At 37.5% G+C, this 72,089-nt stretch overlaps 5 protein-coding genes across 7 annotated transcripts; 2 read left to right on the forward strand and 3 right to left on the reverse strand.

The window, feature by feature from the left end:
* Positions 1-1,250: 1,250 nt before the first annotated feature.
* On the reverse strand, positions 1,251-3,218 carry LOC147480419 (fe(II)/2-oxoglutarate-dependent dioxygenase 4-like). Of its 2 annotated transcripts, none has more exons than XM_086581195.1 (3): positions 2,745-3,202; positions 2,268-2,598; positions 1,251-1,667 (listed from the first exon to the last, which is right to left on the reverse strand). In XM_086581195.1, the coding sequence occupies exons 1-3, from the start codon at positions 3,098-3,100 to the stop codon at positions 1,398-1,400; spliced, it is 957 nt and encodes a 318-aa protein (XP_086437321.1). In that variant the 5' UTR covers positions 3,101-3,202; the 3' UTR covers positions 1,251-1,397. The 2 variants fall into 2 exon arrangements, with proteins under 2 accessions (XP_086437321.1, XP_086437322.1); XM_086581196.1 differs by having other exon boundaries at positions 1,524-1,667; positions 2,224-2,598; positions 2,745-3,218.
* Positions 3,219-26,985: 23,767 nt separating this feature from the next.
* On the forward strand, positions 26,986-27,762 carry LOC147480420 (uncharacterized). The gene has a single exon (XM_086578653.1). It carries the CDS (start codon positions 26,986-26,988, stop codon positions 27,760-27,762), a length of 777 nt encoding a protein of 258 aa, XP_086434779.1.
* A 12,061-nt stretch (positions 27,763-39,823) lies between these two features.
* Positions 39,824-42,834, reverse strand: LOC147480421 (1-aminocyclopropane-1-carboxylate oxidase 5-like). 2 transcript variants are annotated; one of them, XM_086575443.1, is made up of 3 exons: positions 42,248-42,834; positions 40,829-41,126; positions 39,824-40,219 (listed from the first exon to the last, which is right to left on the reverse strand). In XM_086575443.1, exons 1-3 carry the CDS (start codon positions 42,667-42,669, stop codon positions 39,950-39,952), a joined length of 990 nt encoding a protein of 329 aa, XP_086431569.1. In that variant the 5' UTR covers positions 42,670-42,834; the 3' UTR covers positions 39,824-39,949. The 2 variants fall into 2 exon arrangements, with proteins under 2 accessions (XP_086431569.1, XP_086431568.1); XM_086575442.1 differs by having other exon boundaries at positions 40,829-41,159; positions 42,248-42,824.
* Positions 42,835-44,022: 1,188 nt separating this feature from the next.
* On the reverse strand, positions 44,023-49,621 carry LOC147480422 (NAP1-related protein 1-like). The gene is made up of 10 exons (XM_086575444.1): positions 49,341-49,621; positions 48,893-49,015; positions 48,709-48,759; positions 48,481-48,552; positions 48,273-48,386; positions 48,118-48,179; positions 45,645-45,705; positions 45,359-45,415; positions 45,199-45,240; positions 44,023-44,439 (listed from the first exon to the last, which is right to left on the reverse strand). Exons 1-10 carry the CDS (start codon positions 49,467-49,469, stop codon positions 44,356-44,358), a joined length of 795 nt encoding a protein of 264 aa, XP_086431570.1. The 5' UTR covers positions 49,470-49,621; the 3' UTR covers positions 44,023-44,355.
* A 13,738-nt stretch (positions 49,622-63,359) lies between these two features.
* LOC147480423 (sphinganine C4-monooxygenase 1-like) lies at positions 63,360-67,831 on the forward strand. The gene is made up of 2 exons (XM_086575504.1): positions 63,360-63,983; positions 67,120-67,831. The coding sequence occupies exons 1-2, from the start codon at positions 63,762-63,764 to the stop codon at positions 67,672-67,674; spliced, it is 777 nt and encodes a 258-aa protein (XP_086431630.1). The 5' UTR covers positions 63,360-63,761; the 3' UTR covers positions 67,675-67,831.
* Positions 67,832-72,089: the final 4,258 nt, after the last annotated feature.

Here is a 72,089-nt window from a genome sequence, read left to right on the forward strand (position 1 = left end):
AGCAATGTGGGTGCATGTCCTCTATTTTACTACAAGGGAATGTTGGTTCAAAGATTTTTTTAATCCACCACTTTCACGTATTATAAGACATGTTACCCTATGACTAGTTCAAGCCCGAAAAGCACCAGCATCTTATGCATTGTTTTTTCGATTCTCTCTGGCATTTCGTTAACCCTTTTCTTTTGTAATATCCTATTCCAAAATAGTGGGGGACTATTAGTATTTTTGAAATAGTGGGGATTGTTGGAATCTCTAAGTGTATTTCAAAATACTTGTGAGTGTGTGCAAAGTGGAGGAGATGAACCATATGTGTTCTCTCCACTTTAGTGCATAGTAGATAGTCCCACATTGGTTATCCACCACATCGGGTAGGGTTCAGGCCTGGGCTTGGGCTTACAAATGTGGGTAGTGGTTTGACCAATAGCCTAAACTTGTTTTGCCTTTTTCTTGAGCGGCAAGTTTCAATTGTTCTATTAGGAGTTGGTCTCTCTTTCTCCTAACCTCTATAAATAGGATTTGTGAGTCCATAGAGAGAATAGACTTGATCGAAACTCAACTCGAGAAACGAAACTCAAACCAGTTCTTTTCTTCTTCTCTTCTTCTTGTCGGCCGCCCGAGAGTTATATTCTTTTTCTAGAGGGTAGTCGTTCTAGTGCAAAAGTCAGTCATTGTTAACCATTGAATCCTGTGAGGAAGACGCCATTGTTGCCTTTTTCGCACCATTGGAAGAAGGGCTAAATCTTTCCTTAAGGATAGCCTAATCCGCCTTGGTTATTTCCCGTTATTCTTTGTTCTTGTTTCTTTATTGCTCTTGTTTTCCTTACATTTCTACTTTTTATTCTTTGTTCATACAACTATTCTAACAATATGTTCATAATAGGCAGCCATGCTCCATCATAGTTGCCCTAGACTCGCAAAAAATGCATTGATTCCTTTGGCATCTCCTACAGTCCCCTGCCAAAGGTAATACTACTTTTGTTGCTTGTAGCTCTTGACTACTGGGCTTGTGCCTCTTCCCATTTGAGTAGCAGATGGCTAGCTGCAAATCTGCAATACAGTCTCGTGCAAACATTTGGCTGCAAAAACATCCTCAGAGGATTTTATGCTTCGGATTGTGGATTGGCCCAGAGGCGTGCGACTAGATTTTAGCAATTTGAGGAGTAATACATTGACGTTTATAGGATCTTCATTTTATTCTTTTTCAAAATGTACTATCTGAATGACTAATAATCGTAGCAGACTGAACAGCGTGCCAAAATCTCATTTTTAAGAACCAATTAGTCATACTCAAACAGTCAAAATAACAAAGACTATAAACAATACATGATAAGACATGCATATATACAAACTCTCATCAGAAATAGATCTATTAGACGAAGGAGTACAATGAGACTTTATCAACAATCAATGGCATAGTGTGTTATATCGACGACATCTTCAGGTCTAGAACGTGGGTGTGTCTTGTTTCTAATCCTCATCTGCTGGTAGTCCTTGTAGAAGAATCCTCTATATTGAGCTGGCTTTCCTGTCTCTTTTATGAAATTGGGCAATGGTTCCACCCACTTGTTTCCCTCTATAGTATTGAAAAAAACGTAGGAGTGGCGAAACTTTCCTTCTTGTCTCATCACCCTGTGAGTTGCACTTTTGAACTTATTGTTGCTCAAAACCTTCCCACAAAATGTGATCAAACAGTCAACAAAGTAACAAACTTAAAGAAAATATACATATACATTATTAAGCATAAACTACATTAAAAGCCAGATTAGAGATAATAACTATGAACTGAATGTTAAAGGCTATGTCCGCTATTTTTGTTATTTATAACAAGTTTGCCATTTATCTTGATCAGTATGCACCTACATATATGACACTATATGTTTAAGCTTGACATATAATTAAGTATCTAAACCAGATCGAACTAAATCAAACTAATGTGTCAACTGGAAGAGGTAAAACAATATATTTAAATAAATAAAAAAATGATTGACGATTATAGTGAAGCTGGCGCAAATCAATCAATTTCCCATTTGGCCATTTGATGATTCCAGCTGTTGGATTTTGTCTTGTGCTAGTGAAATTAGAGTGTGATTCCGCATTTCCGCCTAGTACGTCTTTGTCATTTCATAGTAACTTATAATCTTATATACGTTCACTTTCTTTAAGCTTTTAAAGTATAGCATACATACTTGACGGAATTATATATTTATATGTATACAGCCATACCTTACACGTATTACCAGCCTGTACGTAAATGAACCTCGTTTTACCTGAATGACATCCCCTAAGTTGACAATGAGGCTACCCTCAGTTGGAACAACTGGAATCCATTCTCCATTTTTGAGAACCTCAAGACCCCCAATTTCATCTTGAAGTACAAAGGTAATGCAATTCCCATCCTGGTGTTCTGTAAGTCCAATGTTGTTGTTCTCCTTATCTATTGCCCCTGGTAAGTACCTTAAAACTGCCATGAAATCCCAACTTCTATCCTTGTTGTATTCTTGGAGAAATTTGGGAGGTAGACCCAAGCAATCATTCAATATGGTCTCAACTAGCAATGCTGCCTTGCTGAAGTGAGAGAAAATATCCTCCATCACCTTCCTGAGGATGATAATAACCATTCTAATGATTTAATCATGCAGAACACATCAACCCTATACTGTAGTGAATTAACAAAAAAGGTTCTAGCTCCTAAGCATTATATGGTGTTATCATAACAATTTGTGATAATTGAAATTGGACCATACCTCAACTCAGCTGGTTGATCAGGAAATACATTAAAAGTTGACCCAGGAGGGAACATCAACAGGTACTCATTCTTATCTGCTGAATGCTTTGGCTGAACGCTGTATCCAGTAGGTAATGGTGCATCAGGAGTAGGACTGGATTTGAGCTTCTCCTCTAAAGGATACTCAAAAAACATCTTTGATACCTCCAGGGCTCTAGTCATAAGACTAGGTGGCACGCCATGGTTCACAATTTGAAAGAACCCATATTCAGAACATGCATGACTAATGATATCAATGACTTCCTTCTTACCATCTTCATTTCCTTCATTGAAGAAAGAAGAGAGATCAATAGTTGGAATGTTGCTGTTCACCATTGAAGCTTCAAACAAATAAAAGTGGTACAAAGTAAGTGGTAGTTGCTGTTACAAATTGGATCACATTAACTCTACTTATACAGCTAGTAAACAAAGATAAGGCATTATCTGATGTCCCTAGGGGCCGGTGTTTGATAGTATATAATCGTGGCGGAGCCAGGTGGGTCAGGGTACACCCTGGCGTACCCTCAACTCTGTATGTAAAAAAAAAACAAACAAACAAACAAACAAAACTTGGTTGTATGTACGCCCAAATAGTTTGTAAAATTAATTGGGACTCTAGTCTTGATAAAGACTAAGGGGGTGTTTGGATCCTATTTATTTATAGCCAAAAATTTACTAAATACTTAGTTTATTAAATGAAAAATTTGTCCGCATTTTTGAAAAATAAATGTGCTTTCTTATTTTAATCTATTTTAGGTCTATTTTACGGTTGTATTTAGGGTTTTTTAGAGTCAAAGTGTTAATTATGGTTTGTCATTGGTTTTAGTTTACTATTTAAAAAAATAGTTTTTGTTCTTCCAAAAACAAATAGGTCCTTTGTGGTATGTGGATATGATGATCCCAAAAGTTGTTTTATGATAATTAGGTAAAACTTGTTTTTTCAAGTTAAAAAAACTATTTTTAAAATGCTTTTGAAAGAAACATTTTGGGTGCTAAAGGGTTGCAAATGAACTTTAATATTCCTCGTTGTCTGTTTTAGACTTTAGTGATTTTTTATCTCTTGATCCATATGTCAAAATATTTGATGTTGAAAAACATAGTCAGGTTAAGTCTGTTTTTATTAAAATAATTATTTTTTGTAAGTTTGGTTGTTTGGGTGGCTCAAAAATCACAACCAAACATGTTTATTGAAAATAGCCAAAAAGTGTTTTTAGAAAAACATAAAAAATAAATTTTCATTTAAAATGTTTTTTCCAAAAACACTTTTTGAAAAAATGATTTTTTGAAAAAAAACTGAGAACCAAACACCCACTTTTATAGATTTATGAGTTGGATCTAGATATCTTTTCATAAATATTTTAAGAGAAATAAACCAAACATGTTTATTAACTTTTAATCAATCTTTTTCATAAAAATTTTTTAAGAAAAAATGATTCTCCAAACACCCACTCTTGGATCTCCCTACACACAAGTTTTGTCTAGGGTTTTATAAGTGTGAAACTTAAGCTATTTTTCTAGTAATTGTGGCTCCGACAACGTATCTGTACCGACTGATTCCGCTTCTGCTATCGATCTCGTTGATCTATATATTCCGACAAAATGTTAGTGTGCTATCTTTTGTCTTCATTGTAAATGTCATTTTCATCAACTCGGTCATCGCTGAAGAAATCCTCGAGATATCTCTAAGCCAGAATACCCATGAAGATACCATCAGGTGGGGGAAAAAGATGGCCAACTTACTGTCAAATCCGTGTACAAGTTCTTCAGTCGAAATCTCAGTGACAGTCAAGGTAACGAGCATAGCTTCTGAAACTATATTTGTCACATCAACACTGCACAGCGTGTGAAGCTATTTTTATGGAAAGTTGTCAGAAATGCGCTCCCCACAATAGAGAACTTGAGGAGTCGAAACATAATCGAAACTTCAATTTGCCCAAGATGCAACAATCAGGTCGAATCCATTGACCATGCTCTCTTCTAGTGTTCAACAATCAGGAAAACTTGGTATGTATCTGACCTTGGTATCATAACTGAGTACTGGGACTGATGTAATTGTAGAGTGGTGAGTATTGTTGTTGGGAGTTTGATTGAAGTTCATCTTAAATCTTAAGATGGGAGGAATAGTGATGAATGAAAACAAGAATTTTTTTAACCTTTCTTGTTCATCTTTTCTTCTAAATCTAAATGAGTTTTGAAAGACTAGTTGTTGAGAGAGGAAAACATTGAAAACAATGAAGTTGTGTAGGATTAAAATATGGAAGAAAATGAGAGGAAAGGAGATAACTTTATCACCAAGTTACACTCATTGATGTTTTTAATGAGAGTAACTAGTGTTCTTGAGATTGAATGACAAGATTAAACAACAAGTATTGAAATGAAATGAAGAACATAAAAACAATAAAACAAAATAGATTGAAATAAAGAAATAACAAGAGAAAAAATAAATTGCAATAATGTAAATCTACCTAAGAAAGCATGATAAAATTGATCTCAATTTTTAGGTTGTCAAACCAAAAATTGGATAATGCTTTCTCTCCTTACTTTTTGATTTTATACTCCTACTTTTACAATGACTAATTTGCCCTCTCCATCTACAATCAAGACACCTCATATATTTGCTTTTTACTTTTCCTTTTTCCTTTATGCTTTTCCTTTTTCTCTTTCTTCTTGAGCAAGGCTACTTTTGTGACAATGTCATCCATCTCAAGTCTTCTGAGTTAAGGACATGATTTTCAGTCTTCTGGGTCTGAGTCCTTGACCTTTGACTTTGATTTTGACTTTTTCATAAAAGCTTTAGTCTTCATAAGAAGCATTAATAAAGCTCTTTTTGGTGCTAAAATGTATATTTTATGATAAGTGGTTTGAAATGGCCTATAACCTGCAAAAGACAGTAAAAACTATGAGTTGTCTGTTTATTATGCGTAAGAAATATTGTAATGCAGTAATGTAAAGGTAATAAAACGCACATTTAGAAGTTGATTAGGGACCCAGATGAAAATCTCAACTCTATCATCAATAGTCTTATAATCATGCATAATAACAAGCATGATGTCATAAACATGCTTAGCTCTTTAGCTACAATCATGTTTGCTATATGGCTTGCAAGAAATAACCTTATTTTTAGTAACAAACAAGGAACCGCTACAACTGTTCTTGTTAGAGCTAGCTCATACCACACTGAGACTAACAAACTCTTTACTAAAAGTACATGCCTTGACTCATGGCCCCATATAGAAAATGATTGGTTTTATATGTCTACAGATGCCTTGTGGACTGATAAAAATACCCAGGTGGGGCTGGGTTTTGTCATATGGACTAATTTTGGTATTTGTATTGCTGCAGGACACGACAGAGCTGGAGCCGCAGATCCAGAAGAGGCAGAGGCCCGAGCCATCCAGGGAGGACTAGAGTTGGTTAGATGACTGCAGATAAAAAAGGTGGCAATACTGACGAACTGTCAGAATTTAGCTGCAATTTTGAAGCGTAGAGAGACTACACTTTCATGGGGAGCACATAGTTGCCCACGACATTTATGTTTTTTTTACTCAATTGGATGATTGTAATTTTTATTACATCAATAGCTAGAACAACGAACATAATAGTTCATAGTATAGCTAGTAGAGGTAGGCGGGCGCCACCGTACTCTTGTCTAGACCGTGCCTCAGCAAGGCCATTAGTAGAATTATGTATGTGCTGTAATCTTAGGGATCCTTCCTAGTTTGGTTTGCTCCCTTTTGCTCACCACCAAAAAAAAAAACAACTTTATTTGTAAAAGAAAATATATATTTATCAGTTGTCGCTTAATCGAACCAAAATAAAAATAGAGAAGAAGGAAGCCCAAACAAATAAGGAAGTCCACATGTTATTTTTTCTGATAAACGAAGACCACATGTTACACACTTAATGACTTACACGTATCATAATATTTTTTGGTTTTCTACCCGTTCTCATCTCTTTTAGTTTTAGTTACCAAAAATAAATGGGTGATCTTGTTTTAGAAATATTGAATACCCATAAAAACACTTCCATACCCCAACTTTAAAATAAATAAATAAAATTGTTTTAGACATATTTAGGTTCATAAATTACCTTTTTTTAAACTTGGTTAGGTGATCTTGGACACACCCATAAAGTTGTTGCAAATGGAATTCTTTACTATCTCAGTTATTTATAAAGACCTATCATTGGATTTGTTCAAGGGGTTTGCTGATACTAGAGTTATTGATGTCAAACATCGAAAGGAGGAAAGGTATACCTTTAGTGTGGAAACTGCTCCAAAAGGTAGTCCCCAACGGATGATAGAGTTAAGAGGAAAGGTATACCTTTTGCTTCAAAATGCAGATTATGCAACAAGGAGGAAGAAAGCATCGTTCATATGCTATGGGAATGTAACATAACTAAGAACCTATGGGTTTGGCTTGTTGACATGCTCAAAGTCTCTCCTCCTAGCTAGATGGAACCTTCAAGGCATCATAAGAGCATCAATCAACTTGAGCCCTATTAGAAAGGAACTTTGGAATGCAGCCGCAATCTCTCTTATGGCATAAATATAGAAAACTAGAAATCGAATATACTTCGATGATGGCAAATTGAATGAATGGAATCTAAAGAAGGAGGTCAGGAAGGGTATTAAAGTTGTTGGTCTGGTGTCTACTGGCCACATGTATAACTAAGTGGAAGACTTATCTATTCTTCACTTTTTAAACATCAAAGGAAGGGTGAGGGTAGCAGCAAGAATCAGTGAAGCATCATGGAACCCTGCACTAATATATGGGGTTTGTCAAAGCAAACACTAACGGATCTGCTCTTGGCAACCCAGGTCTCGGTGGTGTGGGAGTAATATTCAGAGGAAACAATGCAGAATTGCTGGGAGTTCTAGCCCATGGAATGGGGATGACTACAAGCTATGATACTGAATGCACAACCATTTTACTGGCAGTTGAAGTGGCTGAAGGCAAGAACTGGAAATATCTATGGGTAGAATGTGATTCAAAGTCCGTGGTCTTGGCCTTCGCACGGAAAAGGCACAATTCCTTGGAAACTGCAGGCTAGGTGGAAGAGAGTTATTCATAAGCTTGACTACTGGCACATTTCTCACACATATAGGGAAACCAATTTCGGAGCGGATGCAGTAGCAAAGAAGGATGCAATACTCATTCCAGGAGGCACGCTATATAGCTAGCTATACAAGACCAAGCTATATCACAAAACTAGAATGTCCTTACTGGACATACTATATATTTAGTTAGGTTTGGAATTGTAAGCTCTAATAGCATGCATGTGAAACTTTTACTTCTTGTACATTTTTTTTATTCTTTATAAAATCCTTACTTGTGTGCAAAAGAAAGATGTCAAACATCAAAAATGTATTTTACTTATGTTATATGGATTGAAATATAATATGGGGTTCTATTTTCTTTTCTTTTTTTTTTTTTTGCCTTTTTATAGTTCATGTTAGAAATGTATCCTCCTACCTAAGAGATTTTTTTCTCTGTAGAAAATAGAGCAGGGAAGAAGAAGATTGCCGAAAATAGGGGTTTTTTTTTTTTGTTGCCCCTATTGGAAATATCTCAAATTTATTTGGGAGATATAATTGGATTGAGGAGGTTGTTGGGGTATGACAAAAACTTTAGTTAGTTATGGGGTATGGGAGTGTTTTGATGGGTGTGTCCAAGATTACCCAAAAAACAATCTCTTTTAGTGCCCGCCAAAATAAAATAAAAAAATAATAATAAAAACACACACACAACAATATTCGTCATTAAGAGTTTGGATATACTTCGAAATTTTTTGTTGTAAGGGTGTGCAAATGGTATTCTCCAATTAGGACTGTAGTTGTCAATCATGTTTTGTATGAGATGTTGTGATGAACAAGCTTTAGTTATCATGGTACATTAGCTGGCAATTATTCTTGTAACTCACTATCCAGCCATGTTTTTGAACTTCGTAAGTTTTAAATTTTCCAATTGATAACTTGATAGGTTCTTTTATTTTGTATTATTCATTATATCTTACCTTCACCAATTGCTTGGATGCGTTTGAAAGCCTCGATCGAGATGAATTTACTCTTGCATAAAAAATTCTTTCCAATTTAATTCTTATTTATATTAAATTTTTTCCCTTGTGTACTTGGAATTCCTAAACTAATTAACTCGGATTTAGTTTATGATGCCTAATTTTCCTAAGTTACATTGACACGGTGTGTTCGTATTCGACATGGATAAGAAGTGGCTGACATGACGAATATAAAAAATTGAGGTATATCACATACACTGTGTCTGTGTCATGCCGGTACGTGCCAAATGTTTATTAAAATTTTGCATGTCCATGTTACATTTGTTTAGATTGGATTATTTTTTTTAAATAGAAAAAAAATGCATTGATGGGTAACAAACTATACCCGAAATCAAAACATTTTTTTTTTTTTTTTTTTTTTTTTGAGCAAGTTTGGGTATCCATGTGTACCACGTTTTGCAAGTTTGTTCTATTTCACTTCCGTCCATTTATTTCATACGTGTCACGCTTTTCTTCTTTTTCACTAATTATGTGGCCCTTATTTTCCAATGTGGCCATCTAAAACTTGCCACGTGGTATGCCAACACAAAACATAAACAATTACCATATATCTTCTCCAACTATCATTTTTCTTCTTCATCTTATGCTTGTTCCTTTCTATTTGCATTTTGTAAGTACCCTCCGTTCTCAAACCAATCACTACAACACACGTGTCCACACACCAGGTCGTATCTGCACATCTCATATTTCACAAGGTCGTACTACTCCACTAGAACGTAACCACAACCCAAAATCAGGTTGTCCCAAATATCAAATACAATCATACATGGAAACGAATGATCTACCACGATCCTGAAACTCAGTCAACGCACCAATGAAGGAGGCATTTACTTTGTAACAGCAGAAGTAATGGCATATCATCAAGAGAACACAAAATATGGATCTACACTTGACAACGGCCTAAAGCAAATAAGGAAAGTCAGATCAAACACCTATAAGTAGAGAGAGAGATGAACTACGTAAGGCTTGATTCAAGTTCACCCAAGAAACTTGATACGTAGGCAACTTTTATCCCAAGAAAGAGTGTAGCCATTCCCAATCAACCTCAACATCAGGGTTTTAGGTAGAAACCTATACATCTACATTAGCGCCGTTTGTCGGTTCGTTTCCTTGAGAAAAAGTATTCACACCACTTTCTCAAGTCCACGAAGCTTGGTAAAAACCACCATGGAAGGACAGCTCAAAGTTTTAGCCGATCAAATGAAAACTTTCCAAGATTCTTTTACAGCCCTTCAGCAAGAGAATCAAACTCTTCGTGAACAAACAACGTCCAACACCAACAATATGGATCCCGACGCCATTGATAACAATGGCATCACAACACTCACAACCACCACCAATCAGTGCCTTGACGACTTCGCACAGCGATTGGAGAAATCAAGCGAAAAAGCCAACGCAACACAGATCATCCAAAAGATGCTCCAATCTTACAGAGCGTCACCATTCACCACTGAGATCCGAGATAAGCAACCCCTAAATGATTTCATCCAGCCAAAGTTCCCAATGTACGATGGCAGCTCGTGTCCAACACGTAGCTCATTTCAGCCAAATCCTGATACTCTACAGCACTCTAGACTTTGACTACCTGAGATGTAGACTTTTCCCAACCAGCCTAAAGAACGGAGCATTAGATTGGTTCGATACGTTTGCGCGTTATTCAATCCACAACTTCAACAAGCTGGCCGAGACATTCGCAGCAGAGTTCGTCCACAACAGGAAGAAGCAAGCCGACCTAGACTCGTTGTTTCAGCTGAAGCAAGCACACAATGAGACTATTTGCGCTTTCTTAGGTCGTTTCAAAAGGAATTACTATCAATGGAGCTAGGCCTCAAGGATAGCTTTGCAACCTCAACATTCACCAACTCCCTCCTAGACGATTCTGAACTAGCAGGGTTTCTCATGCGCAATAAGCCAGAATGCCTAGACGACCTGTACCACAGAGTCGACAAGTACATGAAGTACGAAGAATGGATGGCCCAGTGCAAAGGTAAAGAAGTCCTTGCAATAAACGACAAACAGGGGCCCAAAGAAAGTAAGCAGTACTCAGACAACAACAAGGGCACCAACTCCCAAAAGCCATCTTATACCAAGAGAGAATTCTCTAACTTCTCCAGGACGCCAGGCCACATCCTGAAGAAGATAAAGACAGCCCCTTACTTCAAGCCACACATTAACAAGGTCATAGAAATCCCAAGATGCCCGTATTGCCATTTCCACAAACTCCACCATCATAACACAGACGAATGTTGGAGCCTCAAGCACTACCACCAAGACTTAGTCGAATAGGGAAAACTCAAAGAATTCCTGCCAGAAAGCGACCTCAGGCATAAACTAAATGCCAACCACAACAGAAGCAGGAGTCGTAGTCATGAATGACTTGTACACAGAAGAAGCAAAAGTAGAACAACCCGATGATCTAAATCTCCAGGTCGGTTGAGGCACAACAGACGACAGCACTCCTCCGATCAGGAAGAGGAAAAGGTAATCCACATGATTAAAAATACCTCCAGCAATGAGACCTCCAGTTGTGAAAAATGCAGGAACGTAGGAGCACTACAAGAGATCTACCACCTCTCCCACAAAGCTAAGATGATCAATCATGCTAGTTCTCGATCTACAATCGAGATATTATTCACCGAGGAAGATCTTGACAAGGTGTACCTACTGATAAAAGTAAAATTAACTTTTGCTACGCTTACACTAAATATAATAGGCAGAAGTAAAAATTATTTAAACTCTTGTTATCAAAGTTCTACTCTCGCTTATCATGTAATAAAACTAGAGTCAGAATTCGTTCCACTCCTAGTTGCTTAAACATAATAATTTCCCTAACTTAAACAATTCTACAATATCAATGAGAGCAATTGTTTAATTATACTAATATGGTGAAAATAACTAACTAAGATATGCTAAGCAATACTATGGCAATTTAATGAGAAGATGTGAATGAGAAGAAAAAATTAAGGGGATTTGATTCCACCTTGATTAATTCTTAATATGCTAGTGTAGATTTGTTGCAACCCTAATCTTTATGTTTTCACATAAAGGTTAGGTCTTTTTATCTCTAATTATTCATGGCATCTCTACAAACTAATAATTAGCATGTGAGACAATTAAAACTCATTCTCATGGTGAATTAACTACCTTCTAGAGTGGAATATCTTACTATAACTATTTTATACTAGCACATTAAGTCTTCATCAATGCTTTAATCAAACCCCTCTAATGGAGGTTTAGCTATGAATCATGAGACTACCATAAACATAATAAGTGGAAGAAGACATAATGAAGAACTACTTTATTAAAGATAACTTGACTTGAATTAATGGTGGCTAGGCTAATGAAACAATAACTAGGGTTTAAAACTAAAGAAGAAAATTAATTATTCTCTAATGGGTCATATCTAGAGTTGTGCCTTAGTCCTCTTTATATAGGAGAGGGCTAGGTTTACAATTTCATGAATGGGTTTTGGAGCTATGTTTTGGGGCATTAAATCAAGCCCAAAACCTAATTACTTAAGTCCAAAAAGGGTTTCTCTACTGAAAATTACTGCAATAGTCTTTTTGTCCACTTTTACTCCTCTGATTGGATCAAGGCTTAGACCATTAGAAAGCGCTTTCCGAGTCGGTCGTTTTGACATATAGTAGGCCCAATTCTAAGGTCTGAGTCCAAAGATACGGCCTGTGGAAGTTCTGTTGACTTTTATACTCTATTTATGCCCGCGTTGACTTTGACTTTTCAGCTTTGACTGGGCTTTAAAAAGGCTTTTTCTCCTTGAAACTTGGGATTTAATCATAGAACTTCTTAGCAACCAACCTTTGCTCATTTATCTTGCAAAAGTGACATATTTCTTCACATATTTTACTCCAATACCTGAAATACACAAAAGCACGTAAACAGTACTAACTCTTATTTATTATAAACATAATTAGTCTAAATGTAATATTATTAAGGGGTTAAAACTACAGTTTTGGGCTCTTATCACCTACCCCATAATGATGCTCTAGTAGTGCAAGTCAAGATCAACGGATGGACAGTCAAGCGGGTCCTAATTGATCCAAGTAGCTCTTGCGACATCCTCTTCTACCAAACATACAAGGGCATGTACCTACCAGACTCGGTGATGATATATTCAAATGCACCACTCTATGGGTTCAATGGAGGTCGTACAGATGCCATTGGAGACGTCATCCTACCAGTCTCTATTGGAGAAAAAGATGACATGGTTAAGACCTCAACACGCTTCAGTGTGATAGATGTCAAGTCATCATACACTACCATTTTAGGATGAAGATGGATTCACAAAATCCAAGCATTTCCATCAACCTTACACTAAGTCCTGCGGTTCTCCGGACCTCAAGGCTTCATAGTGTTAATAAGCAACCAACTAGAAGCTCATCGATGCAATCAAGTAAGCACAACAACCAAGGCTAAAACTCAGGTCGCCAAGTCAAATGACATCCCGAAGCCACAAGATCCTCAAGCTTCCAACCCTCCAGCATCAGCAATAGACAAGCTCAAGGAAAAACAAGCACAAGTCGAACCAGGAGATAAAGTCAATTTGGGCCCAGATGATGACCCAAAATTTATTTATGTAGGGATTGATTTAGACCCCAAGCTCAAGGAGCAACTTGTCAATTTTTTATCTCTCAATAAAGATGTGTTTGCTTGGTCGTATATCGATATGCCAGGAATCGGCCCTCAGGTCGATTGCCACAAATCAAATGTAAAGCCTATCAAACAACGACCTTGAAAACTAGCACTCAAATTTCAAAAAGCCATCAATGAAGAGATAAAAAAAACTCAAAAAGGTTAGATTCATCAGAGAGGTCGAATACCCGACATGGTTAGCTAGCATTATAGCCGTTCCTATGAAAAATGGCCAGGTACGACTCTGCATCGATTTCACTAACGTCAACAAGCATTGCCCAAAAAACAGCTTCCCCTACCCAGGATTGACAAACTGGTAGACCAAACTTGCGGACATGAACTTTTATTATTTATGGACGAATATAGCGAATACAATCAAATACCACTTGCAGAAGAGGACCAGGAAAAGACGCCCTTCATAACCGAACAAGGAACGTTCTGCTACAACATCCTACCATTCGGCTTGAAAAACGTCGGCGCGACCTACTAGAGACTTGTCACGAAAATGTTCAAAGACATGTTGGGCGACACTATGGAAGTCTACATAGACGACATGGTAGTCAAAAGCACTAAGGCTGGCGGCCACATTTCTCACTTACAAGAAGTATTTGGACAATTGTGCCAAAACAAGATGAAGCTCAACCCAACAAAGTGCATATTTGGAGTAGCCTCAAGGAAATTCTTAGGATACATCGTCTCACAGCGACGCATTGAAGCAAATCTAGAACAAATACGAGCTCTCCTTAAAATGCCAGAACCAACTTCCAAACAACAAATACACAAGCTATCTGGCATGGTTTCAACCCTCAACAGATTCATCTCACATGAATCTGACAAATGCAGACCGTTCTTTCAAATACTGAAGAAAGGCGCAACATTCACATAGACAAACGAATGCCACAAAGCTTTCAACGACCTAAAGGCTTACCTATCAACTCCACCTGTCCTCTCTAAACTAAATGAATGAGAAACACTGGGGATTTACCTTGTGACTACCGATTTTGCCATCAACTCCGTCCTCTTTCGCAAAAGTGAGGGAATCGAAAAACCATTCTATTTCATTCACTAGCAAAATATTGGCAGATTCAGAAAAGCATTACTCTCCAATTGAGAAAATAATGTTAGCTTTGTTATACTCTACTCGCAAGTTTCGACCATACTTCCAGGCTCACGGCATCAAGGTCTTAACAGAGGTACCCATCAAGCAAGTTTTGAGTTCCTCCAACAAAACAGCTCGCATGGCTAAATGGGTTGAAGAACTCGGAGAGCACCACATCGAATTCTTCCCCAGAACGTCGCACAAAGGTCAGGCCATTGCCAATTTCCTTGCTGACTTCCCAGTCGAAGGTATCAACTAGGAACCCGAGCCAAATACCTCACTCCATCAACCAACCACCCCGGACACATGACACCTCTACGTAGATGGAGCTTGCAACAACAACGGTAGTGGGCTGGGGGCTGTATTAACTTTCCCAGAAGGAACCCAGCTACAAAAGTCTATAAAAATCGATTTCCTAACATCTAACAATGAAGCGAAATATGAAGTGTTAATCACAGGCCTCCGCATGACACAAAAATTACAAGTACTGAAGCTCAAAGCTTATAGTGACTCGCAATTAATCGTCAAACAGATCAACAAAGAGTATGTGACAAATGGAGCAAACTTATCCAAGTACGTTAAGGTCGTCAGTGATAAGAGCCCAAAACTGTAGTTTCAACCCCTTAATAGTATTATATTTAGGCCAATTATGTTTATAATAAATAAGAGTCAGTAATGTTTACGTGTTTTTGTGTATTTCAGGTCTTGGAATAAATTATATGAATAAATATGTCACTTTTGCAAGAGAAATGAGTCAAATTGTTTGCTAGAGAAATTATATGATTAAAGCCCAAGTTTCAAGGAGAAAAAATATTTTTAAAGCCTAGTCAAGCTGAAAAGTCAAAGTTAACGCGGGTAGAAAAAGAGCAAAAAAATCAACAGAACTTCCGCAAGTCGTATTTTTGGACTTAGACCTCGGAATTGGGCTTATTATATGTCAAAACGACCGGCTCGGAAAGAGCTTTCTAATGGTCCAAGTCTTGACCCAATTAGAGTAGTAAAAGTGGACAAAAAAAGTATTGCAATAAATTCCTATAGAGAAACCCTTTTTGGACTTAAGTAATTAGGTTTTGGGCTTGATTTAGTGGCCCAAAACACAGCTCTAAATCCCATGCACGAAATTGTAAACCTAACCCTCTCCTATATAAAGAGGATGAATATAACACTATATTCACGCTCCCTCCCATTAGTTAGAATAATTTAGCTCTCTTTCTCCTCTTCCCTTTAGTTTAATTAAGTAATTAGGGTTTATAATTGTATCCTCCATAAAACCTTCATTAAAATACCTTCAAGTTATTATTATTCAATGTAATTGCTTCTCTTTCTATTATGTCTTCTTCTCACTATTTTATTCATGATAGTCCCATGAATCGAAGCTAAACCTTCATTAGAGGGGATTGATTGAAGCTTTGATGAGGACTTGATTTGTTAGTATAGAATTGTTGGTTAAAATTTCAAGTTTAGGTTTTTTTTTACTTAGAAATAAGAATAGTTTAATCTAAACTAGAGAATAGTGAGTTTTGTCATGAGAATGAAAAACAAACTTTCTCTCATGCTAATTAGTTATGACTAGAGATATCATAATTAATTAGGGATCATTAAAGGTATAATCTTTATGTTTGAACGTAAAGATTAGGGTTTCACAACAAACTCTATGCTAGTATGTTAAGAAATCATTAAAGTGGATTTCAATCTCTCTCTATTCTTCTCCATATTTTATTCAAATCATATTCAATTGCTTTAATTAAATTAGTATAAGTTAAATTCATATATTTAGTTTTGTAGTATAAATTCATATCCATAAATATTGCTCTCACCATTGTTTCCTTGTGTTTGATTAGTTGAATTCGTTTAAGTCTAGATAGTTAAGAGTGGAACGATTCCGTACTCTATATATTGCATGAATATATATGTGAGAGTAGAAAATAAATAATTGATAACATAAGAATAGGTTAGAGAAATCTAGTACTGTTTTTATGTTTATCAGTCAGCAATATAATGAGCTCGTTCACAATATTCTCCTTGGAACACATTCAATTCCCAGAGTAGATAATAGACATGCAGACAACCTGGCTTTCTTAGCCTCAAATACCCAAGATGCATGTCCCAGAACAGTTTACATTGACATCCTAGAGAGGCCCGTCTGCCAACATGAAAGTATCAACAGCCTCACGGACTTCCAGCCCTCATTCGAGGAAGAGATCACCCAATCTTGGATCGGTCAATTTCTGAAATTTATCTTACATGGCGAGATCCCAGTGGAGGCAAGGAACGCTCGTGCCATACAATTTCGCGCTCCCAGATACACCGTCATCAACAGACAATTGTTCCATAAATCTGTAGGAGGACCTCACCTAAGGTGCATCACTCCACGCGAAGGCCAACTCATCTTCGGCAAAATTCACAAAGGCGAATGTGGCAACCATGCAAGAGCAAGATCTCTTGCTCACAAAGCAATCGCCCAAGGGTATTATTGGCCAGGCATGCACATCGAAGCAAAGAAGTATATATGTTCTCAAATGCCACCAATGTTAAACATTTGGTCACAACCACCTAAGTCCAACACGGGAGTTGATCAACATATCCAGCCCGTGGCCTTTTCATATGTGGGGGCTAGACATCATGAGACCATTTATCCCACAAAAGAAAACATGACTAAAATACGTCCTGGTCGCAACAGATTACTTCACCAAATGGGTTGAGGCGATCCTACTTGTTCAAGTCAAAGAAGTCCACGTCATCAACTTCATATGGACTAACATCATCACAAGATTTGGTCTACCCCACACCCCATCATTGACAACGAAACCCAATTTGTCAGCACATAAGTCAAGGCATTCCTACAAAAGTGGCGCATAAATCAAGCATTTTCCACACCTAGATACGCACAAAGCAATGGCCAAGCAGAGGCCACAAACAAATTCATCAAAGAAAATCTCCAAAAGAAGTTGGAGAGCAAGAAAAGCCAATGGCCGGAACAACTCGAGAACATTTTATGGGCATACAGAACAACAGCCCGATCCAATACCAACGAATCTCCTTTCACCCTTTGCTTTGGAACTGAAGCAGTAATACCATCAGAACTTACAATCACAACCACACGTTCTGACATCCTCGAATCAGGAGTAAAGGACAGCATCTTATCCAAAGAGATCGACCTCCTAGAAGAATGCAGGGAGACTGCTGCAATATCCCTAGCTCGGTACCACCAAACCATCCAACGATCTTACAACAAGAAGGTCATCCCAAGATCTTTCCAGGCTGGCGACCTAGTCCTTAAAATAACTCTAGCACCAGCCAAGCTTGACCCAACTTAGGAAGGCCCATACATAGTTCATAGAGTCATTGGAAATGGAGCTTACTGGATCAAAACTCAGCTTGGTGATGTGCTTTCCCGACCTTGGAATACAGCTCTACTCAAGCGCTTTTACCAATAATTTTCCTCCAGATGTATCAATCAATATGAATAAAATTTCGTCAGCACTTCACGCTTAAGTGTTTCTCCTTGCATTACATGAATAACACGTCTCTTGCACTCATTGCCCGATCTGATACAGCAAAGTAATCGACCTAGCACCAACGCCAGGGTTAAGCACGATTCAACTACAATTGCCACTCAAAGGCTAATTATCAATCAAATCTAGTCCACGGTCCCCCAAAAGGACCACAAATTAACTTAACACCAACCCCAGGGTTAAACATGATTCAACTATAATTGCCACGCAAAGGTTAATTATCAGTCAAATCCAATCCAAGATACCTCCAAAAGGACCACAAGTTAATTTAAGGCCTCTGAAAGGGTTAAGTTTGATTAAACTATAATTACCACTTAAAAGCTAATTATCAGTCAAAAATCAATCATAGGTTTCCCCTAAAAAGAACCACTTAATCAATCCACACACACCTAAGGGCACGAAGTAACCTAGGTGTCAACTAGGCGCATCTATCAGGTCATTCACACATACTTACAAAAAAATGACCGTTTAGTACCCATGAACTTTGGTGGTTTTATCAATTTAGGCCACGAACTTTTTTTTTGAGCAAATTGGGCAATGACCTTTCTTTTTTGTATCAGTTTGGGCCACTGTTATCATTCCGTTACTTCACATGCTTATGTGGCATGCCGGATGTATATGTGTCCGACCAAATGCTTATGTGTTACCATTGAAGTGCACACCTAATCACCGGTGACATGGCATCGAAATTTCAAAGTGTTTCGAACCCAAAATTTCACATAAGTTTCATAGAAATTTCACCAAAATTTCAAATTCACATAAGCCCACATATTGATTTCGACCCAAGCCCAACAAAACCAAAAATCACTGTTCATCTTCCTCACCAATGCCTCCACCACCACCACCGGATTATGAGGATTCAACACCTTCCATTTACTTGATACCTTAATCATGCGATTAAAATTTTATGTGGACAACAATTCAGTAGTCAACACTCAACAACACTATCGTCATCAACGTGGCAATGGAGAAAAAGAAGCGGCGGCGGCGGCGGAGCTACCGGTGCGCACCCTGACGCTTCCGGGAAGAAGAATGGAGGTCGAGTCGTGAAAGCACTCAACTGATGAGGAAAGGGCGCTACGCCGCTGGTCTCAAAGAAAAAAAAATCCCTGTGGTGTAAGCACTCATTGATTTGAAGGTCCAGTAATAGATGCTGGTGGTGGTATCATCCAAAAAGTTGCGTTTGAAGGGTCCATGTTAACGTTAACATTACCCCCTCAGTTCCTAAAGCCCACATAGGAACAAGCCCTTGATCTTTGCGATATGTTGTTGCTGAAACCGTACTTGCTTGAATAGGTGCTAAACCCGGAAGAAATAGAAACCCCATCGTTAATAGGATCAAAGAAATCACTAGTAACGGGGCGTTTTCTTTTCTTCTTATTCATATCTGGCTGCTTTGTGTTTCTTGGCTTGGAGATGTAGTTGGTATCTTTAAAGTTCCATCTACGACATAGCTATAGCGAGAATAGTTCCAGTTCTGTTCTTTGCAATAATAACCGGTTCAAGCATGTTCAAGTAACCATCTAATAGTTTCACCATCTAATTTATGACCAAGTTCTCGGTTAACTGAAATATTCTTCCCGCATTACGTTTCTTTGCATACGATATCCTTCTTCCTCTTCCTTATACTTTTGTGTGTCTATCTTTTGTTGATGCTCTTTTTGTTGTTGTTGGTTTTGTTATCTGCATCTGCATAGGTCTATCCCTCTAGAAGGATGAAAGAAAGGCGGGATGCTAAGCATATGAAGACTCTCTTATGACATCATCATGCCACATCAGATGTTTCTAAGTCAATTTCAAAATTCAAAGCGTGATTTTACGATGACGACATTATGACATCATCATGCCACATCAGCTGTTTCTAGGTGTCGATTACAGCAGAGCCACATAAGCTTCTGTTAAGCCACATTTGCATCCGTTAGTACATATCAACATTTGAAATAACAGAAACACACCGGTGGCCTAACGTGATAGATTTTGCAAAGGTCATGGCCTAATTTGCTCAAAAAAAAAGTTCGTGGCCCAAATTGATAAAACCACCAAAGTTCATGGTACTAAAAGGTCATTTTTTCTAATGACCTACAAGTATCAGGCGATCTACCAATATATGACAGGTCGTCGAATTTACTACTATGCAAGACAGGTCATCGAATAGTAAAACAAGAAGCAAGGAAAGCAATCACATTCATACCAAATTCACAGATGTTCTCAATTCAAAGCAAGTAAGTAAATTAACTACTTTACTTACTACAAAGTCGGTTAGACACTAGAGGCCCCCAAGTTATCCTGGGTAAACGACCTCAACATCCCTATAAAAAACTTAAGTTATCAGTATCAACAGCAAAAAAAAAACAGTTCAAATACTTCACCTACCATTAACATAGGACAAGAAAAACCAATTAGTTCACACGAGACAGATTCTCCACATTCAGGGGGTCCAGGGTGCAGTCCTCTTCACCAACAGAGCCACCAACTGGATCACCACTTACAACAGGCACATTAGCAGCAACACCCTCAGTTGGTTTGGCAGCCGGAGCAGCACTCACGTCGGTGGGTAGATCAGGTCATCTACTAGCATCTGCTGCAGTACTTTCTATATTTACTGCTACAGCCCCACTTTCAACAGACCTTTTCAGGGTTTTGTTCTTACGTTCTAGCTCCATATAGTCATCCACTCTCTACCAGGTCATTGCATTCATTTTGAGCTCTTTCAGCAATGACTTGTGATTGATTACTCTTAGCAATCCAATGAGCTACCTCCACCCTTGAATAGTCAAGAGATGGATGCATTAAAGCCAGCTTCCCAGCCAAGTCACCAACCTGAGCCCTCAGCCCTACCACTTCAGCTCGTTTAACTTCTTGCACAGCCACCAGTTTGTCATAAGCCTCCTTGGCAGACTCCAACTCCTTATACATATCAGAAATAACTGCCATCTCTCTCAACTTCCTATACATAGTCAAAACCTGACAAACCAACAGAATAAGTCAAAAATCAACAACACAAAACACAAAACAAAGCTCAGATCGGAAGAATATAATACTTACAAAATAGATCGAGAGATCCATGTCTTTCATATTCACTTCCAGATCCTTCCCAGTCTCCAGCACACTCATATCCCCATCCAGAACAATATTTTCCAGCAATCCATTAGCAACCAGCGAAGACTTGAAACTACAGTCCTTATTTTTCACCAGCCGCGTCAGCCCACTCACAGGGTCGTAATAAGTGATCGTCCTATCCAGAACATCATACTTACCAGTCTCTTTACCTTGGAACACACTTCTAGACCTTTTACATTTTTGGGCAGTTAGGTCAGTGTCACTAGCCTTCTTCTTGCCTTTAGCATCCGCCACACCAACCTCAACTGCCAACTCCTTCAGATTCATCCTTTTCAAAGGTGCCCGACCTGATGAAGTTCAACCTTCCCCTATAACAGGTCGTTCCTCACTTCCAGACTCAAGTCGTGTCCTCTTAGCCCCCTTAAGCTCGCCACCTTCATTCCTCCTCTTCAACTGAGGCTTACGAATTGAAAAAGGAACATCACCACCACCTCCAGCACTTCCACCACCACGCCCACCTCTATCATTTTCACCGACCTCCACAGGTCGTCTACCCAAAGAACGACTACTAGAGCCTCCTCCAACATTCCTTGTCCCATAAATAGGTCCCCTCCCTTGATAATCTCTTTCCATCTCAGTATCCGAACTAGAGTCAGAGATTTCAAAGATTAACTTTCGGGCCCTCTTCTTTTGCTCAACTTTCTCCAGCCTTCAATTGACCATAACAAACCACAACACCCCCATCCCGAGGAACATAATCCAAGCTAAATACATTCCTATCTCCACTCAGATCGTATATTTCTAGGTCGGAGTTCTCCAAACCAAACTCCCCCCTCAGATCAACAATATTACCTACCAACCTGGGTACCACCTCCTTAGCCATCGTCTCTAATGAGGAAGACGATGACGCCTCATCTCCACTACACGCCCTAACACCACCATCTCCACCACTCACAGTTGTCTCCCTTGACTGGTTCATCAATGACACTTCCCCGCTCACACTACCACTAGTAATCGACATGACAAATACAAAAGCGAAAAGGGAAACAAAAAGATCTAATTTTTATCAAAGATAACGCACCTGGAGACGAAAGGTTGGAAATTTTTTTTCTCTTTCTTCTTCTTCCTTTGTTTTGATGAAATGAGAAGGCGAATGACCTTCAGACACAAAAACCCTTTAGCCGCACAAATCTCGAAGTAACCAAAACATTTACCTTTCTCACAAAACACAATCATAACCAACTTACCTTGCCCACAAACCCGCTGCGATTTGGGCCCATGGATCAAATCCAACCAGTTTCCCGCACAATTTCCAAAACCGTTCACTTTTTTCAAATAAACCAGCTGTAGGACACGTAAGAAAGATCTTTATTTTTATCTTTTCTTTGCACACCTACGCCTATCCAAAAAAATAAATAAAATAAAGGGAATTGTTTAAGTACCCTCCATTCTCAAACCAATCACTACAGCACACGTGTCCACACACTAGGTCGTATCTGCACAGCTCGTATATCACAAGGTCGTACTACTCCACCAGGACGTAACCAGACCCAAACTCAGGTCGTCCCAAATATCAAATACAGCTATACATGGAAACAAATGATCTACCGCGATCCTGAAGCTCAGTCAACGCACCAATGAAGGAGGCATTTACTTTGTAATAGCAGAAGTAATGACGTATCATCAAGAGAGCACAAAATATGGATCTACACTTGACAACGGACTGAAGTAAATAAGGAAAGTCATATCAAACATTATAAGTATAGAGAGATGAACTACGTAAGACTTGATTCAAGTTCACCCAAGAAACTTGATACGTAGGCAACTCTTATCCCAAGAAAGAGTGCAATCATTCCCAATCAACCTCAACATCAGGTTATAAGTAGAAACGTATACATCTACACATTTCAATATGATTAATATCATACTATGAATATTAATTGCAATAATGTATTTCATAGCTAATTATATTGACTCAGAAGTTAGTGGAGCCGATAAGAGTAAAAACAATATTTTCCGACATTGATTTAGACATAGATTGTTAAATTTTGAGCTAATTTGACTTATAGCTCTTTGGGCATCATTATTTTATTTAGTTAGGAATTTGGGACGTGTTACATTGTCCATGAAAGATTCAAACCTTTTAAAATTCTTCCCACTTACAGAAGTGAGCTGCAAGGAAAGCTCCGAAGCTCTATCTGGAGTTTTTAATTACCATGACTAGCTAGTGACTGAAAGACACGCACTATAGAGGAATTGGAACGAAGATTCACACTTGTAAAAACTGAGGTTCCCCAACAACTAGAACAGAAGATAAAAAAGAGACCTCACAAACATGACCAAGACCAAAAATAGGATTCTGATTCAATTACTCCTCTGGCATGTGATACTGATGCCTTGAGCCTTTCTCTACAAGAAGAGACCTCGAAAACTCCAGTCTCAAAGAAAGGGTATGTTGCTTTTGTTGGTTATATACTTATATGCCAGGGGTGGGAAGTTCTGAGAAATCAGATGAAACAAACGATCTTACATATTCTCAAATCTGTCAGTCAGGATGCTGCTTTTGAGATTTGGAAGAAGATGACATGACCAGATAATGCTCTCGTCCTATTTTTAATTTAGTCATAACCATCTGATCATTCCACTAGTCGATGTGATGTCGCCGTGTGTCTCATAACTTAAGTATAGAGCACGTGATTCGTGCATGGGGAGTTGCCTAATTAATCTTACAACAGATGTACTACATACCACCATTTGCCACATAGGAAAATAATTAGAGAAAAAGAAAAAAAGCGGGAAACATATGAAATAAATAGATGGAAGTGAAACAGAACCAAACGTTGCAAAATGTGGTACACATGGATACCCAAACTTGCTCAAAAAATTTTAAAACCCCAATGTTTGATTTTGAGTATAGTTCGTTACTCATCCATGCATTTTTTTTATTTTTTAAATACACCTATTGCAATCTATTTATATGATTTTTGATGTTTGAAATACACTTGTTTTGTGACTGGATTTGAATTATTTGTTGGAAAAAAATTAGTTATTATTATTTATTTAATTTTTGTATGTTTGGTTGTCTGGGTGGCTCAGCCTCACTAAAACTCGTGGCTCCACCACTAATAATCGACGTACATAACAAAATATCAATTCACTTTTTCATTCAATTTGTTACGTTTTATTCTTCCTTTTAAAACAAGTACGCAAACTGTGGTCCCTCGAGATCGATTGGTATTTGGTAGTTTAGTTTTTTTGGATTCTAACTCTAATTCAAGAATAGATGTAAAAACGTTAATTTTAGTAACCTGAGGGAGGTTATTTTAAATTTTATAAAAATCGGGGATAAACAGAAAAATATGATATGTCCGCAACTTCTCTATATGCTATCCGGATTTTGTTGGAATTTAGCCAAGGTTGTGTTTGATCGATAATCTAATTCTCATCTCGTTCTATTTGGAGAAAAACGTAGACTGCCTTCGACTGGAACATAACCTCCACAAGGAGTTCGTTTCTCTTTCACTTTCTGTTCCTAGGCAAAATGTGTTTGTTTTTTACACGCAAGTAGGGATTTCATAAAGAACAAAAAAAAATGTACAAGAAGAAGAAGTTTCACATGCTTATAGAGCTTACAATGACTTAACTAAATCTATAGTATGTCCAGTAAGAACATTCAAGTTTTGTGATAAAGTTTGGTCTTGTAGAACTCCCATGTCTCCTTTTTTTTTGTGCAAGTAGGGATTTTATAAAGAATGAAAAAAATATACAATAAGTAAAAGTTTCACATGCTATTAGAGTTTACAATTCCAAACTTAACTAAATCTGTATTATGTCTAGTAAGGACATTCTAGTTTTGTGATATAGTTTGGTCTTGTATAGCTCCATAACGTGTCTTTTGGAATGAGTGTTGCACCCTTCTTTGCAGCTGCATCCGCTCCGAAATTGGCTGTTGTTTTCAGTACTGTTCGTTTTTCATTCAGAAAAGAAGACGCACACGCTCAACTATAGCCAGGCCCAAGGGGCCCACACGCCTATACCGTGAAAAAGAAGTTAGTTTTTTTTTTCAGCTTTCGCGAAACAACAATACTGGAAGTTGGAAAAGTAGAAGGCGTGCGCGCTCCACTGCATTCACAGAGGCTTCAATCTTTTTCAGTCAAGTATAAAAACATAAGTTTTTTTTCTCTAAAGAACTTAACCCAACCAATACTAGAACAGAGACAGAGATTGTAAGAGTGCATTCTAAGTGAGTGTTTGAGTGTTCATTCTTTGTGAGTGAATTGAGAGCTCTTGTACTTTGTTACTTTGTGCATCTAGTAAAGTTTGGAACTCGCCGGTGGACGTAGGCACATTGGCGAACCACGTTATATCCGTGTCTTGTGGTTTGTTCTCTTTTACATTAGTCTCTTTACTTTATATGCTTGCTGTTAGTTGATATTGAGAAGTGTTGGGATAGTACTTGGAGGGTGTTGAAGTCTTGTCTTGAAAAATGATCAATCTTTGTGTAGGGTTGATCTATTTGGAGTGGATAGCATTGTTTCTACTTTAGTTATTCACAACATTGGCTTCCCTTTATGTGTAAGAAATGTGTCAGTAGGTCAAGCTTATGAATAGCTCTCTTCCACCTAGATTGCAGTTTCCAAGGAATTGTGTCTTTTTTGAAGGCCAAGACCGCAGACTTTGAATCACATTCTACCCATAGTTGTTTCCAGTTCTTGCCTCCAGCCACTTCAGCTACCAGTACAATATGCTGTGCATTCAGCCTCATAGCTTGTAGTTATCCCCGTTCCATGGGCTAAAGCTCCCAACAACTCTTCATTGTTTACTCTAAATATAGCGGGTCTCCTAGCCAAAATGTATGAGGCCGACTTGGAGTGTCTAAAGTTGATAGAATTAAGATTAGAGACACTTCTAATATGTTCATATTAGATTTTGTTTTCACTTTCTTATGGATTCTTTAGAGAATCCAATTGAAAAACAAATTGCAAAACGACCAATGTAGGGATGTAAGTCTGGATCAAATGATTTTGTAATAATTATCTTTTACGAATCAACTACTGCTCGGTATGGCTATCGAAGTCTAGGACGATTTTGTTGGTATTTAGCCGAGGTTATACTTATGCTAGTCTACTTCTTGTGATCCTAGTCTACTTCTTGTGAGGGAGTAATATTATCATACAAGAATATTAAGCACGTGTTCATAAGCAAGAATCCTACCCTCAAGATCGTTTCGTATTGAGCTCGCTTCATATAGGTGGTCCACTTCAGCTCGCTACAAGATATCACAAGTCGAAGAGACGACCTCAAGTAGAACACTTCATCTGATGACACCTTCCCTTACCCCGAGGTAATCATTACCTGAGCCATACCTGTACTTCCAATCACCGTGATATACGAACTACTGCAACCACTCCCAATCATCCCATAATTCCTACCAAAACCAACCTAACACTCATTCTTAATCTCCACCCCACACTTGAGCATGGCAGCACTCGTGTCTCATGGATCTATACTCTCACCCTATAAATACCACCTACATGAACTATGTCAGACCTGATTCTTCTCTCCCCCCAGAATCAAGAGAAGATACGTAGGCAGTTCGCTCATCAACGAACTCGGTCTTTACCATATTCAATCCCATTCCCTCTCCCTCCTTGTATGTAAAGGTGAACTAATCCGCTCCTTTACATTGGCGCCGTTTATGGGCTCGATTTCTTGAGAAACCACTTAACAAATCCTTAAACCAAAAAGAAAAACACTCAAGCCCACGAAGCATGGCAAGCCTCGAAGCTCAAATCCAGAGTTTGGCAGGTCAGCTAGGAACAATGAATGAGCAAATTACCCTGCTCAGGCAGGAGAACGTCACACTCCGCGCGCAAGTGGACACGCAAAATCCACCTAGTACCTTAGCAGGGGATGGCATTAATGAGGTTAATCAACAAATTAACGAACTGTCACAAAGGATCGACCAAAGTGCAGTCAAGAAAGACACTTCCCAGATCGTTCAAAAGATGCTGAAGACATACCGTGCGTCTCTGTTCACTGCTGAGGTACTTAGCAAAGCTTCTCCTCCAGATTTCATTCAACCACGGTTCCCAATGTATGATGGCAGCACGTGTCCTGGTCAACACGTGGCTCACTACATTCAAAGCCTTGCACTATATAGTGCACCAGAGTTCGATCACCTTCACTGTCGTTTGTTTCCCGCCAGTCTCAAAGATGGCGTGCTCGATTGGTTTTTTTCACTCGAGTCAGACTCGATAAAGACCTTCGAGCAGCTCACCAATTCGTTTGCTAGTCAGTACGTCCATAACAGTCGTAAAAAAGCTGATCTTGATTCACTGTTCCAGCTCTCACTGGGCGAAGACGAAATAATTCGCGAATTTCTAGGTCGGTTCAAAGCTAAACTACTATGCATGGAAACTAGTCTGAAAGAGTCATTCGCCACCCTGGCATTCTCTAACGCCTGCCGTGTGCGCAACACGACACTCGCCAAATCGCTGATGAAAGAATCCCCCGAGACGTTATCCGAGCTATACGCTCGAGTCGACAAGTACATTAAGTTACAGGAAGGCCTGAAGCGCCAAGGCCTACCGTATTAAGAAGAAGTCGCGACAAATATCCGACGACCCCCACTTCAAAAGCGACCCGGCGGCAAGAGCGTAGACGGGAACGTAATGAACAATGACCGTGAGTTCGCTATTCTCACACGATCTCCCAGTTACATACTGGAAAAGATCAAGAAAGTTGCATATTACCGACCTACTATACGACAACCAGAAGATCAATCAGGCAAGCCTTATTGTGCCTTTCACCGAGCCAAATGTCACGAGACCGATGCGTGCTGGGGGCTAAAGCATTACCTTCAAGACCTCATCGAAGCAGGACATATCAAGTAGTACACCAACATCGCCGATGGCGACTTGCGCCACAAACTTATGGCTCGCAGGGTACGTAGTAGAACTCCACCCCGCCATGATCGCCACAATGCTCAAGCTCGCTCCCGCAGTAGAGGACGTCCAAGAGACCGTTCCTGCCATGAGCGACATCAACACTCGTCAGATCGCGACAGTGACAGAACCATTCATATGATCACGTTTCCAGATGATTTAGTAACATCGTCCAGAGAAAAAAGAAGGCGTGTAGGCGCCCTTCAAGAAGTTTACCATTTCTCTTCCCATGCCGCACCTGCTCCATGTAGTTCTGGTCGCAGTTCAGGTGATATCACTTTTACGGAGGCTGACCTCAACAAGGTTTGCCTCCAGCACAATGATGCACTAGTAGTCCATGTCAAAATCAGTGATTAGACAGTCAAGCGTGTCCTAATTGACACTGGCAGTTCATGTAACATTTTGTTCTACCATACCATACAAGAGATGAATTTGCCCAAGTCAGTCTTCATAGATCCAATCGGTCCTTTCTACGGGTTCAATGGCTCTAGAGCTAGCCCAATTGGTGATATCATACTCCCAGTCTCCGCGGGATCTAGAGAAGACAAAGTCAGCTTCAATACTCGTTTCAGCGTCCTAGACATCAAGTCGTCCTACAATGCCATCCTATGACAGCGTTGGATTCATCAAATGCAAGTTATACCGTCAACACTACATCAAGTTCTCCGCTTTCCAGGCCCTAGGGGCACGATGGAGCTTCGAAGCAATCAGCTCGAGGCTTATCATTGTAACCAAATCCTCTCAGTGAACAAGACCACTGACTCACCTATTGGCACAAAGAACGAGCCCACCAGCTACATAATGGAAAAAGACTTGGTCCTGGAGGTCAAAGCCAAAGCACTAAAATAGAACGCTTGGGGCTCCAGCAAGAGGATCTATTCGTCTGTACAAACCCCAGAAGTCACTCCAGCAGTTGTTGCTCCACCAGTTAGGACCTCAGAGGTCGCTCCAGCATTTGTCGCTTCACCAGTCAGGACCCCAGAGGTCGCTCTAGTAGTCGTTGCTCCACCTATCAGGACCCCAGAGGTCACCCCGTCATATGTTACACAATAGATACAGATTCCAGAGATCACTCCAGCCTCTGTTGTCATGACCATAGAGGCCACATCAACCCCTGTTGTCGTCGCCACAAAGGTCGCTCCAACCCCAGCTACCAAATCCACCATCCCTCATAACGGCAAAGCGTCGCCAGAAATCAATCCCCTTGAAGATGCATCATCATCAAAGGCAGCATCCCAACCCGCAGATAGAGAGCAAGTGAACTTAGGAACAGAAGACAACCCTAAGTTTGTCTATGTAGGGGCTAACTTAGACCCTACACTCAGGGCTCAGCTTGTAAACTTTTTAGCAATGAATAAAGATGTTTTCACTTGGTCGTATATCGATGTACCGGGTATAGATCCTAATGTTGCATGTCATAGACTAAATGTAAATCCTAATGCTAGGCCAGTTCGTTAGTGACCTCGAAGATTATCTCTGAGATTTCAAAAAGCAATCAATGATGAGGTCGACAAACTCAAGCAAGTCGGTTTCATTAGAAAGGTCGATTACCCAGACCGGATCGCTAATATAGTAGCAGTTCCAAAAAAGAATGGCACAGTCCGCCTCTGTGTTGACTTCACCAATGGCAACCAAGAAACACCTAAAGATAGCTTCCATTTGCCTCGAATTGACCGACTTGTGGACAAAACCTGTGGCCATGAGCTCCTGTCATTTATGGATGCATACAATGGATACAACCAAATCCCACTCGCTGAACAAGACCAAGAGAAAATGTCATTCATCACCGAACAGGGAATTTACTGCTACAACATCCTCCCATTCGGTCTCAAGAACGCTGGAGCAACTTATCAATAGCTGGTCACGGACATGTTCCAAGACATGTTAGGAGATACCATGGAAGTCTATATCAATGACATGGTCGTCAAAAGCAAGAAAGCAGATGACCACCTCACTCACCTTGAGCAAGCGTTCTCCCGGTTACGCCGGACTCGAATGAAGTTGAATCCAGAAAAGTGCATTTTTGGAGCGTCCTCAGGGAAGTTTCTAGGATACCAAGTATCACAGAGAGGGATCGAAGCTAACCCAAACCAAATCAGAGCGTTCTTGGACATGCCTGATCCAGAGACAAAGAAGCAAATACAGAAGCTATCAGGAATGGTCGCCGCACTAAACCGATTCATATCCAGGGAGTCAGACAAGTGCCGACCGTTCTTGCAACTTCATAGAAAATGTGAGCAGTTATCGTGGAACGATCAGTGCCACCAAGCGTTCTCCACCCTTAAAGAGTACCTGACTACACCCCCCGTCCTGGAAAAACCAACAGATGACGAAACGCTGGGGCTGTCTAGCAATATCAGACTTTGCCATCAGTTCGGTTCTCTTCAAAAAGGAAAACAACTAAGAGAAGTCGATCTACTTTACAAGTAAGAGGCTAACTCCAACTGAAAAGAATTACTCTTACATTGAAAGAGCAGTACTCACATTGTTATATTCTGCAAGAAAGTTCAGGCCTTACTTTCAAGCACATCTAATCAAAGTAATCACCGACCTCCCGTTGAAGAAAATCCTTCATAAGGAGAATAAGACAACTTGCATGGCAGTATGGGCCAAAGAACTCGGGGAGCATCACATCAAGTTCGTCCCACGTACCTCACAGAAAGAACAAGTCGTTACAGATTTCCTAGCAGATTTCCTTGTCGATGACCCAAATTGGGAACCAAAATAGATATTCCATCCACAAAGAAGAATGACAAGACCGTCTGGTCTCTCTTTGTGGATGGATCTAGCAACCCTGGAGGAAGTGAATAGGAGTTGTCCTAGTATCCCCAGATGGAGCAATGATGGAGAAATCAGTTTGCATCGACTTTGCGAATTCCAACAACGAAGCGGAGTACGAGGCGTTAATTATGGGACTTCGAATGGTGCTACAACTCGGTGTACAAGAGCTCCAAGTCTTTAGTGACTCGCAACTGGTTGTTTGCCAGGTTGCTAAAGAGTACACTACCCACGAAGGTAACATTTCTAAATACCTTCAAGTTGTTTATCAGTTAATTCCTACTTTTAAGAAAGCCACAATACATTATTTTTTGCACGACGAAAATCGTCATGCGGACAGTTTAGCTTATCTGGCTACCCAAACACTGAACTGCGCCCTTAGGCAGTTACTCATTGAAGTAGTTGACCGACTTGCTTACCAAGCTAAACACGTTTTAGAGGTCAGGAACTTGTTCCCCCTCTCTGAGGATCAGATGAGTCAAACATGGATGCAGCCCATCATAGAATACATCTAGCACGGTACACTCCCAGAAGAGAGTGCCAAAGCTAGACAAATTCCATATCAAGCTCGCCGTTATTACTTGGTCAATAACAAGCTATTCTAAAATCTGCTGGCGGACCTCACTTGAGGTGCATAAGCCCAAAACAAGGTCAATTAATTTTTACTGAAATTCTTGAGGGAGAGTGCGGAAACCATGCTGGCAGTCGCTTTTTGGCTCACAAAGCGATCTCCCAAGGATACTTTTGGCCTCGAATGCAGATCGATGCCAAAACATATGTCCTCAAGTGCATCAAATGCCAGACCTTTTGCCACAACATCATACAACCAGCTCGTGAATTGATCAACATTGTGATCCCTTAGCCATTTCACATGTGGGGCATGGACATCATGGGACCGTTCATCCCACAAAAGAGTACAGGTTTTTGCTTCGTCTTAGCTACAACTGATTACTCCACTAAGTGGGTCGAAGCAATTCCTTTAGCTCATGTCAAGGAATCATACGTCAAAAACTTCATCTGGACTCACATCATTACCAAATTTGGTTTGCCACACACATTGGTGATGGACAATGGTTCCTAATTTAAGGGGAAAACAGTCAAGGAGTTTCTGGCCAAGTGGAAGATCGTTCATGCATTCTCCACTCCTCAGTACGCTCAAAGTAATGGCCAAGCAGAGGCTAGCAACAAAGCAATCTTAGAAAACCTAAAGAAAAAGATTGAAAATAACAAAAGTCAATGGCCAAATCAGTTAGAGAACATTCTGTGGGCTTATCGCACCACAGCTCATTCCAACACAGGCGAGTCACCATTCTCCTTATGCTATGGCACAGAAGCCATTATCCCCACTGAACTGACAGTCACTACGACTCGATCAGAACTCGTCGAGTCTGGACACAATGACTCCGTCCTAGCTCGAGAGGTCAATTTGCTTGAAGAACGGTGTGACCTAGCCGCCATCAGAGTGGCATCTTACTAACAAACTCTGAAAAAGTCCTACAACAAGTGAGTACACCCTTGATCTTTTCAACCTGGTGATCTAGTTCTGAAAAAAACTCAAGATGATTCCAAGCTCGCACCAACATGGGAAGGACCATACATAGTGGAACGAGTTGTAGGCAATGGAGCGTACTGGATCAAAACCCAAGAGGGGAAATCATTGCCACGCCCTTGGAACACTTATTTGTTAAAGAAGTTTTATCAATAAAAATGCATTGTTGTATATTCCATGTTTTTATTTACTGTAAATTCAAGTTTAGGTTACTTATGCTTACCTTATAACCTACTCCGTTCAACCTCATGAGCAAAGCACCAAACTTGCACTGAAAGCACCACCAGTATACGCGCATTTTCAGCACTCTCAGTGAGCGATACACTTTCATAAGCTAACACGCTCTCCATGAGCAACACGCTCTCTCGAGCTTATAGGCTCCAGAGCCTCTCCAATTCTCACTAGTTGAGGACCTATACTTCTAGGATCAACTTAGTGAGAACGCTCTCAGTGAGCGATACGCTTTCATTAGCTAACACGCTCTCCGCGAGCAGCACGCTCTCTTGAGCTTACAGGCTCCATAGCCTCTCCAATTCTCACTAGTTGAGGACCTATACTTCTAGGATCAACTCAGTGAGAACACTCTCAGTGAGCGATACGTTTTTATAAGCTAACACGCTCTCCGCGAGCAGCACACTCTCTTGAGCTTACAGGCTCCAGGGCCTCTCCAATTCTCACTAGTTGAGGACCTATACTTCTATGATCAATGATAAGAGCCCAAAACTGTAGTTTTAACCCCTTAACAATATTACTTTTAGACCAATTATGTGATTAATAAGTAAGAGTTAGTACTGTTATCGTGTTCTTATGTATTTCAGGCATTGAAGTCGAATACGTAGAGAAATGCGTCCCTTTTGCGAGATAAAGAAACAAAGGTTGGCTGCTAAGAAGTTCTATGATTAAAGGCCAAGATTCAATGAGAAAAAACCTTTTTAAAGCCCGGTCAAAGCTGAAAAGTCAAAGTCAAAGTCAACGCGGGTAGAAATAGCGCACAAAGTCAACTGAACTTCCAAAGGCCGTATCTTTGGACTCAGACCTCGGAATTGGGCCTACTTTATGTCAAAACGACCAGCTCGAAAAGATCTTTCCAATGGTCTCAGCCTTGACCCAATCAGAGGAGAAAAAGTGGATGAAAAGGCTATTGAAGTCGAATATAGCTGAAAAGCCTTTTGTGGACTAAAGTAATGAGGTTTTGGGCTCGATTTTCCGGCCCAAAACATGGCTCCTCAGCCCATGCACGAATTTATGGATCTTGTCTCCTCTATTTGAAGAGAGAAAGACTTAGCTCTGAAGATACTTAGTTTTTAGTTAGGGAGAACCCAATAGTTAGTTTTTACTTAGTTTTCACTTAGTCTATATCAAATAGTTAGCTTGAATTCATTAAATTAGTTTATATAGATTAATCTAGTTAATTGTCAATTCTATTAGTTATTAGAACAAGTTTTGAATCTTAGAATAAAATACTTAGTTTATATTTCAATCTTCAAATTTGAATTCAAGTTATTTTAATCAAGTTTAGTTTAATTTAATTATGTCTTCTTATTATTGTTTATTGTTAATGAACCCAATGAAACTAGGCTAAAAACTCCATTATTAGAGGAGTTTTATGAAGTCTATGTGAGGGTTATGATTGTTCTTCTTTAGTTTTCTTATTGTCTTATGTGCTTCAAGTTCAAGTTCTATAGTTGTCTAGAGATAGAGATTATAGAAGTTGAACTAGAGAAAGGAAACTCCACAAAGAGATTTGTGGAGGAGAATTTCTCTTATGCTAATTATATCTTAGTACAGAGATTGCTAGGATTGGTTAGGGATCAATAATAAATTGTGACTTTTGTTGTTTTACCTTGTGTAGATTAATAAAGGTTGAGATTTAAACAAGAGAAACTAGTTAGAATAATCATAGCTTCACATAGATGGATTAATCCTTCCTCTATGTTCTTGTTATTCATTAAATTCACTTTTTAATTGCTTAGGTTAAATTAGTTTATTGCATTGTTAGTTTAAATAATTTATAATTAGTTTTAGTTAAAATAAATCACAACACTACTCTCATTGTTCTCACCATTGTTTCCTTGTGTTTGATTAGTTGAATTCTATTTATGTCTTGATAGTTTATAAGTGGAACGAATCCTGACTCTCTATATTGTATAATGAATTGAGAGTAGGAATATTGATTTAAGCACTTATTTAGTTAATTGATTATTTGTGTTTACGCATAAATAGCCAGTTTACGTAAATTTGCTAATATCAATCAACTCAATGAGAACGCTCTCAGTGAGCGATACGCTTTCATAAGCTAATACACTCTCCACGAGCAGCACGCTCTCTTGAGCTTACAGGCTCCAGAGCCTCTCCAATTCTCACTAGTTGAGGATATATACTTCTAGGATCAACTCAGTGAGAACGCTCTCAGTGAGCGATACGCTCTCATAAGCTAACACGCTCTCCAGGAGCAGCACACTCTCTTGAGCCTACAAGCTCTAGAGCCCCCCCAATTCTCACTAGTTGAGGACCTATACTTTTAGGATCAACTCAGTGAGAATGCTCTCAGTGAGCGATATACTTACTCACGCACTACGCTCTCCGTGATCCTCACACTCTCTTGAGCTTACAGGCTTTATAGCCTCTCAAATTCTCCTCAGTTGACTACCTTTAACTTTAAGGTCAGCTCAAAGAGAACGCTCTCAGCAAGCCTTACGCCATAGTAGGCTAACACGCTCACCCGAGCTACCAGGTTCCACAGCCTATAGGGTTCTTACTAGTGGGCAACCCACATATGAGAACGTTATCTATGAGCAAACGCTTCCTTCAGCTAAACCTTAGGCTTCTTAGCCACTATGCGCCATAAGCATTATCAATGGAACATTAGCTACAAGCAATCAAGCATAAGCAAAAACATGCATTCCATATATATTCATCAATGGAACTACCCTCACAACTCTCAAACTCCAGGAAGCACAGCCAAATTTTCAACAACTAGAGGATCTTCAACCTCCACATCACCCTCTTCAATCACAACAGAAAGACCATCTACACCCAAGTTCACAAACACATCTGGCACAACACTTTCAGTTCGGGGTTCAGCGACCTCTTGAGCAGAAACCACATAAGTAGAAGCATCACATGCATCTCCCTGTATAGGTACCACCAATGTACTGGGTGCCCCGCGTTCATGCTCCTCTTTCAAGGCGTTGTAATCTGCTTCCAACTCAAGGAAATCAACATCCAGAACGTCATACGCTTTAGTAGCTTTTTGAGCAACGTCCTTACAGTGCTGGGATAGTCATTCAACCTACCAATTTCTCCAGTCGCAGTAGAGACGTTCTCCTCAGTGCCCTGTAATTTCATCTTAAGATCTTTCACCTTGGTATCTTTCAGAAGCTTCGCCAACTTCAGCGCCTGGAGCTCTTTCTTTACCTCGTCAAGCTCCTTGCGATCTATGCTACAAGCATCTTGCACATTCTTCAACTCCTCTGTCAGCTTCACCACGGTCTCCATATCTGATTCAGCGAACTGGGAGATCTCCTTTAGCTTCTGGAACCCACTCACCAGCTGCAGTAGCACACATAAAATAGCTGTTAGTTCGCACCGTTCTCATAAAAGAACAGACAAGTTAAATCATGAGCATTCCCCTTACCAGACACTGCGCTATCTCCATTCGCCTCAGGTTATCCGCCAGCCCCTTGGCATCCAGCTCCTGGCGGTTGCCATCCATAACTATGTGCTCAAGCAAGCATGCCGAGATCTTACTCGACCTGAAGCTGACATCAGTTCACTTCACAAACCGTTGCACCCCCTGGTCATCCAAGTACACTGCTCGAGGCTCCAAACCCTCAACAGCCACAACAAACTTCCCACTCATCTTACTCGGGGCCCTCGCCTTGGCCAACGGGGTAGGCTCTCGAGCTACAGGAGGCGAGCTCTGTCTGACCCCAAAAGCCTCCAGGTCCATGACGGGTTTAGGCCTCGGTCTGGTGCTGCGAGTAGCCTTACCGCCAACCCGCCCACCACCAGAACCATCCCCAGTATTGGAACTCTCTCCAAGTACATGCCTTGCAGCTTTGGCCACCTTTGCAGCATCCTGTCCAGACGCATCAGCCTTTCTTTTCAATGAGCTGCTCCGCTCACGAGGATTGAACACTACCCTATCTAGCTCCACAGGTGCACCAATGGACCCCCCTTCAGATCGCCCACCCGACCCACCAAACTCCGAGGCACCAGCACCTCCTGTTAGGGCTGGCAATGGGTTGGATCGGTCCGGATATATGCAAATCCAAAACCGATCCGCTTTTCAACAATACAGACCAGAACCGAACCCGATCCGAACGTATATTTGAGTTAGAGAACCAGAACCAAACCGAAAACTTTTTTTTGATTCCGGATCCAATCCGTTCCGAACCAATAAACTCAATTTCAATCCGGTGAACTGAGTTCTTTATAATTGGATCCTAATTTTCGTTATATGAATATTAAATAATTTTTTTTGCTAAACACAAAAACAGGATACACAAATCCAAAAGGCATAATGAATGATTTTAAATCCAAATTTGTAAGGGAGGGTTTTTCTTTAGATAGAAACCATTTTTTTGTTATGTAAAAAACATATCGTAATATTACATATGTATTTTGCATATCTTATTTTGGAACTTTAAATATTGTAATGTTGCGGTAATAGAAATATATGGTGGAGGAAAATTAGAAAGAATAAGACTAAAAATTTTAATCGGATCAGGCCTATAACGGTTCGGTACATACTTAATCCAGAACCAATCCAATAAGAGTCTGGTTCTGATTTTCAAGACCCAGAACCGATCCAATATGCTAGCTACCTGTCCCAAATCCGCTTTTATTGGTTCGGATCGGATCGGGTATCGGGTCTTACCCGACCCATTGCCAGCCCTACCTCCTGTGGATCGCCTAGGACTAGTACGACCTCGGTTCCTATCCTCCCTGGTCACCAGATCGCTCTTACGCTTGTCCATTGCGGTTTCACTAGTTTGACCCCAAGCCCTTTCCTTCTAATCTCTTCTCTTCTCCCTAATCACGGGACCTCCTTTTTCCACGAAGAAATGCGCAACTTCAGGTAGTTTCACTTGTTTCTAAGCCCGAGTCAACCCCGCAAACCTCTCTATTTCCTTCCGCTTAGTTCGCCTCTTTACAGCAAGCTCTGCAAACACAACAAAAACCACAGTCAGGTAAAATAACTGTAACACAATCATCAAAACAACAACACCAACACACTCCTACCCACCATAAATATTGCAAACCCTAGTTTGCAAACTACATCCTCTCGCACAATAGTTCCCAACTAACAGCAACAGCCTCTTTTTCCAAGCCTCATTGCTCACACCATCCAACATACTAGAATTCCCCATCAGAGTTTGCAAGCTAAAGTTGAAATTGCGAGATCGCTTTACCACAAAATGCTCAATAATGTCAAATACCCCTATGCGGTACTCACCACTCGCATTCAGTAAATCGAACACCTTGAATAAACGCCAAGTGTTACCAACAAACTGACAGGGGGACTTCCAACAGAAGTTTAAGAAGTCGCAAACCAGCTTCGAGAATGGTATCTTCATACCAGCCCTCAGCTGACCCTCGCAAATTATTATCCCATAGTTCGAAGGGTGGTACTCCTCACTACGTATATTTTCTTTCTAGCCTGGGTCGTATATCTCCAGGTCGTTTACTTCTATCCCATAAGCTGCCTCAGGTCGGGGAACGCACTCGCTGCAGGTCGATCCGTCCTAGGGGGCAACCCACTAGAAGACGACTCCTTGGCACGACCTGAAGTGCTAGCTACAGCACCCATAGAACCAGAGCGTGCCCTATCTTCATCAACCCTAACCTTAGCCTCGGGCCCACTTTCAAAACCCACCGACTCCTCTTTATCTTCCTCATATTCACCACAGCTTATAGACACTTCCCGAACTTCTTCCGACTGAGTATTATTGGAGTCAGACATCTCGTGTTTTTCTTCTTAATACCTAAAACTACACAATAAAACCTAACACCGATCTAGCTACTAAACACACAATGCCTGAACAAGAAGAAAGAAACGACAAAGGCGAAAGAGCAGCAGCAGCAAAAACACTCACTTGAGAAACCCTAGCTTGCGTTGGTGTTGAAGAAGAAAACGAAAGCTAACTTTTTAGTTCTCCAAAGTTTGATTTTGAATAACCGCCCCTTCAGTTCCCAATACAATATGATTACAGCCTACGCCCTAGCCCGCACACGTGTACCAAGGACCTATCTTTTTGCCAATCCGAAAAACGCGGCGACATGTTTCCTCCACAACTGCTACGATTCTCTCACATACCAGTCACGTGCCAGCTATCCCTTACACCAGATCGTCATACAATACGAGTCGACCTCCACCAGTCCACTTCTCCACCCATGCTTAACACGTGCCTCCGTTTTCTCTCAGCAGATCGCTTCAATGTATAGCACGACCTACTGAGAGGGGGATGTGTGAGGGAGTAATATTCTCATACAAGAATATTAAGCACGTGTTCATAAGCAAGAATCCTACCCTCAAGATCGCTTCGTATTGAGCTCGCTTCATGTAGGTGGTCCACTTCAGCTCCTATAAGATATCACAGGTTGAACAGACGACCTCAAGTAGAACGCTTCATCTGATGACACCTTCCCTTACCCCGAGGCAATCATTACCTGAGTCATACCTATACTTCCAATCACCGTGATATACGAACTACTGCAACCACTCCCAATCATCCCATAATTCCTACCAAAACCAACCTAACACTCATTCTTAATCTCCACCCCACACTTGAGCATGGCAGCACACGTATCTCATGGATTACTCTCAATATCTATAAATACCACCTACATGAACTACGTCAGACCTGATTCTTTTCTCCCTTCAGAATCAAGAGAAAATACGTAGGCAGTTCACTCATCAATGAACTCGGTCTTTACCATATTCAATCCCATTCCCTCTCCCTCCTTGTATGTAAAGGTGAACTAATCCGCTCCTTTACACTTCTCATCTCATTTTATAGAAAGAACGTAGACTACTTCGACTGGAACATAATCTTCACAAGGAGCTCGAATCTTTTCACTTTTTGCCAAGAGCCGAATTGGAGTGTATCTAAAGTTGTTCATATTAGCCTATTAGGTAGTCAATTAGTCATGCCGGTGGGTGTACGTAGGGTGATCGAACCTCCACTCATTTGATTGTGTGCCACCAAATGTAACAGAGCATAGCGAAGGCATAAGTACATTACATGATCAATAGACGGACATTCGGTACGTGGTTGGAGTGAATACATTGACGTTTATAGGATCTTCCATTTCTTCTTCTTCAAAATGTACTATCTAAACTACTAAATAATAATCATAGCAGATCGAACAGCCAAAATCTCATTTTAAGAACCAATTATTCAGACTCAAACAGTCAAAATTACAAAGACTAGCAAGTAGCAACAATACATAATACGACGCACAAAGTCTCATCAGAAATAGACAAAGGAATACAATGAGATTTTGTTAGCTATCAATGGCATAGTGTGTTATATCAGCGATATCTTCAGGTCTAGGAGGTGGGTGTGTCTTGTTTCTAAACCTCATTTGCTGGTACTCCTTGTAGAAGAATCCTCTATATTGAGCTCGCTTTCCTGTCTCTTTTGTGAAATTGGGTAATGGTTCCACCCATTTGTTTCCATCTAAAGAATGGAAAAAAGCATAGGAGTGGCGAAATTTTCCTTCTGGTCTCATCACCCTGTGAGTTGCACTTTTGAACTTATTGTTGCTCAAAACCTCCCCACAAAATATAATCAAACAGTCAACAAAGTAACAAATTGACAAATATATATATGATTAAGTGCATAAAATAGGTCAAACCCCGGATTGTAGATAATAACTATGAACTGAATGTTAAGGCTATGTCCGTTATTTTTGTTATTTATACACCAAGTTTCCATTTATCTTGATCAGTATGCACCTACATGACAGTTTGACACTAGTTTTTTGGATGTGTTGTTTATGCTAGTAACTTAGTAAGTACCTAAACCAGTATTAATAAATCAAACTAATGTGTCAAGTGAAAGAGGTAAAACAATAATATTTTTAAAATAAGTACTGACTGTTGATTATAGTGAAACTAGCGCAAATCAATCAATTAATTTCCATTTGGCCATTTGAAGATTCCAGCTGATGGATTTTGTCTTGTCCTTGTGAAATTACTCGATCAAATTGGAGTGTAATTCCGCCTTGTGTTTGTCATTTACTCATTTCATAGTGAACTGATACGTGTACTTTTCTTTCTTGGTGAACCAGATGATGTATATATACTAATTGACGGAATTATATGCATACTACTACACCTAGCACCCAATACCTGCCTGTACTTAAATGACCTTGTCTTACCTGAATGACATCCCCTACGTTGACAATGAGGCTACCCTCAGTTGGAACAATTGGAATCCATATTCCATTTTTGAGAACCTCAAGACCACCAATTTCATCTTGAAGTACAAAGGTAATCCAATTCGCATCCTGGTGTTCTGTAAGTCCAATGTTGTTATCCTCCTTATCTATTGCCCCTGGTAAGTATCTGAAAACAGCCATGATATCCCACCTTCTATCGTTGTTGTATTCTTGGAGAAATTTGGAAGGTAGACCTAAGCAATCATTCAATATGGTCTCAATTAGCAATGCTGCCTTGCTGAAGTCAGAGAAAATATCTTCCATTACCTTCCTGAGGATAATAACAACACATTCCAATGATTTGATCACGCAAAAAATATCAACCCCATTGTCCCACTCCCATACTACAGTGAATTTATACGTCAATTTTTACTTTAACAATTAAGAGAAAAGGTTCCAACCCCAGAAGAACCAATCCATCTTTTCTTCCAATGTGAGTGGACAAAACTGGTTTGGTTTGCTTCGGAGTTAGGGGCCAGAGTTGAAGAACATGCGGATCACACTATAAGAGACTGGCTAGATGTCTTCCTGGGGTGGACACAAACAACTGACCAAGGACTTGTAGAAAAAGGACTGCTAGCAGCTCATATCCTACAAGCTATTTGGGAAGCAAGGAATAGAGCCAAGTTTGAAGGAAAAGTGCCCAACAGAGATAGCATGCTGAGAAGGACCTATGCTCAGTGGAATAGGAGTCTGGAAGCCTACAGAGAACCTCAGGGAGTAGTCTCTTCAAACTCTTATTTTTCTACGAATTGGCTTGATAAGAACAAAAATCCTATTTTTCCTATTGTAGAAGTAAATACTGTGCTAATCAGGTTTGACGCGGCTTTCTGCAGGGAAACAAGGGTGGCAGCAGCAGGAACTTTGGCTTGGAATAGGGATGGACTCATGGTGGGAGCAGCTACAAGACTATTTGAAGCTGGTTCTGCAGAAGAGGCAGAGATGGTGGCTCTAGAAGTAGCTGTAAAACTGGCGAGGACCACGGAAAGCACATCAGTACTGTTTGAAGGAGACTGCCATCAAGTTATTTTGGCTGCACAAAACTTGAGGGAGCAACAGTCGACAAATTGGAAGCTTGATTCCATTAGATGTAATATTCAGGGGTTAAGCCACTCTTTTACTTTCTGTAGGTTTAGTTGGATCAGTAGGCATGTAAATGTTGAAGCGCATGAGCTAGCCAAGTGGGCTTCTAGATATCAAGACCTGAACTCTCTCCCTGACTTTTTGCTAAACAGCAGTACTGTACCCTTATGCTATGATATCTATAAGACATGTTTTTAACGAAAAAAAAAAAAGCATTATATGGTGTTAATTATTAATTATAATTGATCGATTGCGAAAACTGAAATTGGACCATACCTTAACTCAGCTGGTTGATCAGGAAATACATTAATACTTGACCCTGGAGGGTACATCAACAGGTACTCACTCTTATCTACTGAGTGCTGTGGCTGACCACTGTATCCAGAAGGTAATGGTGCATCAGGAGGAGGATTGGATTTGAATTTGAGCTTCTCCTCTACAGGATACTCAAAGAACATCTTTGATACCTCCAGGGCTCTAGTCATAAGACTAAGTGGCATACCATGGTTCACAATTTGAAAGAACCCATACTCAGAACATGCATGACTAATGATATCCATGACTTTCTTTTTACCATCCTCATTTACTTCATTGAAGAAAGAAGAGAGATCAATAGTTGGAATGATGTTGTTCCTCATTGAAGCTTCCAACAAATCAAAGTGATACAAAGTAAGTTCTGTTACAAATTCGACCCACATTGGCTTTATTTATACAGCTAGTACACATAGTTAAGATGTTATATATCTGATGGTCCTAGGGACAGTGTTTGACCTGATACGATCAACATAACGAAATATCTATCAGATTTTCCTTCTATTTTTTTTTTCCTTCTAAAATTTGGATTAGTCTAGATTATCTCCCAAATTCTAATCTTCCGATTTAAATAAGGGAATGATTCTAGGGACATATAAACAAACTCAAAATCGTTAGGAGATTTATAAAGTTTAGATTAGCCTAATGTTTTGTAGATATGATCTCCTAACTCTTTTAAATATTGTTACAAAATATCAAAATAATCAAAATTTTCTAAACTTGTCTAATATAGTACCAAGAATCGTGAAAATGAACGGTCCACAATTTTTAATTTGTCGAGTACACTTGATGGGGTTACAAGTTTCGGATTTGAATATTTTTTTGTGACAATGTTTAAAATAGTTAGGAGATCATATTTACAAAAAATTAGGCTAATATAAAACTTATAAATACCCTAATGATTTTGAGTTTTTTTACGTGTTTTTTTAATATATATCCTTAGAACTCATAGATTTCCATTTTTAAAAAGTTTCCATTAACATATATATTATATGTTCCTTTTTGTTTTTAAATTACCAATACTGGATCAAATAACTAAATATTTCATATATTTGTTTCCTTTTTTGTCTTTTTTTTTTCCGATAAAATCCTCTTATTTTTATCTGTAATGTGTTCAGTTTGTGTTTAAATGTTTAATACCTCCGCTTTTGTCATGTAATGCCAAGACAAGATGCTAAGAAGTAAGAAATACTATTGGTAGCAGATGCCAGATTCTTTTGCACAAAACTTTGGACGTATGTGCCAACGATCATGTGAGTGCATTGAGTCTTGGAGTATAATTCCTAATTAAGTCCAACCTGGTCAGGTGAAAGTTTGATCGTGACTAGCAAAATAAAATCATCTAAGTGATCTAACACAAAAGCATTGCTTTCAAATGACATGTTATATCCTCCAACTTGGTTACCATCAAAAGATTTAAAAATAACAAAAACAAATCCTTGATTTAAATTAGTTCATCTTTGAGACTTCTTTTTTTCTTTTTCTTTTGGTAATCATTGTCAGTTTTATTTATATTAACATGCAATTATATTAATATTTTCTTGTCCCAGGCTTTGTTGCAGAACATTCAACAACCAAGTGGGAGGTGTTTTAATTTTAACCACTCGGACTGGCCATGTAACCAACATTTTAAAACTGGCCTTCAATATTATCTGATTTCTTCTTGACTGGTTACCGAGTTCGCACTTTGGAGACCCTGTGGAGTATTCTACGACCAAACAAATCATACGCTCTTTGCAAGCTTTAGAAAATTTCATGATATAAATGACTTAAACATGGGCAACTGCTTATACAGCTTGAAGGAAGATATTATCTATCCATACTGTTTTAGGAATTGATTACCTGCAGCCAATATGGTAATTAGGGTAGACTACTAGGGGCAAAAAATTCGCAAATGCGAGACACAGATACTTCTAACCATGCTAGCAGTCAGATCACCACACAGAATTATAGAAGATGAACATCTTCAAAGTTAAGTTAAATTGGACACATATAGTTACTTGGTCATATATGGTGATTCAGAGGTCTTCTGAGGAGCTATAACCGAAAGACTCAACGTCTGAGGGAAAAACTTAGTTGTCTTCCCCATCATCACCGTCCTCTTCATCATCTTGCTCGTCATCTTCGTCATCATCCAAACCATCGATGCCCTTTCCCTGATAGAAAAGAGCAAATTAGTGTTTGACCTTATTTTCTCCATTGAACATATTGTTATAACTATATAACTAAGCAAAACAAACAGTTAACCAGGACGTAATACTAGGACCAAAATTGGCACACCCAAGATCCCCCAACCAGGACTGAGACTAACCTGCACCCAAACCAAACTAACAACGCACAAAGAATACAGAAATATTAGAAAATGCAAAAAGGGAGAACAGGGAGGACACCATGGACTGCAACCAAATCAGTGTTGGCATCTCTTAAGTCCCAACAGACCACTGGAGCGGGTCTGAAGAGACTTGATGTGGAAGCAATCAGCAAGGTGGAAGCAATCAGAAGGTTAGAAGGAGGTTAGATAGCCTCCTTCATTTTGTGCTTTTGCAATTTTTATGATATTGTATTACCTTCGTAATATTGTATTGTGGCATTAGGTATCGTAGGGTTATGGTTGTATTGGGGCTGGGATAACTGTCCTTGGAGATCAGTCTCTGGCTAATCTTGTATGTGTGGATGTAATGATCATATTAATACAAGCAGCATGATCACACCACTGATACAATTAGATACACAATTAAAAAAAAAAAAACATGTTCAATAAAGATCAAGAGTAAAATCAGTTAAACCTAACCAATTCATCCATCTTATTATTTATCAAGAAAATTAATATAAAGAAAGTACTGCTAAATGACATAGATGAGAATTGCATGCATAAAAGTTAGTAAGAAATCCTTATCTATTTAAATATAAGATACCTCTTCATCCTCTTCATCTCCGTCAAAATCCTCATCAGCATCCTACATCAATAAGATGGCCAATCATATCATAAGAAATAGATAGATGAACACAAAAGGTGGAGACAACCTTAAAATGTGGTAAAACTCAAAAAAGAGCTGTGGAGGAAGGAAAGCTCACATTGTTGAAGTATTGGAGAGGGTTTGGCCACAAATCATCCTTTATTACCTCTGCTACCTGCAAGTGTAGAAGCCAGCGATAAATAAATAAATGATTAGTCCAATTAGGACAAACAAAGGAACTTTCAAATCCTTCATTTTAATCGGTCGACGATGACAAAATGGCACCAACCCAACAAAACAGACTACAACACGTTATTCATCAAAACTCAAAAGTATAGTATGGGCAGTCACAAAGATATAGCTTGAACATCATAAGAGATAATAAGTCTATCGCAATAAGGTACCTCATCATGAAATCCATCTGAGAGATCACTATGTTGAGTCTCACTAAACCAAGTAAAGAAGCTGCACCAACAAAATTTACGTTAAGAAACTGGGCTCACAAATCTAGGTTAACAAACTCAAGGGACATAATCTGAAGTTATGATGCTGAACTGCAAAATTTAAGTTAAATTTGCAGAATACAAAGTAAGACCAGTCATCAGGTACATGCATAAATCATAAATGCATAATGATGACGTTGCTGTGATGAACTTGAACATTATGTGAGAATGCACACTTCACCAAAAATCTCGTTAGCCAGATGAATATGGCACACATCTTTCTATTACTGTATAAAATGTGTAATTATTCCATAGAATTGTAATTGACTGCATGTGTACAAAAGGATGTACAGAAACATGGATGTAACTATTTCCAGCACATAATTTATTTACTAGAGATTCACCATTCAGGAGATCATTGCCGACACTAGATCCTACATACAAGCTTACATAGACTCTGTTCCTGACTATGGAGAATCAGAACTTGTTGAACAGACTGGGACTAGTTGCCATTTGCAAAGCTCAAGGACCTAACTCCTATTGAATGAAAAAACCAAATGATGGCAGAGTTAAACTCAACACAGATGGGTATGTTGATCGTGGAGCTGACATAGGAGGTCTCATTTGGGATGAAACAGGAGAAACATTTTTAGCCTTTAAACAAGAGAAACATTGTTAGCCTTTAACACTAATGTGCTAATACTATATCAGGGACTTCTTGCTATATATGAAGGACTAAAGGCACGCATTATGAAGCAGTTCTTGAAAGTGGAGGTACTATCTGACTCTGTGAATTATATAAGCTATTAGAAGAGTGGTCTGAGTGAAAAAGCCACCACGGTATTGTTTCAATATTCTACAACCCATATTTTAACTAATTCTTAAGCTTGAGTACAATGAGATCAATCATGTGTACAGAGATAAAGCTGCTGATCATTTAGATTCTTTGTACCAAAATAGTTGTAATATGGTTGATAATTTTGCTATGTTGTTGTACCCTCCCTTTGATGTAAAGCTAACCAATATTATACGAGCCACATTTCAACTATTTCCTACGCATTAGGTGAGTACATTGAGTTCAATCATGTATACATGTGTACAGAAAGAAAAGCTGCAGATCATTTAGCTTCTCTGTACAAGAATAATTGTAATACGGTGGATAATTTTGTTATGTTGTTCTACCCTCCCTTCGATTTTAAGTTGACCACTATTGTACTGGAGGATAGACAACAGACTATGCATTATCGCATTATAAAAAGCTGAGGCGATGGGATGCTGTAATCCCACACAACTTTCAAAATTCTAAAGGTTGGTTAACCAACAACTCCTTTCAGTTAGCGTCCAATATATATACACCTTCCACCTTTTGCTAGCTTGATCATTTTGAATGATGCCAGAGATATATCCAGTTAAATTAGAATCATAGAAAGAGGGAGGTTTGATTTTGTTCTTGAGGGCATTGTGTTTTCTCTTCTACATGTAGAATACCTCAACCTACCTTCATCTTTTCCATGAAGATGCAATATTCATCAGTGGTGAAAAGAAAAGGTGCAACAAGCACACTCACTGTTTGTTTTATTTTCACATGTAACAATAAATTACCGTAGTCACTTTTTATGAACCTGATCTTAGGGCAGATATGGCCCAATCCAGGGCAAAGGCTCAATGAACAAATAAAGGTGTACTGAACAATTCTACAGAAGTCAGACTTGTGTTTGGTTGTCCATCAAAGACCTAAACGTGATTTCGGTGAGGTTACTACACTCAAAGCCTAACGTAGATAAAACCCATTCAATGCCATATTGACCCAGTTGAGCTTAGGTCCATGGCACCAAAGCTACACTATTATATAAAAAATACAAAACAAAAGTTGTTATTTATTGAACGATATCCTTACTGTTTCACAGATACTGTCAATAGTAACTAGTACGCCTTGGTGTGTCTCAATCCTCATGATAGTTGAAGAAAAACACACAGAGGCTATAGTCTCATTGATAGTTGAAGAGGCTTACGCGGCATACACCTCAAGGCTTAAGCCTCAATGAAGCCCCTTTTCATATCTTCTTTCTTAAAAAGAGAACAATCCTAGCCTATTGAGTTTGACAATTAGATATGATTCTCACTTTACAAAAAAGATATGACGATATCTTACCCTAAACCCTTAACTTAGCACACAAGGTAAAACTTAAAGTCTCAATAACTTTTATGCATATTTAAGTAAATTATTCTCGACTTGCTTATACTTTTTTCTATAACTTTTCATGCAATTTTCTTATTGAACAAGGAAGCCTTCTGCATCGATGATTAAAGGCATTTCTTGAAACTTTGATGATATCACACTGCAACATCAGTTGGATAACAAGGTATGTACACAAAAATATTTAATACCTTGAACTATTACAATAAAAGAAATACCAGAAATGAGAAAACCAACCTTTCCACAGCAAGTGGCCGCTTGTTCCCCTTTTTCTCGTGATTATCACCATTAGCAATGCCCTTTAAATGTTGAGAATCCAAAGTTATACATAAAGCGATCTGAATGGATATGCTATAAAGCTAAATCTAAGATGCTACTGGAATGAGACATACCATTCCTTCTTTCCATTTGATTGTTGTGCCCTTTATCTCAGATACTCCCTCGTCCGAGAAAGAAAATGTCTTTGTAAGCTTAGTATTTTCGAAATAAGGGTTGGAGTTGAAATGCTGAAATGGAAAAACAGTAAACTTGTCATTGATGCATAAGTTAAAATTATATTTATCAAACTTAAAGTAACACAAAGGCATAGAAGACACTCACAAATGTAATGGAGTACCCTGACTTCACATCTTTAAAATCCTCAACATCAAGAGAACTAACATACTTGAAAATCTACATCAATGTGTTAGAAGCAGGTAGGTGAGTTTAAGAATTTCACAAGGGTTCAATAGTCCAATAAAAATAGATGGTGAAAATCCCAACTTAGAGGTAAAAAAAACTAAGATTAAATTGATATTCAAGAAGATGCTGGAAAAAAAACAGAACAACCTTCTGGTCTTCCTCACTCAAAATATCACTAAGTGCAGGATGGCTCATGAACTGCAAGACAAAAGGCTTTTACGAGTCAACTGGTTGAAAAAATACTAACAAAGACAAACCAATATATTTCCGTAGGAAAGTCAATACTAAAAGCAGTAACATGCTAAACAAAAAATTAGGGCGGCTCACTAACCGCAGTCAACCAGAAATCAGGAATGCCTTTGATGATTTCAGTCCTTTTAACATAAACAGGCCTTCGTATCTGACTATACTTCTGCTCAACTTCCAACACCTTGTCACTTGCCTCCTCATTAACCTGTACATATACATCATACATATCAGTGCATCTAAGCCAAACATAAAAAAACACAAACTTACTTTTCATCAAACATTATATTATATTGCATTCCCATAAGCAGGAAAAACTAAATAAACATTCTTTCTTACAAATTATAACTTCTACCACATTCCGCTGGGACAATTATGCTTTTTCAATGTAAATCACACCATCAAACATCATATTAAACTCCAAAATTTAATCTTTTTAAACTAAATACAAAACCTATCAACAAAATAAAACAACCCCATTTCCAGAAACACAAAAAAAAAAAAAAATGTAAAAAAATTGAATATTTATATACCTTCTCGAGCTCATCTTGAACTTCCTGCAATTTCTCAATCGAAAGAACGAGTTCCCCATCAATGTGTTCAGAATCTTCTTCTTCCCCACGTTCAGAAACTTTCGATTTCTTTGACTTATCTGCACCCATTTTTTATTTTATTTTCTTCTCTTTTCCTTAAACCCTAGCTAGTTTTTTTGTTTGTTTGTTTTCTAAAACCCTAATTTTAGAAAACTTAAAAAAAAAAAAAAGAGTGGCAGTCAGAAAACAGGCTGTGTGTTTTGCTGCCAAACTAAAAAGGGTTTTAGTTTTAGCCTTTTTTAGGGCGTGTATTTATATATGATATGGGCTCTCTTTTTTTGTTGTACTTTTAGTCCAACATCGTTGGGCCTTGGTCTGGTTTTAACCGTTTATCTAAGTATTGGACCACTTGGAAACCCTACAATGGGATACAGGACCCTAGGAGTTATGATGATGGAATATTTAAATGATTGGTTTTTGACAACAATTTGTTGGGAAACTTTTTGTGAGAGATGCAGTGCCGTTACAAAAAATAAATAAATAAATAAATAATATATATATATATATATATACAGAGGTTAATTATGGACGGAGACAGATTTTGATGTATTAGGTATTCAGTTGCACGTCTCTTCAATAATAATAATAATAATAGCAACTCAATTAGTATATAGTAAAGTTTTGCAATTATTTAGGTTTGAAAAAGTGTAAGTTTATGTTATGAGACAATCTACTTCTATTTTTACGGTAAAGAATTAAATGTTATGAGAAACAAAGTTGCTGGTTGGGTAAGTTTGATTATTGCTCGAAAAAAATAAAAATAAAAGTAGGTCTTGAGAATAGTGATTAATGTGTGTATGTCAATAAACAAATTAGGCTTTTTTCATCCGACAAAAATGTGACATGCGCAATGCCTACTTTTAAATAACAAATCAATGCAACATGTGTTTTGTAGATATATAATAAATAGTGTGAAAATACTTTCAAAAGTTAAAGAATATCTTGGTTTGTATTAAGAGTATTGCTACTCGGACCTACTTAATGACCTACTATTGCGACTCACTATTTGGACAACATTAGTTTGCATTGACGACATACACATGACCACATGTCTCGATGTAAATTAATGATTTTAAGTTAGTATGTCAATTAAGTAGGCTGAATTAGTATAATGTATATAATTACTACAATATTAATTTTATGCCAATGTGTTTAGAATCTCCTTCTTCACTTGGTTTAGCAACTTACTATTTCTTTGACTAATTTGCTCTCTCTCTGTTACGTTTTATTTATTTATTTGTCATTTTTCTTAATCCGTGGGTTTTTGTTTTTACTTTAGTTATTTCTAAAACCCTAATTCTTAGTAGAGAATAACAATATAGAAAACTTATTTAAAATATCTCATAAAACGGCCTAACAAATCATGGTGTTAAAGAAACTGGTAAGTGAGTTTTTTTTTAATGGAAGATTAATCGTGTATATTGAATGGTGAATTATTTGCGGCACTTTTCAGCTATATTTTTGGGTTGTTACTACATAAAATTTCATTGAAGTTGAAAAAAGAAAAGCAACTTTTTTTTTTTTTTTTGAAAATTGATGATTTCATTAATCTCTTACATAGTATGAAGTTTAAAAAAAACAAAATAAAACAAAATAAAAATAAAAATATTATATATATATATATATATATATATATATATATATATATATATATATATATATATATATATATATATATAAACTTCATACTATGTATATATATATATATATATAGTCGATGGTGCAGAAGGAGATGGGTATTGGTCATGCAGAAGGAGTGGGAATTGGCCTTGCATAAGGAGTGTGACCATTAGTGGTCCAACATGGCTCACCCTTAGAGGTTCAACACAACTCATCCCTTATGGCAATTGATTGCTTGAAAACCCTAAATAAGAATAAGACATAAAAGATTGTAAAATTTAATTTAAAATGTTTCGATCATTAATTAAAGGGTTGATTTGTTAAAACCTCCCATTTGTAGACATTTGTGTTTACCTTCCAAATTTTGAATCATCACAAAAGTCCCCATTCCATCCCAGCCCCATTTAGAAATCATTCATATTTGCTCTATTGTCTAAAATACCTCTCGAGGGTAAACACAAATGTATGTCACCAAACTTGAGTTTCTCAAACCCCACCACGTCAAACTGAAGGACCTGCTGATGTTTGGCATGGTTGCTCCCAATTGGAAGAAATCTTATGATCGTTGTCTAAAGAGAAGGCTAGTGTACCTCCTCAGGATGATCGAGAACAACAAGGCCGGTACGGTGTACGACCTCCTTAGGATGTACTCTAATCCATCACGTTTTGCATATCTCATCTATGCACATCCATTTATAAAACCCATCTATATATCACATCTATGCATATTGCATGTATTCACTCATTCCCAAATCACAATTGATTATGTTTTGCACATTCCCAATATCATGCACAACACTGCGGGCATTACAGTCAAAAAATTTCTCATAGCAATAACTAAATTGTATCTAGCTCAAAATGATGTGTGCACTAATTGTAGAAAAAGTAATTATTTTGTTACGTCTAGTATGTTAAGACGACTCAAACTTAATTATCATTGAAAAAATAATGAGTTCTAAATTAATTGCTTAATAATGAAGTTTTATTGGATTTGATTTCAACTTTTAACTTAACCCAATCTACTAGTGAAGTAAGTGAAATGAAGTTTTTCCAACATTTTTTATTTTTTATTTTTTTTAGTTTTACTATTATTAATATTTTTTTATTTTTACTTTTGTTCAATTTGCTCTTGCCCATTGTCTTGTAGTATACTAGTTAAATCCATAAATTACTTCAAAAATAAAGACTTTATTTTATTTGTGTACAAAATAAATAAATAAAAACAATCTCAAAATATCCAAACAAATAACTCAAACAAGAGCAACTCTACGCAGATCTAACTAACCGAATCTAACTGGAGAGCCAACTTGGGTTGGCTTTGAATATGCCGGAATCCCGTTCAATTACTGCCAAAAGTGCTATAAGTTTGGCCATAACACATTCAAGTGTACAAATCAAACAAAAAAAGGCAAAAAAATGGCAACTCTCATGTTGCTTGATGCACCACCGGCAAAGCAACCAACAACAACCTCCATCCTCTCAGAAACATATGAAAACCACCAAAACAATACTCTTTTTGGTGGCACGGTGATTATCGGTTCTCAACTAGGTCCCACTTGTGAGGAGCACGAGGTTAACCCACAAAATATCTCAAAATATCAATTTGCAGCAAATGTGGAGCGGGATTCAAGATCCAGAGAGAAAAAGAGAACCAAAAACTCCAAAAGCCCAACCAAATATGGCCCAAAAAAACAAAAAAGAAACCTAACCATCGAAAATAAAAACAATCTTTCCTTGCCAACTCCACCGCCATCACCTACACAATTTCCACCACCAAAAACTATTATCGAATCCTCTCTAACTTTTTCCAAACAGAGACTAACAAGGAAAACCAAAGCAAAAGGCAAGCTCTCTGACCCGAAACCACCAAAAAAAGGAAAATTCATCAACAAACAATTGAAACATGTGCACCACCAAGCCCATTCCACCTCATCAACAAGGAGGAGCATACCTTATATATTCCACTCCCCCCACCACCAACAATAAATCAACAAACCATCGATTATCTCAACTCCAGAATTATTCCAAGTATGGATCCAATACAAGCTCTTGCAAATCTAGCTCATATTTCGAGAGTTGCTGATTTCTCAAAGGATATAGTTTGGGAGCTCTTCAATAGCCCAACATTTACAAATATCCTTCAAGCTCATGGCTATATGCTCCAACCCATATGGAAAACCCAAAGCAAGGGTAATGGAAATGAACATCATATTAACACACTGTCAAATCCAATGGAAAATCTCACACTACCACCGATTCACTACCCACCTCCACCGGCTACAAATTTCAACCAAAACTACATGAACTATGATGTCGACATGCCAATCTACAACCAATCCTTCGATAAAATGCAGTATGTGGACCAAAACTTGCCTTATATGAGCACACCAGGGCTACTATAGAGGGAAACAGATGATCCTTTTGCCACTTCTTTTGACCAGGTACACACAATCAAACCATCCCTCTATAACATTCTGTATATATGTTGTCCATATCTTTATTCCATTTTCTTATACACTTTTGTCATCCAAATATATCATGCTAGGTATAGAAATGTCTCTTTGAAAGTTAGTGTCCCACTTCCTAAATATATTTGTGTATCATATCCAAATATTTTCTTCATCACAGTTATACTTTGTTCATCTAGCTTTGAAATTGAAACTGAGTTGTATGTAAAAAATTTGGTGATGACTATTATGGCTGCTTTGATAGTATTGCGTATTTAAACTACTATATATATCTATGGTGCATGGTTTGTGTAGCTTTTTTGGTTCTCAGTAAGTTAGAAGTTAACACCATTGGGTTAGTGACTGAACTAGACCAGTCACCAGTAGTTATTATATGAAGACAATCTCATGGAATTGTAGAGGTTGTAGTAATCCATCAACTATCCGTCATCTCAAAGATCTGATCAATAACATAAACCCAGACATTCTCTTCTTATCTAAAACCAAAACTTCACCGAACTCCATCACTTACTTAATCAATCAGTTAAACTACCATCATCACCATATAGTTCACCCTATCCATCTCGCCGAAGGTCTATGCCTTCTTTGGAAAGCCGACATAAATATTAATATTATCTCTTCCACCAAACACTCTATCACAACTGTTGTAAATAGTGGCACCCAGGGGGAATGGGTCGGATGCTACTTCTATGGTAGCCCGTACAAAGAAAATAGAGATCTCAGTTGGAATCCTATACGGGATTTGGAATATCTCAATTCACCCACTATGATCATTGGGGATCTCAATGTCATTCTCTCATCACATGAATATTAAGGTGGTAAAACTTATGAATTCTCATATGGTGAACCAGTCCATACCATTGTAAATAACCTAGGACTTATAGATATTGGTTTCATGGGCTATCCCTTCACTTGGCCCAATAAGAGAGTAGAGCCAGACAACATCCAAAAAAGATTAGACATAGTTCTAGTTAATGAAGAGTGGCTCCTGCTTTTTCCTGAGTCCATAGTTCACCACAAACCTGCCATTACTTTTGACCATTGTCCAATTCTCCTAAATACCCATCCTACTTCAATCAATTCTCCAAAACCTTTCAAGTTTCAGTCTATGTGGATAGATCATAAAGACTACAACCATATCATTTCAAACAGCTGGCCAACACACATTCCTCACCATTCACTACCACACAATCCTCTTCATATCTCGTATAAGCTCAACTCAACAAAGAAAGCTCTCAAAATCTGGAACAAAACAACTTTTGGCAACATCTTCCACCAAATAAATTCTCTCAAAATCAAAATAACTCATATCCAATCTAGGGTACCTAATATAATAAATGCCGCTCTTGAAAGAGAAGCCCTAATCAACCTTGACACTCTCCTTGATCATGAAGAAAAATTATGGAAACAAAAATCTAGGGATCAAGAGATTGTCGAAGGCGATAGAAACACAAAATATTTTCATATCAAAACTTTAAAAAACATAAAGTTTAACAGGATTGAAGGGATAAGAAATATGGATGGGTCTTGGACACAAAACAATAATCAGATTGGCAAAACCTTTGTAAATCACTTCAATTCTTTCCTAAATGAACAATGCATTGTGAATACAAGTTCCATTCATGATCTTTTCCCACAGTCCATCACTCCAGAAGAAAATCGTGACCTTAATCGGCCTGTTACCATGATTGAAATCAAAGAGATTCTTTCTAGCATTGGCGCCTTAAAAGCATCAGGGCCAGATGGGTTTTCGGCTTTGTTCTATCAATCCTCTTGGGATATCATCAAAATTCTTCTCTCAAGGTCTCTCCCTAGATAGGATCAATCAAACTAATATAGTTTTGATACCTAAGACCTCTAATCCTGAATGTTGTACAAATTTTAGACCTATCAGTCTGTATAATATAGTGTATAAAATCATTTCTAAAACTCTTTCTAATAAACTAAAAGTTCTCATCTTTCCTTGTATCTCCCATTACCAAAGTGCCTATTTCTGGTAAACAAATATCTGATAATGTCATCCTCGCACATGAGATTTTTTACACTATGAAAAAAAAGGGAGAACTCAGGTCTCATGGCAATCAAACTAGATATGGCAAAAGCTTTTGACAAGGTCAATTGGAAATATCTTCTTCTCATTCTTGAGTCTATTGGTATTGACCCACACTTTGTAAATTTGGTCCATCTTTGTATATCCTCTCCCCAATTCTCTGTTCTCATAAATGGCTCTCCGCATGGTTTCTTTAAGTCATCTAGAGGTCTCCGTCAGGGCGACCCCCTATCACCCCTTCTCTTTATTTGATGTATGGAAGTTCTTACTAGAATCATAAATAAAAAAAATGTGGAAAAAAAGATAAATGGCATAAAGATCTCTAGGATTAGTGAGGCTCTCACCCGCCTTCTATTTGCGGACGATGCTTTCATTTTCTGTCGAGCTAATCATTTTGAAGCAGAAACTGTTATTGATATACTCAATGAGTTTTGTCAAATAACAGGTCAAGAAATAAACTACACCAAATCAGGAGTCCACTTTAGTAAAAACATGTCATCTCATCAAACTGATTCTTTAAAGAGGATTCTCAACATGAGAAGGATTACCCCCGGTGAGAAATACTTGGGTTCAACTCTTTTTATGGGGCAACCAAAATCTGAAATCTTTGATAATCTCATTCAAAAGATTAACAAGAAAGTAGCCGGCTGGAAGAGAAAAATTCTCTCACAAGCAGTTCGTACTATCCTTCTAAAATCCATAACCTCAGCTATCCCCGTCTACCATATGAGCACCTTCCTCATTCCCTTGTCTGTCACCAACAAACTTAATGCTCTGCAAAGGGGTTTCTGGTGGGGGGAAAACGGAGACAAGAAACAGCCTCTTTATCTAAAAAATTGGTCCTTCATCTGTAAATCCAAAAGAAATGGTGGGATGGGTATACGAGACATGCATTTAAACAACTTAGCTCATCTAAGTAGGATCCTCCAGGACATCTGGACAAAACTTCAATCCTTGCTAGCAACACAACTCAAAGGTAAGTATTTCCCCTTCACAAGATTAAATAAAACTATCAAGAAACAAGATACTTCATGGTTTTGGCAAGGGATGATGGAAATGTTGCCCCACCTCATGAAACACACCGCCTAGCAAGTAGGATCTGGCAGTGACATAAACATTTGGGAAGATCCTTGGATACCAAATACAATAGGAGGGAAACCACCCACTCACACCACCATCAACAATTTATATATGTCAGTATCACAACTCATTAATCAAACCACCAAATCCTGGAACTCAAACATTCTTTGTGAACTTTTTGATCAAATCACAGTGAGCCAAATCCAAGCTATCCACCTATCCAAAAACAGACAAACTGATAAGCTCTATTGGAACCTCACAAAAAAAGGGAAACATACAGTGAAATCCATGTAATCAGAGTTTGAGTTCCTTACAACCAACAATCACCACCATCAAAAAATAAACATGGTTTTTTGGAACAACGCCTATCGACCTCGTCACGCCCTTTTTGCCTGGAAATGTTACCACAACATTATACCAACCAAAGAACACCTATCCACCCTTTTTCATATCCAATACAGGAATTGTTTGCTATGTGGAACTCAAACAGAAAGTTTGCATCATATTCTACTTGACTGTAATTTCACAAGAGCTGTATGGTTTAACTCTCCTTGGCATTTCAGGTTGGAAGGTTCGCAACATCTAACTACAAAGGAATGGATATATATATACTTCTGGTTCATACCACCATCTGCTTGGCAAATTGAACAAATTACTTGGACCAATTAATATATGTCTACTACTATATAATAGTATTTGGCTGGAAAGATGCAATATAATGTATAACAATTTAAAACTTTCTCTACTCAAGATTCAAAAAAATTTGCAAGACCATTTTGACAAGCCAACTAATCATTTGCAGGAACAAAAGAGAAAGCAGCAAAGAACTGCAGTGATATCATCTTGGATAAAACCACCAGCTAATTTCTATAAATTAAATGTGGCATCCTGTTTAAAAAAAAAATGGAAACTTATCTGGTTATGGGTACTTATTAAGAGACTCTAATGGAAAATTCATTACTGCAGGAACTGATAGAGGCTGGGCATCAAATCCTGAATTGGGAGAATGTAAGGGTTTACTCAGGGCAATCCTTTGGTGCAAGCAACACCAATCATCAAAGCTAGTTATAGAGATGGATGTACAAGTCGTGGTCACCTTTTTGGAGAAGAAACAAGGAAGCTTAGCGTTTGAATCTGAAGCTATTCTCGGTGACGCGACTGAAGAACTAAAGGATCTACCTCTATCAACTATTGTATATATTAAACGTAGTGCAAACTGTTTTGCATATCTTTTTGTAGTTTATGCTACAAACATTTTATCTACTGTATGGACTATTATCCCTCCATCTTGACTAACTAGATGCCTGGAAAAGGATAATACACATGTAATCTCATCAGCTTCAGCCTGATAGATATATAAATAAGACTTTGATTACCAAAAAAAAAAAAAAAAAACTAACCTAATCTACTATACCATCCCACTACTTTGATAACATTGACTTAGCATTGACATATACATGGCATGTATCCCAATGTAGTTCAACAATAAGAACAAAAAGTGTATAATTAATAGGTTGAATTAGTCCGTGAGCAAAACGAGCTTTTGGCAAAAAATAAAAATGGACCGAAATTTCGCTACGGTGTAATTAGCGCTCAAGCAAAATATGATAAACGCAGACAACAATAACAACAAGGAATCTACTATTTATATACTAAAGTAGAGACCTTTAAAGGAGGATTTTCTCTCTCCTAGGTGCTATTATAATATAAGAGTTAGCCTTTTCTCTATCCTATGTGGCACTCTAATATGAAAGATAGTATTTTCTAATATCCTATATACATGGAACTTTTTTGGAGAGTTTGAGTATATTTCCAATTCTTATATATTTGATCAAATAAAAAAAATTGCTAAAAAATAAGTGATTTGTATAAGGTAGTTTCCTATTACGAATCAAACACTTTTAGTGTTCCAATTCTTATATATTTGATCAAATAAAAAAAATGCTAAAAAATATGTGATTTGTATAAACTAATTTCCTATTACAAATTATACAATTTTAGTGTCTATGATAAAGCACCAACTTATTTCGAATATATCCTTAACACGGCCTCAAAACATAGTTATTAAAAACAATTATACAAAAAATAACATCACAAAATATATAATCGAAAATGAAAAAAAAATAACGGCAAAGCAATAATGACAACGAAAACTGGATGCAAATGTATCTAGCTAACCTCAAATAATATTTAACGGGAAATCGAAAACTGGATGCAAATGCAAGCATTAAACTAATCTTAAAAAGTAATTAGTAGAAAATCAGAATATGGATACAACTACATTAAACTAACCTCAAAGAATAATTAACGGAAAATCAAAACTTGGATGTAAATACATCAAACTAACATCAAAAAATAATTGTCGAAAAATCAAAAATGGATGCAAATGCATTGAGCTAACCCTCAAAGATTAAATTAACCGGAAATCGGAAACTGAATGCAATTGTATTGAACTAACCTAAAAATATATATATATATATATATGGAAACATAATGCAAATGCGTGGAACTAATCTTCAAAAATAATTAACAGAAAATCAGAAATCGGATGCAACTGCACTGAACTAATCTCAAAAAATAAACTGGATGCAAAACTTCAATAAATAATTAACAGGAAATCAGAAAATAGTTGCAAATTTATTGAACTAACCTCAAACAATAATTAACGTGAAATCGGAAACTAGATGCAAATACAACTTTATCAAATAATAAATGAGAAATTAGAAACTGGATGCAAATGCATTAAACTAATATCACATAATAATTAACGAGAAATCAGAAACTGGATGCAAATGCATTGAACTGACCTCGAAGAATAATTAACAGGAAATTAGAAATTGGATGCAAATGTATTGAGCTAACAAAAAAAATAATTAACGAGAAATCAGAAACTGGATGGAACTGCATTGAACTGATCTAAAAAAATAAATAACGGGAATTGGAAATTGGATGCAACTTCATTGAACTAACCTCAAAATATAAATAACGAAAAAACAGAAACTGGATGCAAATACATTAAACTAACCTCAAAACATATTTAGGTTATATGTTGTGGAAATGTCTCGACAAGTATAGTTTTGCATTTAAAATGGTTTTTATCTTATCTCTTTCCGTATTCAAGTAGTTTCAATATACATGAACTTCGCCTTATTAGGTCAATGGCTCCCTATCCTTAAAAGTAGAGCTAAAGTTAGTTAGATTTTTTTTTCTATCATTAATTTTTTTCTGTATATATACAAATGATTTTACTCTCTATCCTTATTTTACTCTTTATATATAGAGAGTAAAATAAGGATAGAGAGTAAAATCATTTGTATATATACAGAGAAAATTAATGATAGAGAGTAAAATATGTTGACTTTAGCTCTACTTTTAAGGGGATAGGGAGATATTGGACTCAGCTTTAGGCAATCTCACAAAACTTTAATCAAACTTCTATTATTAAACAACAAAATGAAGTTGAAGGATTTTATCAAAAGTGAGTTTTTTTTTAATGGAGAATGAGGTTTTCACGTTATAAGAAATTTGGTTGAGTGATCAATATAATATTAATATATAATAGTTCTGTATATTTACAAATATTTTTCAGAATAATTAATATAACAACACCCGTTCATAGATAATCTTTAAAGATTTCACATAGTGAGTCATGCATAATTTAAATAATAATTAACGAAAAATCGGGAACTCGTAGATAATCTTCGATGATCCCACATAGTAAATTAAGCATAATTTACTTTTTATGTCATGTTTGCAAGGACACTACAGATAGATCAGTAGAAGTTGGTATTACACACCACATTGGATAATTATAATGAAATCGAAAACTGGATTCAAATACATAACTGAGCTCAAAGATTAATTAACGATAAATCGGAAACTTTATGCAAATTGCATTAAACTAACGACAGAGAATAACTAACAGAAAATTATAAATTTGATACAAATCTTTGAAAAATATTTAACGGAAAATCGGAAATGGTATGCAAATACATCAAACAAACATCAAATAATAATTAATGGAAAACCGGAAACTGGATGCAAATGCATTAAACTTAACTCAAAAAATAATAAACAGAAAATCAAAAACTGAATGCAACGGCATTGAAGTAACCTCATAGAATAATTGGTGGGAAATTGGAAACTAAATGCAAATGCATTGAAATAACCTCAAAGAATAGTTAACGGGAAATCAGAAACCGGATATAATTGTATCGAACTAATCTCAAAACATAAATAATCAAAAATTAGAAGCAGATGTATTGAATTAACCTTAAAGAGATATTAACGGGAAATCGGAAATTGGATCCAAATGCAATGAAGGAATCTCAAAGACTAATTAACGAAACATTGAAAAATTGATGAAACTGCATTGAACTAACCTAAATGAATGATTAACGGGAAATTATAAATTTAATGTAACTGCATTGAACTAACCTCAAAAAATAATTAACGGAAAATCGGGAACTTGATGCAAATGCATTAAACTAACCTCAAGGAACAATTAATATAAAATCGGAAATTGGATGCAACTGCATTGAACTAACCTCAAAGAATAATTAACGGAAAACCAAAAATTGGATGCAACTGCATTAAACTAAAATCAGAGATTAACTAACGGGAAATCAAAAATTGGATGCAAATGTATTGAAATAACCTCAAAAAATAGTTAACTAGAAATCGGAAGTCGGATGTAACTGCATTGCACTGACCTCAAAGCATAAATGTCCACTTTTTTAGCCTTTTCACATGAGTAATTACGAACCCAAAACGAAAGTGAGTTTATAAAAATAGACTCTTACATGTATGCAAATTGTATATAAATTGTAAACTATCGAACTAACCTAGAAAAACAATTTACAAGAAATCAGAAACTGGATGTAGATATATTGAACTAACCTCAAAGAGTAATTAACGGGAGATTGAAACCTGGATGCAAATACAATGAACTAATCTCAAAGACTAATTAACGAAACATCGAAAACTAGATGCTACTGTACTGAATTAACCTTAATGAATAACTAACGGGAAATCATAAAGTGGATACAATTGCACTGAACTAACCTCAAATAATAATTAATGGGAAATCGGAAACTTGATGCAACTGCATTGAACTAACATCAAATAATAATTAATAATAAATTGGAAATTGGATGCAACGTACTACATTAAACCAACCTCAAATAATATATAATTAATGGAAAATCATAAACTTGATGCAAATGCATTGAACTAATAACCCTAAAATATATTTGTATTATATGTAAGGAGAATAAATGTCTCGACAAATATATTTTTGCATTTTAAGTAGTATTTATTACAATTATTTTATTGTGATTGGGAATGTCTTGCTATTCAAGTAGCTTCAATATTATTTTCGCCACATTGGACATTCTGACAAAATTTCAATCAAACTTCTATTATTAAACCTAACAATAAAAAGAAGTCGATGAGTTTTATCAAGGTTTGATGCTTCCTTTTTATAGAGAGTGGTGCAAGAAATTTAATTGAGTAATTAATATAATTTTCATATCTCATAGCTATGCATAGTTGCTAATATTTTTAGAATAATTTAATATAATGACACCCGTTTGTAGGACACGTTCATGTAATAAATCTTTTCAAGTGGGAGTAGTGTATTCTTTTAGGATATGGAAACAATCAATCTGTGTTAGTGATTTGTACGCATTAGTACGTAAGCTGAACGGTGATGATTTACAGCTAAATCACCATAAATCTAATTAAACTATTATACAAGCTAGATCGAGTTTAAGATAATTCCATTTGAAAATTACGGATTAATATTATAAACCACAAAGTGAAGAGGCTATCTCAATTTGATCCCTTTGTTTCTAAGTACTTATGCACCATAATCGTTGCTCATTAATGTATTTCGGTTTATTTTCAATAAAAATATATTCTGATTCGAAAATTTGCCGCTAAATCACCATAAATCTAATAAAACTATTATACAAGTTAGATCAAGTTTAAGATAATTCTATTTGAAAATTTTGGACTAATATTCTAAACCACAAAGTGAATAGGCTATCTTAATTTGATCTCTTAGTTTCCAAGTACTTATGCACCATATTCGCTGTTCCTTAACGTATTTCGGTTTATTTTCAATAAAAATATATTTTGATTCGAAAATTTGCCGTTAAATCACCATAAATCTAAGAAAACTATTATATAAGCTAGATCGAGTTTAAGATAATTCTATTTAAAAATTTTGGATTAATATTCTAAACCACAAAGTGAATAGGCTATCTTAATTTGATCCCTTAGTTTCTAAGTACTTATGCACCATAATCGCTGTTCCTTAACGTATTTCGGTTTATTTTAAATAAAAATATATTCTGATTCGAAAATTTGCTGCTAAATCACCATAAATCTAAGAAAATTATTATATAAGCTAGATCGAATTTAAGATAATTCTATTTGAAAATTACGATTAATATCCTAAACCACAAAAAGTGAAGAGGTTATCTCAATTTGATCTCTTAATTTCCAAGTACCTATGCACCATAATCGCTGGTCATTAACGTATTTCGATTTATTTTCAATAAAAATATATTCTGATTCGAAAATTTGTGTGAGACATTTTGTAAAGCCTTTTCAATACACAAAATATTTAATAGATCCCGGGCGTATGCACAGTTCCAAAATCTAGTCTAGCTAATATAAGATCCACCGTCCATCACACCTGCTCTGCTGTCTTACTTAACTTTACAACCATCCACGTGTGCTTCCAAAAAAGGTCACATGTGAGTAACAACTTTTTTTCAATCATAACGGTCACTCGATTATTACAAAAAAAGAACCTTCCTTGAAACCCTAACTCAAATTTAATTTTTCTTGGTTGACCTTTCAAATTAGGGGTTTCCTCATTCTTCATCGCAACCCAAAATCGAATCACTTTATAAACACCCTTTACTCTCCCATCTCTAAATCTGTTCACAATTTTGTGAATTTTGTAGTTTAGTTAATAAAGATTTGATTTTTATGCATTTGAACTCATTTTAAAGGTTAATTAAGCTTTAAGGGTGTTGAATTGCACTCAAAATAAATGGGCGTTTAGGTTTTGTTAAGCTTGTTTGTGAAAAATTGTTGATTTTTTACGAGTTTTTTGGTATTCTGAGTTAAATGGAGATACCTTTATCAGATGAGTTGTTGGGGACTATTATGCCAATTTTGGTGTATTGGGGATATTCTGGTATTTATGTAATGTTGGGTTCTTTTGATAATTATCGATTGCACTCAAGGGTAGATGAAGATACTAAGAACTTGGTTTCTAAAGGGACTGTTGTTAAAGGTGTTATTCTTCAACAGATGATTCAAGCTGTGGTTGCAATCTTCTTATTCACTGTGAGTAGCTCTATAAGTGTTATATGTGTTTCTAGTTATTAGTTTTTTCGATCTGTGAATTTATATGCTAGATTTGTACTTCAGTTATGTCCCTAAGAGAGTGTTTAGTGATGTGAAGTAAGGTTAACACTCCACTTGCCACACAGAGATAATAGAGGGAAAGAAATAGAACCCCCAATCTGATTTTAAGTTGGGTAGAATGGATTGAGTAATATTACTTGCGTGTGGAGGATAATTTCACGAACACTGTTAACTATGCTTAAACGTGTAAATGGGCAGAAGATTTTTGAACTTTTTTATTTTAAATTTCTTTGTGAATGCTCAAATTGGATGGGGAGGTCTTACTTTGTGTCAAACTGTAAGTGGATTTACATATTGTGTAAAGCTTTAAGCATACACCAAAGCACTCAGTGTGGCGAAGTGAGCCCAATATTAGTTCTCTATGTTGCAGAAGGGCTCAGATTTTCTTTTTTATTTTTCACTGTTTTGTTGTTTTTCGATGATGATGCAGATTGTTACTTAAAGGAACAATAGTTTAGGCTCTTATCGTATTTGGGGATAGCATTATTAGGTATCTATTGATTTTGAAGAATGTAAAGGACAGCCACTTCGGTTTTTGTCCAGGTCCTTCCGCAACTTGTTTACTTTAAGGGGGACCAAAGAGAATCATCTCAGACAGAATAGAATGCTCAATACCATATGAGACTGTAAGAGTTTTATAGGTGAATAGCCAAGTCACATTGACACGGTACGTGTGTTGGTGATTGACACGGCGACCTGCTGTAGGACATGGGGACACATCTACTTAAAATGGAAATTCTTACTATTCTTTAGCTGCACATCTAATTCTTGGCCGCAAGACCTTACAAAACGCCTCTTGACAAATAAATTACTATGGAAGTGGCATATCATGGACCCATGGAGTTGTAACTATGTTAATAAATCATGTTCTTATTGTGTAGGGTTTAAAAATCGTATGCATATCGTGTCCGTGTGTTGGGCACGGATATTTTTGAGAATATTATGTGTCCTTGTTACATAGGTAAATAAGGAACAAGTTGGTGATTAGGAGTGTCTCACACCATAAAAATGGAACCAAATTTTGTTGATCTCTTGAACCTGGATTTCACATACGACTCAAGTGTTTGAGAAATTCCTAGAGAGGAAAAACAGAACCCTTTAAGCTCCAATCTTCAATGATAAATTGGCGACTTTGGTGAGGACTGGTGGCTTCATGCCGTGGAACATGACCTTGATTTATATAAAGATACTGCTTTCATGTTCATTTACTTTCTTGTTATGGGGTGCTCTGTGGGATGGAAATCTGAGTCGACGATGGAGCCGATTTGTTGCACTAGGGTCGCTGGAACTTGTGTCTCTTGCTGCATTCCATTGATCAATGAGAAGAGAAAAGTTACACGATATGCCCAAAGGATACACAAATACCATCTTCCAAAAAGTACCCCAAACACCCACTTTTCCTATGGGCACAAAGCGGTCTCAAGTTTTTCCCAGATCTCCGACATTTAATCTATAAGGATGATGACAACTGCAATTATCCTCTTGGTTCTCGTGGACATACTTGAATCCAAAGGTCAAAACCTCAATATGCTCAAAGTGGCTATCCCTGGAATCTCAGCACCTATTGCCAAAATATCTACGACTGTGTTAACAGATGACATATTTCAAAAATGGAAAAATTGTTTCCAATGGTATTATGACAGTCAAATATCAATGATATTTTGAGTGCTGATATCTCAAAGATTGGCAGATTGAACAAAACCTTGCGGTGCTATGAACAGTTGAAGACTGCTTGAACCCAAACGTAGTGTTTTCAGTACTTATGTTATACTGGCATATTTGTTAGTAGAACATTGCATGTTTCGTTAGGAACTTAAGAATAAGGGATCCATACTACGCTCCTCTTTTTGGATGATATGGTAGACCATACTTGAGTTACTGCATAGAACACTGAATTATTTGTAGTAGATGATGCTATATTGAGTATGTGCATATTGAATACATATGTTATGCTGGCATATTTGTTAGTAAATCATTGCCTGTTTTATACTGGCATATTTGTTGGTAGAACATTGCCTGTTTTGTTAGGAACTTAAAAATAAGGGATCCATACTATGCTACTCTTTTTGGATGATATAGTAGATCATGCTTGAGTTACTGCATAGAACACTGAATTATTTGTAGTAGATAGTTGATACTATATTGAGTGTGTGCATATTGGATACTTATGTTATGCTGGCATATTTATTAGTAGAACATTACCTGTTTTATGCTGGCATATTTGTTAGTAGAACATTGCCTGTTTTGGTAGGCACTTAAAAAAATAAGGGATCCATTCGATGCTGCTGTTTTTGGATGATATAGTAGATCATGCATGAGTAATTGCGTAGGACACTGAATTATTTGTAGGAGATAGTTGATTCTTCATTGAGTGTGTACATATTGAATTTTGAGGTGTGGGCATCTGGGCTTATATCACTAAACATCCTATTTCCTGTTGCTGTGTCAGTGTTATTCAATTTTCCCTATTCACCTGTTATTCAAATCCACAAGGTTTGATTGTTTATAGCCTTTACAAGTGTAGTGAGGAAAAATTGTCAAGTTTGCAGTGGACTAAATAGTACATAGCACTGCGTTACTATAAATTGATTGTGTTGAAAGGTCTGCTAGAAGACCCCTTAGCTTTGGACCCATATTGTAACATGAATTGTAGACAACACTAAAATTACTTGTAGGAGATAGTAGATACCTTATAGAGTGTGAATTTTGGAATTTTTGGAAGGTGTGGGCGACTAGGGATATCAGATATGACTGTATATATGTCATAATATTTCCTGCAACTGTCAGTGTATTCACTTTTCCTTGTTCACCTTTTATTTTGTTGTAAATAGTTTTATTGCTACGATCTGTTAGTAGCTGAATGAGAGAAAGTTATCAATTTTTAGTGAACGAAATAGTAGATAGCTCTGCCCTATATTGAAAGGTGTTCTAGCAGAGTTCCTAGCGAGGATCCATAATTAAATATGTACTGTTCTGTATGGTGTGATTATCTGTGTGGGGTTTGGCTGGATATGATTTCCATTGGTTTTAATACGTGTCTCTGCTATTCATATAGGTCACAGGAGATGATAGTGGGTCGGAGAATGTTATGCAACGTTCTGCCCTCGTACTTGTGAGGCAATTCATTATTGCAATGTTTGTTCTCGATACATGGCAATATTTTATGCATAGGTATATGCATCACAACAAGTTCTTGTATCGGCATATCCATTCTCAGCACCACCGACTTGTTGTTCCCTATGCCTTTGGAGCTCTGTACAACCATCCTTTGGAGGGACTTCTTTTGGATACTATTGGTGGGGCCTTATCTTTCCTCCTCTCTGGTATGTCGCCTCGTGCCTCCATCTTCTTCTTCTCTTTCGCTACTATCAAAACAGTCGATGACCACTGTGGGCTATGGCTTCCTGGAAATCTGTTTCATGTACTGTTTAGAAACAATACTGCCTATCATGATATCCATCATCAGCTATATGGCACCAAGTATAATTTCTCTCAGCCCTTTTTCGATATTTGGGATAGAATCCTTGGAACACACATGCCTTATTCACTTGAAAAGAGACTGGATGGCGGTTTTGAAGCGAGGCCTACAAAGGAATCCAAGGAAGAATGATAAGCTTTGTTTTTTAATGGTGTTCGTTACCTGTAGTCTGTACCACTATGTCTGATCTTTTAGGATAATGATTTGTTTATATACCAAACTGCATAATTATTTGTGTACAGACTTTGATCTTTTCTTTTTAAGGGAAATAAAATCTCGCATTTTTTTCCCTGGTTTGTATTTTATTGAAAATGAGTAAATGAAGAGGCATTGTTGGTGCATGCAAACCGGAATCCATGGTCATCACGGAAATGATTTCTTGGGGATCTCTCTGAGTCTCTGAGATACGAGTAGGATTACCTGAATATGGATTGAAGTGTTAATTGCTCACACATCACTCTCTTTTCCTGTCATGTACTCCCACCTGAATATGGATTGAAGTGTTAATTGCTCACACATCAGTCTCTTTTCCTGTCATGTACTCCCATCGACATACATTATTGGAAAGGGTTTGATTACATTTTGTTGATTCTGCTTCAATTCTCTTGAAGTTTTAAAAAGTTGACAGTTATTTCTGTCCGTGGTTCACACTTTTCAGATATCTCGTTCTCCAGTACAATTGCGCCCCTTGTTTTACGTTTAACTCTTTATGACTATGTTACTCTGAATTGTAATCAGAAAATGAGTCTCAGCCATATGCAAGAACAACTGTAGAAAGTATTGCATCCGAAGATCCCAAAAATTTAACTTCTTTTACTCTAGCAAAATAAAACGAGTGTTGTCCGGAGAGTCCCTTTTAAGAAAGACTACTCATGCTGTTATCGGTCAAGTCAAAACAAATTGCTATGGTTCAGGTTAGAACAAAATAACAAATTACTATAGTTCGTTCTCGCCAACACGGTCATGCCTCGTCAGGAAAAAGTTTTTATATCTCAAAATGGTCCATGAGTCGGGGTTTTCATCAGTGACAAACATACTCTTTTGCAAATGAAGAATTTTGAGATCTGAGAAAACGATAGCAAGATCATTTGTGTGTTTCTTCTGTTTGCAATGGTCAATTGCTCATCTTAATATACCATGATGGAACATCAATGTTTAATGGCCTCTTATTTCAAGTGGTCCATGAAGAGCATTAAGCTTCCTTACCCCCGGCCAGTCAGTGAAATCTTGCTTGAAAAAATGCACTGCTGATAGTGGTCCAAGACTCCACGCCACATGCTGCTGTGGATAGCTTCACTTTCTAATATGTGACCAGTTTGTTCTTTCATTTTCATGGCATAAATAACTTATCTACCTTCACTTTTCAGTATTATTTCTATTACACACATGGCAGCCTCTCTGCACTTATTTGCAGTGGGATTTCATCAGATAAATGATTTCTTTTTGCAGTTCATTTTGTTTTGTTGTTTATTTATTAATTCATAAACTCTGTGGTATGAACTATGAAGTGCAAGGGAGGCCTATTTACTGTTTACTTTCTAGATGCCTGCAACACTTAAAAGATAAACTCGTTTAAAGAGCTGAGTCTGAAATTAAAAACCAAAGGAAATAGGAGGTGAAAGATAAGTTCTTTCCAATGTCAGCATTTCACATATATTTTCGCCATCTTTGATTGAATTCATTGAATAGCAGTACGTACCGGAAAATGACTAGTCTCCACTCTCAACACCCACTTTAGATAATGTAGTCACCACTTATCTCTCAAAGTAGAACTGTTCTACCATAGCTTACAACAGTTATTTTCACACATTGTAAAGAAGACTATCAACTTTGAACTGGTTAGATGCATTGTCATTGAAAGAGACAAATCGTCTTATCAACAACACCAAGCTGTTGATCGAGTTGGTTTCAAGTTCAAAATGGTCCAGAATATGAATATCTAAGATTTCGGTAATGACAAACATACTCTTTACAAGGAATTTTGGAATATGATAAGTCGGATCAAGAATATAATAGGTGAATCATAACATGGTCCATGCTGTGAACATCGAGTTTTCAGGAATGCCAAACTTATGCTTTTTTCAAGTGTTTTGGCAAATGTTAAATCTCACTCAGATGAGAAAATTTTGATCGCTGCATCTCTCAAGAATACGTGTTTAATTAATTATTGGCAATGTTGTACTCTCTAGTCCATCTTTTACTGGCTTTCCTTCTTCAAAGCGTCGTCTTCAATATTTTATTTAGAGGCAGACATATTCTGCTGGTATATCAATGAGCTATTCTTCTATTGTGGTCCATAAAAAGCATTAATCTTGCTTTCCGGCCGCCAGAGAGACCTAGCTAGAGTACCCAGCTCATATTGGTCCTTTCCACTTACAACTAGTTTGACTGTCTTTCTTTTTTTGATGTATCTCATTCTGGATATATTTATGAACTCCGTAGCTAATATGTAGACTAGTTTTGTCTTTCATTTTCATGGCATAAATAGCTCATCTAACTCTCTTTAATTTCACAGATATCTATATATCCATCCTTCACATGGCTCCTACTTGCGGGGTTTGATCTTTACAATGTGTTACTTTCAAGTAGATGATCATTGTTGCTTTGTTCTACTTATTTGTATTTTACATGTGGTTTAACTTAACGTCCTAGTAAGTATTCCCATCGAACTGTAAGATCGAATAAGGAATGCATATTCTCCGATGGTTGTTAGGATGTGCCATTTAACTTTTGATTCAATAGATTATCTTTTACTGCATATGTATCCAGTAAGGGGTTGCGACTGGTATGCTCAATCTTTTCAGACAATACCGAAGAGTTCACATGATCTAACCACCAATTAGGAAGCAAAATAAGTACTCAAATGTGCATCAGTAAGATATATAATTTGACTGTTGCTGTTATTTCCCGTTGAAATGTTATCGTTTCTGGACTCTGGTAGAATCACCAGGGTAGCTACCTGCCATCAACTTGTTATATAGATTTCTTCCACATGAGTACATAACCATCGAAAGTAGCTTCCATATGATGCGGACATTGTTCACTAGATTATTCAACTAGATTACAATACTACGAGAGAAAATTGATGATCCATGGGATCCACACAGTAGCTGTAACGTGGTTACAGTATTGAATGAACTACCCCACACGGCCACACCACGGCATGTCTAGATATGTCTGATTAATTCTCATGTGTTGAGTGTTCAATTCCGAAAGACATTCCTGTACTGTATCATTTATTGACATCATAATACAGGTTAGGATTGACGGAATAAAAATGTGAGAAAATTATCATCCACAATATGTAAAAGCCAATGAAAATTATGTCCATCAGATGATCACGTATCTCATTTTGCTTCCTCTCCTTCGTACGAACCTCATTGCCGTATATAACTGACTTGTCAGTTCCTCGTCGCCATCAGTATCTTATCTAGGCTTTATAGGAGCCCACTGGCATTTAATTCTGTTCTTTATCATGTCGGATATCTACAGGTTTAGTTGAGGAATAATCGTTCTGCACTCTGAAATTGGGAAGGTAGGGAAGTGGATTATGTACGTACTAAACTTGAGAAGGCTGTTTTAGGTGTATATAGTTATGTCATTAGACCTCTTTTTGATGTTCCCTCATGAATGGAGGCAATATTGTTATGGGATACATTACCAAATTAATTGGTCTGGTATACTTATACCATAACACGAACAAAAGTGAAGCAAAATGGAAGGGACAATCAATATGCTTCTAATAGATCATCCTCATCAAAAGCTAAGAACTCTCTGAGGTCTGGTGACTCTTCCATTGTCCATACAGCTTCGGATTTGACCTTAGCCTCGAGCTTTTCTAGTCTTATATATAACAGATGGGGTAACATTGTGCAAGAATTGAAGTTACTCACTTTTTTTTTTGGATGGGTAAGTTTAATTCTATTAAAAAAGGGAAAAGTTACAGGGGGTGTTTAGAGAGGCAACAGACTGCACTCTCTAAGGTCAAGCTAAATCAATCCTAGATTACTACCATATATAGTTATGGAGTATTGTACATCTCACTGAAATCTATAGAATGTTTGGAAAGGCCCTTCCCATGTGTGTATCCACTCCGGTTTGCCTCCTACCACAATTCTTTCATTAACTTCAAGAGTTGTACCAGTCTTAGCTAAGTTGTCAGCAGTGATATTGCCCTCAGCTCTCTGAAGGTAGTAGTTATCTTCAGTTGATGAACAGCAGCAGCAAGAAGTTACTCACATTTTGATGCTACAGTTGCAATAGAGAGCACAAACTAGCTCGAGTTTGTGCGAGCTCCTGCCTGGAAAATTGTCTTTTCTCCTCTAATGGCACACTTTTAATAAGATTTTTTCACCCCTCTAGAACGAACCTGGCATGGAAAGGAGAGCGCCCAGTTCTCATGTATGACATCCTCATACCCATCCATGCATGTCTTATATATGGTAATTATAATTATGTTGCAGATCCCTCACCCATGCAAACATATATGGTTATACATACATTTTAAACCTAGAAACAACTGAATAATAATTGATTCTTCACTTCGA

This window comes from Coptis chinensis, chromosome 8, assembly GCF_015680905.1.
Source record: "Coptis chinensis isolate HL-2020 chromosome 8, ASM1568090v1, whole genome shotgun sequence".
NCBI classification, from domain to species: domain Eukaryota; kingdom Viridiplantae; phylum Streptophyta; class Magnoliopsida; order Ranunculales; family Ranunculaceae; genus Coptis; species Coptis chinensis.

What these genes read in the sequence shown, in the direction of transcription:
- LOC147480420 (XM_086578653.1), top strand. Translation starts at nt 26,986, where the DNA reads ATGAATGAGCAAATTACCCTGCTCAGGCAGGAGAACGTCACACTCCGC.
- LOC147480419 (XM_086581195.1), bottom strand. Translation starts at nt 3,100, where the DNA reads ATGGTGAACAGCAACATTCCAACTATTGATCTCTCTTCTTTCTTCAAT. An exon ending in GATCAACCAGCTGAGTTGAG is followed by an intron (nt 2,599 to 2,744) that starts GTATGGTCCAAT and finishes TATCATCCTCAG; the next exon opens with GAAGGTGATGGAGGATATTT. An exon ending in ACTTAGGGGATGTCATTCAG is followed by an intron (nt 1,668 to 2,267) that starts GTAAAACGAGGT and finishes TTTTGTGGGAAG; the next exon opens with GTTTTGAGCAACAATAAGTT.
- LOC147480423 (XM_086575504.1), top strand. Translation starts at nt 63,762, where the DNA reads ATGGAGATACCTTTATCAGATGAGTTGTTGGGGACTATTATGCCAATT. An exon ending in TTGCAATCTTCTTATTCACT is followed by an intron (nt 63,984 to 67,119) that starts GTGAGTAGCTCT and finishes CTATTCATATAG; the next exon opens with GTCACAGGAGATGATAGTGG.
- LOC147480421 (XM_086575442.1), bottom strand. Translation starts at nt 42,669, where the DNA reads ATGTGGGTCGAATTTGTAACAGAACTTACTTTGTATCACTTTGATTTG. An exon ending in GATCAACCAGCTGAGTTAAG is followed by an intron (nt 41,160 to 42,247) that starts GTATGGTCCAAT and finishes TATTATCCTCAG; the next exon opens with GAAGGTAATGGAAGATATTT. An exon ending in ACGTAGGGGATGTCATTCAG is followed by an intron (nt 40,220 to 40,828) that starts GTAAGACAAGGT and finishes TTTTGTGGGGAG; the next exon opens with GTTTTGAGCAACAATAAGTT.
- LOC147480422 (XM_086575444.1), bottom strand. Translation starts at nt 49,469, where the DNA reads ATGGGTGCAGATAAGTCAAAGAAATCGAAAGTTTCTGAACGTGGGGAA. An exon ending in TCAAATGGAAAGAAGGAATG is followed by an intron (nt 48,180 to 48,272) that starts GTATGTCTCATT and finishes CAACATTTAAAG; the next exon opens with GGCATTGCTAATGGTGATAA. An exon ending in CAGATGGATTTCATGATGAG is followed by an intron (nt 45,416 to 45,644) that starts GTACCTTATTGC and finishes CTACACTTGCAG; the next exon opens with GTAGCAGAGGTAATAAAGGA.